Here is a 71589-nt window from a genome sequence, read left to right on the forward strand (position 1 = left end):
TTCACATACATTTTTTTACTCTTAACCTACTTTTGTTATTTTTTGTCCATAGATCATTTTTTTTTGTCCATTAATCTTCTTCAATTCATTCGATCTAAATGCCAGAAAATTAAGAAGGATGTGTGAGAAGTAAAATAGGTGGATGGACAGGACCATCCTAAATTAACTATGTTTAATAGAAGTAGAAATGCTAACGAGACTCAAAAGTGAGACTCTCTATGTACTCTCTACCATCTCATATTTTTTGTACAATGTTTATAATTGTTGGCACGAAAAGTAACATTAAACTGTGAGGTGACAGAGAATTCATGAAGGAGAAATGCTAAGGTGACTCTATCAAAGTGGGACTCTTCATGGACCCTCTGCCGCTTTACATTTTAACATAACTCTTGTGCTAATATTATAAAACATTGTTTAAAAAACTTAAGGTTGCAAAGAGTCAACGAAGAGTCTCACTTTTAACAAAACCTCGTTAATATTTCTCTTCATAGAAAGGCTCACTTTGAGAAAGTGTTATAGCATTTGGGTTAATAGAAATAGGCCAGGCAGATTACAAGTTCAAGATGACAATTTTACTATTCACCTCCTGGTGAGCAGAAAATCTTCTCCACCTTAAAAAAAAAATAAATAAATAAATAAAAACAAAAAAACAAAAAAAACAAAACAAAACAAAACAAAAGAAGTAGACACCCAATTGGCATATTAATTGTGGGAAATTGCGTCGCCCTTTCTTTTTGTTTGGTTTGTGGAGGCCGAGAGGGAGCAGTGCTGGCTCGAGAGGATTGCAGAGATGGTTATGGAAATTGTGGAACCAAACGCGTGCATTAGAGGTTGCTGCAGCAGCAATTCCATTCCTCTCCATCTTCCACCTTCCTCTTACACTCTCCTCAGACCCATTGCCCGAGGTAACTATTAACACTCAATCCTCCTAGTCCTTGTCCTCCCTCATAAGCCTCTGTTTGGCTAATTAATTGATTTTGTTGTTTGGATTATGGGACTAACTGTGCGACTAGGGGCTGAGAGTGTTGTATACGAAGCACTTTTGGATGGGAAGAAAGTTGCTGTCAAGAAACCCATCTTGTCTACTTCTGATGATCTTGATAAATTCCACAAGGAATTGCAATTGCTTTGGTATTTTTATGATATGGGTTATATCTATATGTGTATATATATTAGTGTTGTGTGTATTATGTATATATGCATATGCAATTATGAATGTTGAGCTTCTAATGTCATGATTGATTTTGGTAATTGTGGCCCTTCAATTTCGTTTAACTTTTGTTTATTTCTTGTTAATCACGACGTTAAGTAAGCTGGATCATCGGGGATTAGCAAAATTGGTAGCTGCGCATGCAAAGCCTCCCAATTACATGTATTTCTTTGAATTCTTTGAATCACCCAATTTGTCTGAGAAACTACACATGGAAGAATGGACTCCGACTATCGATCAGGTGCTTGTGATTGCTCTCCATTTAGGTATGACTTAGTTTGATGGATGCTAATTATTTTCTTGAATTAAGAACCTCCTAGCATTCAATCCTATCGTTATCGGAACAGACACAAACTTATTTTGTAGGAAATGCATAGTTCATCTTTAGTGAAGGAACAACTGTTATAGCTGTGGTTTCTAGTTTACAATTTCATTGGCAGTCATTTTAACACACACACAAACACATACATATGTATTAACTATTAAACCTCCGAGAGGTCTTTGCTATTTAGCCTTATCACAAGGGCTGCCTGCAAATAGTCCTTAAATTAAGTTGTGGGGTGCAGGGTGTGGAGCTAGGATAAACGGTGATAATTTTCATGTTATTGTACTGCAACATCACGAATTGTTGCAACTTGCATTGATCAGTTGGCAATTAGAACTTATTGCTGCACTTAATCATTTTATTATTTTTTACCATTCTCAACTAGAGGTTTCTAAAAGTGTTTAGTTGCGTGATTTTTCATTGTTTTCCTTAGCACTTTTTTTGTCCTTTTCCAGCAAAGGCTTTGCAATACCTGCATAACCTCGGGATTGTACATAGGGATGTGAAACCGGCAAATATTCTTGTAAATGTCTATCTTAAGTATCTTGTCCTTTAGTATCAGAAATCCCTTCTTGTTTTTTTTTTTTACCTTTTTGTTTTACGCACTTAACTACTATAATTTTCCTATGATGCAGCTTGATAACGATCTTTGTCCCCACTTAGCAGACTTTGGTTTGGCTGTATATAAAGAAGATCTTAAAGGAGTTTCTCTTGAGAATTGGAGGTCATCTGGCAAGCCTACTGGTGGTTTTCACAAAAAGAATATGGTTGGCACACTCATTTACATGGCACCTGAAATATTGAAGAAGGAAACTCATACAGAAAAGTCAGACGTGTACAGCTTTGGTATTTCACTCAAGTATGTATTTAAGAGTTGATAACCTAAGAAAGGAAATTTTATTACAGTTGTATCTGATGACTATACGTGTTCTTTTAAGTGATGCTGTTTACATTTTGTTTTGAAGTATTGGATTGAGCTCTGGGACCTTAAATATGGTTATTGACAAAAATGTTTATGGTAGTCAAACTTTCCCTTAAGACCTTTTAGACATTGATGCGGCATAGGTGTATTGGTAGTAAAAGGGATGTTTAGGGAGAAAAGAAATAAAACTAGAGATAGGATCACCCCAGTTTGTTTCTAGAAATCGATCTTAGATGCCTTATGCATCACATGATTTACTTTAGAGGCCTCAATGAACAAAAGATTGCCCTTTTGATTAAACTTAATCAATAATTGCATGAAATGATTTAGAAGATCACAACATGATTGACTTTTAAGACACGTTTCTAACAGTTTGGAGATTATTTTCAGTCTATTCTGCTTCAATAAGGAGGGATTTACATTGTACATTTTACATACAGACTTTGAGGTCACCTCTGCAATAAAATTAATCGTACCACTCACAACTTCTGCAGTGAGGAATACACAATGTTTCACTGCCTTAGTTGTGATATCTGCCAGTTCACCCTGGGTTTTTATGAGCAAAGTGCCAATAATCCCTTACGTCATGTTTTTCTTCAACTCCTAAGGTACTAATAGTTAGAAAATAATAATGGGAGTAGACTTCAAATACCTTAGGATCATTTACACTGCTCCTATATGAGTCTCACTAGTACATTAATTGAGTCAGCTGAATCAAAACATAATCTATGTCTGGATGATTCTGATACCAGTAATCAGCTTCTCAACAAGTAGAGCAACTTCATTTGAATTAATACATACACCAAAAATCGGAAAATAAAGAATAGGTAATATGTTCAGGATAAATTATGTATTTACAAAATACCGTCCCAATTCATCATATTTCATCATATCCGGGATGTGATATGGTTCCGAAGGATGAATTGGATATGTACAAATCCAATAAGATTTCATTCCTGAACAAATGTCCATTTTTTTATTTATTTCATCTATTCCATGACGGGAACAGGGGGGGATAGTATACACATTACTTCACAATTTGGAATCAGAACAGTAGCTAGTTTTAGTTGATTGGTCCCCCAAATAACACTATGGGACACCGTGGAGGATCCACATTTTATTGTTGTGTGATGATCCAAACTGTCTACAAAGATTTTTCTTGTAAAATAAACCTTCAATTTATAAATATACCATATCACAATGAATAGTTGTGTAACCAAAATTGCTGATGTAGAACAAGTAACCAAAGTTTAGAAATCAGAAAGAGATTTTAGAAGGCAAGAGGAACTAAGTCTGAATATAAGAGAAACAGAGGATTCAGAATAGGAAGACAGAAGAAATAGATAAACCGAAGAGAAATCTAGAACAGAAGGGGAGATCAGGGTTTAAGAGGACAGAAAGGCGAGAGATAATTCAAGGTTTGGAAATTTCATTCATCAATCAAGTATGCTTATATTTGAATTACAAAGCACATATTTATAATTAATCAAATCTGGCTATGAAGGAAAGTAATCTTACTCATACTAGAAACAGGAGAATACAAATAAACTGTATTAAAATATCCCTAAGATATTGTTCTGCATCAATTACATTTTATAGTAGTAATTTCATTATTATGTTATTATTTTATAGACAAGTATGCAGTTTAAATTTTCATCTCTTTTTCCCATGAATATGAAATTTCAGTATGATCCTCTTGCAGTGAGCTTCTTACTGGTGTTGTTCCATATACTGATCTTCGTGCGGAAGCCCAGGTAGCCTTTCTCATTTGTGTTGTGCTGCTTAACTTACAATATATTAAGAGATGTTGATTTACAGTTGGATTGATGTGGCATATGATTCTTGTTGCTAATACATGTTTGGGTTTTGGAGATTTTTCGTAAGGATGATTCTTGACCTTGAATGAGGTCCAACTGTTCGGATCTTTGGACTGCATTGATGTTTGGATTCACATGCCCATTTTTGTGAATAGTATATATATCCTGAGGGATTAGTTTTTAAAAATTCCAGCTTATTTTTGGTTTGCATTATGGTTTACTGCACAAGTAATTTTCCAACATATTCAGATGTATTTTTATATTTAATCCATCTATGGTAGCATTCGTTTTCTTGATTTTATGGCATCGTATTGTTTAGCATTGATTTGTTACTAGGAAATAAATGTTTAATAGATGAAAGAGGGTTTAGAATTTCAAAACTGCTAACTTTGAATAAAGCATCCAAGTACGAAAAATATCTTCTCACTTCTGCAGATATATCAGAAGTTTGGGAGGTAGTGATGTGGAAATTCAAGTATGGGTCCGATATAGTCGAAACCAAATATCAGTTGGAAATAGCGGTCAAACATAGTGAAAAAAGGTTGAGTGGCCTTGTTGATGAGGCGTTGCAAGGCACATGATATAGTTCATAGCCTATGCTAAGAAAGAAGACCTGAAAGCATCCCATCCTCCAATAAATTTAGGCAAAGCATCACAGTTTCATCACATGAGTTTACTGCTAATTTCAATGAAACATTCCCTTTTCTTTGTCTTAGACTCTCAGTGTTTAGTTTGTGGTTTTTATTCTAGGGTCAGGATCTGGAGGCAAACAAGTTCATAAATATATTTACAACTTTTTAGCCTTTGGGGTATCAAATCCAAGGGTCTTAAACCAAAGCGATGTGGAGATTTTATAATAATTAAACGGCATGGAGGCTGATATGGAATTGTAGCAAATTAGGGAAGAAGTCTAAAGGAAGAGGAACTAGAAAATAAGATAAAATGCCCCTCCTCCATTCCGCTGCAAATGCTCCAACGTTGATGCTGCTTCATCACCTAAGCCTTTGCTTATATCCTGTAACATATTTTCTGTCTGACTACCTGCCTTTAGTTTTTAGACTTTTAGTAAGAATTACTTCCATATATAGATGGGTTCATGTAAATGTTTAGTGTTCTAACAATCAGTACTATGATCTTGAGTTTCAAGCAGCATCTCTGATGCAATTATGTTTGTTATTCAACAAAAATAAATTATCATGTTTTATTATGGATATGACTCCTCAAATTTGTCACTGAATAGCTCATGGTAGCTAGTAGCTGATTGGTGCATAATGCTAGCAGGCGCACACTGTACTGGAGATGAACTACACAGAGCAGCAACTTACAGCAGCAGTGGTGTCAGATGGATTGCGACCGGTTCTTGCTGATCCTGAGTCTGGTGTGCCATCAGCTTTATTGTCAGTGATACAGAGATGTTGGGATGCAAATTCTCAAAACAGGCCTTCCTTCGATGACATAGTTGCTGAACTTGTTATAATTTTGAAACAGAGAGAGAAAATAAAGGAGCCAGATAGTTCCTTTCACGATTCTCTTAATTCTCTTGGTAATCAGCCTATAGATGTTGGCAACAATCTTCAAGCTTATCAAGAGGGTATTAACTGGTTTACTCAGGGAGAAAATTCCATCAATAGAGCTTGTGAACCTAAGCATGGGTTGGAAAAGTGGCTTCAGGCTTCAAATGATACTTTGGCATATCATCCAGTACTTTCTTGGGGATCCTTTGCTACCTGTGGCAGAAGAGAGACGATGGAGGATACACATTTCCTTTTGCCACATGTGTGTAATGAAAGAGATATCCATGTTTTTGGTATTTTTGATGGTCATAGAGGTGAGGTTTGGCAATTTATCTTTCTAATTGTGTATTTGGTATTTCTATTAGCAACCTGATTCCAATGCTGTGCTACAAGGATATAACTGTAACAAAGTGCAGGTGCAGCAGCTGCCGAATTTTCAGCTCGAGCTTTTCCAGGATTCCTGCAAGCTATAAGTTCGATTAGCAGGTTTGTTCCTTCCATTCTTCTCTCTTTTTAACATTGTATATTTTATTTGACTAGTTGACTTTATCTCGAAATGCAGTCCAAGCAGTGCATTGTTCGAGGCATTCATTAAGACTGATATAGCATTTAGAGCTGAGCTGGATATTTCTCGTAAATCCAAGAGAGTTATCCAGAAGGACTGGCATCCTGGTTGCACTGCAGCTGCAGCTCTTATTGTTAGAGACAAACTTTTTGTAGCTAATGCAGGAGATTGCAGGACAATACTGTGTCGTTCTGGCCACCCCTTTGTTCTAAGCAAGGTGACTTAGACTTCATACATTCCTGTTTGGTCATTCGGGTTTAGTACAAGGTTTTATTCCTCAGAATAATGAATGAAATATTAGGATCACGTTGCAAGCTGTCTCGAAGAAAGGGATCGGGTTATTAGTGCAGGAGGAGACGTAAGATGGCAAGTTGATAATTGGAGGGTGGGTCGTGCTGCTCTTCAGGTTTGTGCCTTCAGATATCATGATACTCTTGCAATATTTTCTTCCAAAAGTCTGATATTTTACGTTTGTTTGTTTTCTGCTACTTATGTGGGTAGGTTATTCTCTCCAACAGAAAGGCTAAACCCTTGTTTGAGTTAGTTTGGAAAAAAAATAAAAATAATTCATAATAAATAAATTTGACAACTCATAAACTTTGCCCGAGAGGAAAAGCAAAAATAATCAGGTTCCATTGTGATGCAACATAAGATTTTCTTTAAGATAAAGAGCGATGTGTTTTATCTTCTTTATGTTCAACTACATGTTATTTTGCACCCAAAAGTTTCCATAGGGAACTTACATTACATACTTTTGTATAATATTGCTTTGGAAACAAGTACAACTTTGTTGAGCTTTATACAGTTGTGCTATGCAACGTTTTATCATGTTGGTTCTGCAATGTGCTTTCTTAGCAAACGAAGGAGGAGGGGGAGGGCGTCAGGTAGTCGACAGCCGGCACTCCATGATCACGTCGAATCCTTATGAAAATGAATCCAGAACGAAATCGCGCTAAAGCTAGGGCGTCACCCGTAAGTGGCGCGCTGTGTGGCCTGAGCACAGTGATAAGTGAGCAAGGGTCGCTGTATCTCCATCGGCACCCGGATGCAGTGTTAAATGAGCAAGGGGGCTATAGAAACTTCTTTTCGAACGACTCCACTCAAAGTTGTTTGGGAGCATATGCTCCTATTAACTTTACACGGGACACACAAAAGAAGTACTTTGATCCTATTAGACGGGGAAGGGTGAAGAAGCTAGGATAGAAGGGTAGAGTTCAAGAGAGCAAAATGCGTTTAGGAACGTGGAATATAGGAACCTTGACGGGAAAATCTATGGAAGTAGTAGAAGTTATGGTGAGGAGAAGGATAAATATTATGTGCCTACAAGAAACTAAGTGGGTTGGTCGTAAGGCAAAGGATCTAGAAAACTCAGGGTTTAAACTATGGTATTCGGGCACAAATAGAACGAGAAACGGTGTTGGCATCATCGTGGACAAGACCTTGACACAAGATGTTGTAGATGTCAAGAGGGTAGGAGATAGAATCATGGCAATCAAGATTGTAATAGGACAAGAACTTATCAATGTGATTAGTGCGTACGCACCTCAAGTAGGGTTGGATACGAGTTCGAAGGAGAAATTTTGGGAAGACCTTGGAGACTTGGTGCAAGGAATTGCTCAGACGGAGAAGTTATTTATAGGAGGAGATTTAAATGGACACGTGGGCAGGGAGACAGGCAACTATGGAGGTTTTCATGGTGGCCATGGTTTTGGGGAGAGAAACGAGGATGGGGAAGCTATCTTGGATTTTGCAATGGCATATGATCTCTTCTTAACCAACACCTTCTTTAAGAAGAGAGAAGAACATGTGATCACCTACAAGAGTGGGTCGTCAAAAACACAAATAGATTTTCTTCTAATGAGGAAAGGGGATCGTATAACTTGTAAGGATTGCAAAGTTATACCAGGAGAGAGCGTGGCTAATCAACATCGCTTGTTGGTGATGGATGTACATATCAAAAGAGTGAGAAAAAAGAACAAGACTTGGAAGTGCCCAAGGACTAGATGGTGGAATCTAAAAGAAGAAAAACAAGTCATTTTCAAAGAGAAAGTAATCACCCAGTGTGTGTGGGATAGAGAGGGGGAAGCTAACCAAATGTGGGATTCCATGGCTAGTTGTATCCGAAAAGTAGCAAAAGAGGTATTAGGAGAGTCCAAGGGCTTTGCCCCACACCAAAAGGAATCTTGGTGGTGGAATGAGGAGGTACAAGCAAAGGTGAAGGCTAAGAAGGAATGTTGTAAAGCCTTATACAAGGATAGGACCGATGAAAATGATGAAAGGTATAGAAAAGCGAAGCAAGAGGCGAAGAAAGTTGTGAGAGAAGCTAAGTTAGCGGCTTATGACGATATGTATAAGCGACTAGATACCAAAGAAGGAGAGTTGGATATCTATAAACTAGCTAGAGCAAGGGACAAGAAGACAAGGGACCTAAACCAAGTGAGGTGCATCAAGGATGAGGATGGAAAGGTTCTTGCTACAGAAAACGCGGTTAAAGACAGATGGAAAGGTTATTTTCATAATCTTTTCAATGAGGGACATGAAAGGAGTGCTTCTTTAGGGGAGTTGAGTAACTCAGAAGAGTGTAGAAACTACTCTTTTTATCGTAGAATCCGGAAGGAAGAAGTGGGTGTAGCTTTGAAGAAGATGAAGCATAGAAAAGCAGTAGGCCCAGACGATATACCAATCGAAGTGTGGAAAGTTTTGGGAGAGACAGGTATAACATGGCTCACTAACCTTTTCAATAGGATTTTGAAAACGAAGAAGATGCCGAATGAGTGGCGAATGAGCACTTTGGTGCCTATCTACAAGAATAAGGGCGATGTACAAAATTGCATGAACTATAGGGGTATTAAGCTAATGAGTCATACAATGAAGCTCTGGGAGAGAGTCATTGAGCATAGATTGAGGCAAGAGACACGGGTTTCGGACAACCAATTCGGGTTCATGCCAGGGCGCTCAACCATGGAGGCAATCTATCTCTTACGAAGATTGATGGAAAGATATAGAGATGGGAAAAAGGATTTACACATGGTCTTTATAGATTTGGAAAAAGCGTATGATAGGGTCCCAAGAGACATTCTTTGGAGGATTTTAGAGAAGAAAGGAGTACGAGTAGCATATATCCAAGCTATACAGGATATGTATGAAGGAGCGAAGACTGCCGTAAGAACTCATGAAGGACAAACCGAAAGCTTTCCCATAACTGTAGGATTACATCAAGGCTCATCCTTAAGTCCTTACCTTTTTGCGTTGGTAATGGATGAGTTAACAGGACATATTCAAGGTGATATTCCTTGGTGTATGCTTTTTGCAGACGATATAGTGTTGATAGATGAAACTCAGGAAGGGGTAAATGCAAAGCTTAACCTTTGGAGAGAAGTGTTGGAATCTAAAGGTCTTCGCCTAAGCCGATCAAAGACAGAATATATGGAGTGCAAGTTCAGTGCAAATGGAGGCCAAAACGAGTTAGGGGTGAGGATCGGAGATCAAGAAATACCAAAGAGCGACCGTTTTCGTTACCTAGGATCTATCTTGCAAAAGAACGGAGAATTAGATGGAGATCTCAACAATAGAATACAAGCTGGATGGATGAAGTGGAAGAGTGCATCCGGCGTGTTGTGTGACCGCCGTATGCCACTGAAGCTCAAGGGAAAATTTATAGGACGGCAATAAGGCCGGCGATGCTGTATGGCACAGAATGTTGGGCGGTGAAGCATCAACACGTACACAAAATGGGTGTAGCGGAGATGAGGATGCTTCGTTGGATGTGTGGGCACACGAGAAAGGATAAGATTAGGAATGAGGATATCCGGGGTAAAGTAGGAGTAGCCGAAATTGAAGGAAAGATGAGAGAAAATCGGTTACGGTGGTTTGGACATGTGCAAAGAAGGCCTACTGACGCTCCGATTAGAAGATGCGACTATGGGACAGAGGTTCAGGGCCGAAGGGGCAGAGGAAGACCTAGGAAAACTTTGGAAGAGACCCTAAGAAAAGACTTAGAGTACTTGGATCTAACGGAGGACATGACACAGGACAGAACACAATGGCGTTCTAAGATTCATATAGCCGATCCCACTTAGTGACTTGGATTTTCCAAGTCTCCAACCGAGAAGTTTTCCTCACTCTGGAAATTAAGGGAACACTACCTCAACCTATATGCTCCACTCACAAAGCTTCAACATACAAGCTTCAACAAAAGAAAATTCAAAGAACTTAGCGAAGAAGGCTTTAGTGTATTTAACACAATACGTTGAAATGAAGGAAAGCTTATTTATTGATATCCCCGATAAGTTACAAATATGTACATATACTTGAGTCAAAATAAACAAACAAGAGGGAGCCTTCACAAAGGTTGCTTAGGAGAAGTCTCAGCAGTCGGTAGAGCCCCAGAAAGAGAAGGCACCGGAGGGGGATCATTCGGAGCCTCAGTACTGGACAAAACCCTAGAAGGAGGAGGCATCAGAGGTTGATCATTTGGAGCTTCATTACGCGGTACAGCCCCAGAAGACGAAGGCAATAAATGCCTTTGGAACAAACCCACAAATCTCTGATGATCAAGTAAAACCTGACCATCAGATTCCTTCATCTGGTCAAGCTTCCTCTTCATGTTTGTAGCATAGTCATGTGCGAGCCGGTGCAACTGTTTATTCTCATGCTTGAGCCCTCTAATCTCCTGTTTGAGACTCATCACTTCAGCCGCCAATGATTCAACTTGGCGGGTTCGAGCAAATAGGCGTTCGGCCATATTAGACACAGAACCTGCACACTGAACACTGAGAGCCAGAGAATCCTTAACAGCCAACTCATCAGACCGTTTGGAAAGTAGTCTGTTATCTTTGGGAGTGAGAAGGTTCCTGGCCACTACCGCAGCGGTCATATCATTCTTCATCACGGAATCCCCAACGGTAAGAGGACCAGTAGGGGAGACGAAGGATGGGCGCCATATGTTGTCTGGAGAAGGCGGGGCTGCCTCTTCAACAAGGTTCAAGTCAAAACGACGGTCGGAGGGGCCAGACATTTTCAAAGGTGTTGAAGAGAGAAGAGGTCGGACAAATCAAGATCTTAGAAGTGCAAGAATGGAGCTTCTACTGGTGGATATTCAAGTGTGCTTTGGAACTTAATGTCAGCCCCTATAAAAATCTGCACTCGACGAAGCTTCAGAAATCGAAGAGGCGCCTGCTCAGAAATCGAAAAGGCGTTTGCTTTCTCAAAAGCTGGGCTGCTCAGAGACCACGAGGGTCGATCTCAGAAATCGAAGAGGCGTTTGCTTTCTCAAAAGCTGGGCTGCTCAAAGACCACGAAGGCCGATCTCAGAAATCGAAGAGGCTTGCTTTCTCAAAAGCTGGGCTGCTCAGAGACCACGAGGGCCGATCTCAGAAATCGAAGAGGCACCTACTTTTCCAGCCTTGTCAGCACCTGTCACACGCACACTCAGCTTTGCGGAAATTATGGGCATTCTGTCGAAGATTTCTGACGAAGTAGAAAGCACATGAATCGTACTGTTCAATCACCCACTTCCCACACGCAACAGTAGCTCATGGGTACCACAGATAACTTTGCCAAAGTTCTCTGACAAAGTTGAGACACGTGAAGCTTGCAGCTCCCACTACATCGCTCTGACCAAGAAGGGTAAAAGAATTGCAAAGAAACAACACTAACAAAGTTTAAACACATAAATTTTGAAGGTCTAGCTACCATATTATTACCCACAAGGGTAAAGGAACAGTACCACTGCTGGATAATTGGAAAGTCCCGGTGTGTCAACCTCTGTGCTTCGTGGCAAGGTAGACTAGCAAACATGCCCAACTTGTACTCACATTCGAGAAAACACTCCCAACAAGATTGCTTGCTCCAAAATCGAAGAGGCACCGCCCTCCGAATCTTGAGAGCCAGACTCCCAACATGATTACTTTCTCAAAAATCGAAGAGAGGGTAAAGGAACAGTACCACTGCTGGATAATTGGAAAGTCCATGTGTGTCAACCTTTGTGCTTCGTGGCAAGGTAGACTAGCAAACATGCCCAACCTTTACTCACATTCAAGAAAACACTCCCAACAAGATTGCTTGCTCCAAAATCGAAGAGGCACCGCCCTCCGAATCTCGAGAGCCAGACTCCCAACATGATTACTTTCTCAAAAATCGAAGAGAGGGTAAAGGAACAGTACCACTGCTGGATAATTGGAAAGTCCCTATGTGTCAACCTCTGTGCTTCGTGGCAAGGTAGACTAGCAAACACGTCCAACCTTACTCACATTCGAGAAAACACTCCCAACAAGATTGCTTGCTCCAAAATCGAAGAGGCACCGCCCTCCGAATCTCGAGAGCCAGACTCCCAACATGATTACTTTCTCAAAAATCGAAGAGACATCGCTCTCCGAATCTCGAGAGCCAGACCCCCAGCAGGATTACTTTCTCAAAAATCGAAGAGGCATCGTTCTCCGAATCTCGAAAGCCAGATCCCCGACAGGATTGCTTGTTCGAAAATCGAAGAGGCACCACTTTCCCAACTTCAAGAGCTGGATCTCCTTGGATAAAGCTTGTCTGTAATCTTCACACGCAACATCAGCTTTCCAGATACCACAGACCACTTTTTCAAAGTGCTCTGACAGAGTTAAAACATGTGAAGCTGGCAGCTCCCACTACCGTGCTATAACCAAGCAGGGTAAAGGAATATCATTATTACTTGATGTTAGGGAGACTCCTATATATGTCGACCTCCATCCCTAACGGACAGGCAGACCTGCAAAAATGCTCAACCCTTTCTCTTATCTGAGAGGGCACTCCCAACAAAGCCTTTCGAAATATTCAGCTTTCTTTCCCCCCGATAATACCTCTGTAAACAAGCTATACTAGAGCAAGAATATCTCATATCATCAGGGTTAAAAGCAAGAGTATCCCATATCATGCTTTTTCCCTGTCTTTTCCTTTGGCCTTGTTCTTACCTGCAAGACAAGGAGAAAGAGAGCAATCAGTCAGCACTTGGAATCAAGCTTCCAGCCAGGAACTGACTGCCTGGAACCCCTTACCTGATTACTTACCTGGCATTGCTCTCGAGTACTCATCTTCAACATCTTATGCTTCCAGGGAAGATACCGCATCTGCCTGAGGAACAAATAGGGCAAGTGAGAAGGATACAAGGAAGCATGTGGAGACAAGCGTAACAGCACACGTGCCGATACATCCACTACTCTGTCAAAAGCAAAAGTATCCCATATCAGCAGGGTCGAACGTACTCTAGATTTGATGGACTTGTTTTGACCCTCAAATTCTTCAGTCGGCCTTATACTCTGGAGGAAACCAGAAAACCCTCCAGCCCAGTTTAAGAATAAGCCTGTGGAAAGTTACTTCTTCAAAAGCAAAAGTATCCCATATCATCTCTCCTCATTTTTCTTCTCTTTATCCTTCATGCTGCCTGCAAGATAGGGAGAATGTGAACAATCAGCCGGAGCTCTGATTGCTTACCTTGTCTGTCACCTCTTTCAGCAGATCCCCTAGCTCGGCGACTTGGGGGACTCCTACTACATGGTTTGTATCGCGCTTGACCAAGCATGAAACTACAAGTAAGCTTCAAGTGAAATTGATACATTACCTTGTGCACCTCCACCAGTTATAGATACCACCCCTGGATGGAGGAAGAGTACTTCCAGAGAAGATGCCACATCTACCTATGAGACAGATAAGGCAAGTCAAGACGATACCACACTTCGGTACTTAGAAGTTTCGTGGCTACGAGATCATTCTCCCACAATATTTCCTAATGTCATTTGTACTAAATCATTCACTTGTACTCACTAAAGGAGAGCTTGAACCTATGTACTTGTGTAAACCCTTCACAATTAATGAGAACTCCTCTATTCCGTGGACGTAGCCAATCTGGGTGAACCACGTACATCTTGTGTTTGCTTTTGTGTAAACCCTTCACAATTAATGAGAACTCCTCTATTCCGTGGACGTAGCCAATCTGGGTGAACCACGTACATCTTGTGTTTGCTTTCCTATCTCTATCCATTTATATACTTATCCACACTAATGACCGGAGCAATCTAGCGAAGATCACAAAAAGTGACCGTTTTCGCTACCTAGGATCTATCTTGCAAGAGAACAGAGAATTAGATGGAGATCTCAACCATAGAATACAAGCTGGATGGATGAAGTGTAAGAGTGCATCCGGCGTGTTGTGTGACCGTCGTAGGCCACTGAAGCTCAAGGGAAAATTTTATATGACGGCAATAAGGCCAGCGATGTTGTATGGCACAGAATGTTGGGCGGTGAAGCATCAACGTACACAAAATGGGTGTAGCGGAGATGAGGATGCTTCGTGGGATGTATGGGCACACGAGAAAGGATAAGATTGGGAATGAGGTTATCCGAGGTAAAGTAGGAGTCGCCAAAATTGAAGGAAATATGAGAGAAAATCGGTTCCGGTGGTTTGGACATGTGCAAAGAAGGCCTACTGACGCTCCGGTTCGAAAATGTGACTACGGGACAGAGGTTCAAGGCCGAAGGGGTAGAGGAAGACCTAGGAAAACTTTGGAAGAGACCCTAAGAAAAGACTTGAGTACTTGGATCTAACGGAAGACATGACACAAAACCGAGCGCAATGGCGTTCTAGGATTCATATAGCCGACCCCACTTAGTGGGAAAAGGCTTTGTTGTTGTTGTTGTTGTAAAACCATTACCATTGTATTGAAAACCAAATATTTTGGTTTATCTTGTTTAACAAAGGAATCCATCTTGGTCTCATCGAAGTTATCTTTAACCAGTGTAATTAAACATATATGCATTTTATCTGCTTTATCATAAGATAGTGACTAGTATAAGAAAATGAATAATGGTTCCGGATGGTACCTGCAGATGTCAGTGACTGGCACGTAATTAACATTTCAAACATGTTCATCTTTTCCGGTTGAATGTGTATCTTTGACATTTTTCTTCCAATAGGTTACTCGTTCCATAGGTGATGATGATCTAAAGCCTGCTGTAACTGCGGAACCTGAGATAACTGAAACTATTCTCTCCCCAGAGGATGAGTATTTGGTAAGGACTTGTCACACCTTATGCATACATAAAAAGGTGCAATTTATCCTACTTAGGGCTTGTTTGGGAGTGCTTCTATAGAAGTGGTTTTACTCAGTAGTGATTTTGGTACTTTAAAATTTTCTTTGAAACCCTGAGTGATTTCGGTGTTTTTCAAAAATCATTTCTAGAGATGCTTCTCCATAAACCCTATTCTTATTTAAAGCATGTTTAAACATTTTTGCTTTCCCATAAAACTCCCAGATGGGGCCTTACTCAACTTTGAACCGATTATGACAAGTTACTTTTTCTATTACCTGTTGGCCACTTACCAAATAGAATACCTCTTAAGAAGAATCAGTTGATTAGAACTTATCAATAATTTCCGTCAAAGTTCTTAACAAAATAATTCTTTCCGTCAAAATTCATAACAAAATAACTCAGTAAGTTGCCTCTGCCACTCTCTGAGACTTCGCATGTTTCACGCGTCAGACTTGTATATTATTGTCTTCTCCCTTTCTCATGGATTCAGGGGTGTCTTTTTTCATAAGATTTTATTTGTTTTGTTTGCTGAAGGATATATATCAACTTTCAATATGGAGATGATACTGTTTGATAGGCAACGGAACCTACATACCGAGTTTGCTCTATCTAGAAGCAAACAATATGTGCTTAAACTGTTTAATCTCAATCATTGTTACTTTTCTTTTGAAAAAAAAACCTAATTTTTGTCAGGTAATGGCAAGTGATGGACTGTGGGATGTTGTGAGCAATGCGGAGGTTGTAAGCATAATCAGGGACACGGTGAAAGAGCCTGGAATGTGCTCCAAGAGATTGGCGACTGAAGCCGCTGAACGTGGGAGCAAAGACAACATCACAGTCATTGTCGTCTTCCTCCGTCCTGTCTCCACAGCTGAGAGAATTTTCTAGGTTGGTTTGCTAGTTTTTTCGACTTATGAATGCAAATGTGGGAAGAAATTTACCCCGGAAAATAAAAAAAGGGTGAATTATGTACCTAATTTGAAATATTGGTAGGTGTACGATACCAAGACCAACATTGTATTTTCTATAGGATATTCTTTGAATAAAATCATCTCCCGGATAAGCTTCGCAGGTCGGTGGTCTTTGTAATAGAAGAGATATTTGTAGGTACACATGCGCTTGTTTGGAGAGATCAACGAAGCAGCCTTGGGCTTTATTATTTGAAAGGATTGTGGAGATCCAGTTTATGGGGGAGCCAGAGATACAGGTTATATTAATGTTCTAGTGGCTGAAGGGCAAGCTCTCCTTGATGGCTTCAAGTTTGCTGCTACTAGACACATTCGGAGACTTGAAATTGAAGGGGATTCTAAGATTCTCGTTGACGCTATCAATCTTAGGTCTGCAGCACCTTGGCTAATCAACACTTTAATCATGGAAATTCAGCGTGCGGCTTGTTATTTTGATCATATTTCTTTCCAACATGTTCTTCGTGAAGATAACTTTGTGATGGATGCTCTTGGTTTATTGGGTCATAATTTGGATGGAGTCCAAGTTTGGTTTAACACCCTCCCTCCTGATGCAGCCTGGGTATAATCTTGTGACTATCTTCTTGTTGAATATAGGTTTGGCAATTTCTGACACGACCTGTTAACTAGTAACAAAACGACATGAAATTAACAAGTTTTCAGGTCAACACAATAACGAATCGGGTCGTTATCAGGTAACCCAGTAAGCACCTGTTAAGATAACGGGTTGGTCTAGATATACAAGTGGGTAATTCGTTACACGATAAGAAAAATATTAATTTTATAATTTTATACCATTAAAAAATACTGAAATTAACAATAGTCGGATTTAATCTTGAGCCAAACTAAAAGTTAAAATATAAATATATATATATATATATATATTAAATTAAATTTAGAAAATTGGTGGCTGTTAGATCTGCTAAGATTTCATCTCAGCCGTCTAATGTTTTTCCCAGCCTTAAATCAGACTCTCTGTCGATCTCGAATGCTCGAATCGAAACAGCCACTCTCTCTCGAGTTGAACTCTCGATTCACAGTCTCGAACCTCAACTTTTGTCAGCCACGAGTCCACGATCACCCTCTCCAGTCTCCCTCCACCACACCACTGTTACCACATACGATCTAGTAAATCACCACCAATCGGTCTACTACTTTTGTCTCTGATTCTCTCTCTTTGGATCGAGCGAATCTTGAGCCCTAATCAAGATAATTGTTGATTCTTTCGAATTACTTTCAAACTATAGGGTTTTGCTTCAAATTAGTTTTTCCCATGATATGTTGAAGACAATAGATCAAGCCAAAGTTCCAATACCATTTCTCCATGATGATCGATGAAAATTGAAAGATTTTATAAAAAGAACAAGATGCAAGCTTTGAGTTTCATTGACAAGGTTTTAACTTTTGAGAAAGACTTCCCAATCTTAAAAAAGAAAAACTCCTTCATTTTGCATATCCTTACACATTTGATGTTTTGTAGTAGTGTATTGATGCTTTTCTATTAGGCTCTTATTTTGGAGTATGTAGTACTTAATGACAAATATGTTTTTATGTTTTGAAGTAATATTTATGTGGCAATGCAGTATGTGCAAATTTAGAAAGAAAAAAAAAAGATATATTTTTCTTAACGGGTCACGACGGGTTGGGTCATTTTACCTATTGGGTAAATTGACCCAACCTATTAAAAATCCGTTTAGATAATGGGTGTGACATGATACGACCTGTTAAGATAACAAATGTTACACAAAAACGACACGAACACGGCAAACATGACTCGTTTGCCAGGCCTAGTTGAATGTCCTAGGGGTTTTCATGGTAATTTTTCTTTTGCTATATATAAAATAATAATAATAATAATAATAATAATAATAATAATAATAATAATAATAATAAAAAGTATTAATTAAGAAAATTGAGAAAAATATGTCAAGAAAGAGAAAGAAAGCCTAAGAAAAACTAAAAGCTTGTTTGGTATCCTATTTGAAATTTTTTATTATTTCTCAAAACATTTCTTAAGAACATTTCTTGAAAATAATTTTCTTTAAGACTCAAAAACTTGATTGGTTTGCAATTTAAAATTTTTAAATCCTACGACTTAAACTAAATAAAGAGATCTAAAAAGAAGGGGTCGCAGGAGAGAGGAGGAAAGAAAGTAAGAGATGATTGAAGGAAAGAGAAAGAAGAGAGGAGATCGAACGAGATAGAGAGGAAAGAGTGAGAGAAAGAACCGAGAGAATGAAGAGAGCGAATTGAAGGAGAGACGAAAAAGGTAAAAAAAAGAGGAGAGAAAGAAGAAAAGAGAGATAGAATTGGAATGAGAGGGGAGAAGGGAGAGGAAAGAAATGAGTAAGTTAAGTTTAAAAACTCTAAAAACTCACTTTTTATGTTTTTAGAGAATGAACTATATTTTTTAGTTAGTCTTGAATTCAGTTTTTGAAAATAGTCATACTAAACAAGTTTTTAAGGCCTAAAACTTGAAAATTATTTTTGAGTTTAAAAAGTTGGATTCAAGTAGAGTACCAAACAAGCCTAAATTTTTAAGTAACTTTCTAACATGCTCTTCCATCTCGCTAGGCTCTTGCCTAGGCCGCCTCGCCCACTTAGCTCGCACAGGTGCCCGCTCAAGCATCTACTTATAAACTATTCAATTTTTAGACGATTAATGGATTGATTAGGAAGTGGCCATGACCTCCCTAATGAGCTCCTAGCTAAAATTTAGAGAGATTTGAACATATCCATCTCCAATCAAACTCCCTATCCACCTTCAAAGATAGGAATTCTGTCAGATATTCAGAGAGACTGGACACTAACCCACTCCTAATCACAATGATATTGTCCCAACTTAACCACCTATTATTAGGTGTTATAGTTTTATCACAAAAAAGTCCTGGTGTTATTAAGGTGGAACCATACACTTATGAAATGTATTTTATTTTCTTAATTCTCCGATGTGGGATTTATTTCAACATATTCTACTAGGAGCTCTTAAATTTAAGAACTAAAGGGGATGTATTTAATTGGGATTTTGAAGGATTTTAATTCTTTTAATGAATATAGGAATATTCAATTAGGATTTTAGGTAATTATCTGAAATTCAAGGTGTATCCAATTATAATTTTAAGATAATTTATTAAAATCCTTAGAAATTTGGGTGTATTCAAATAGGATTTTAAAAAAGTTTACAACATTCCAGGTGTATTCAATTAAAATTTGATTTTAAAGAATTTGAGAAAGTTGAGGAATTAGAGGGAATTTGAGAGATTTCGTAGTGTATTTTAAGCATCCACAAATCTGACCTCTCTCCATGAGATTTTGAGGGAGTTGAATCAAAATTTTATATCAATTAAACTCCATAAAAATCCATTAAAATCTCTCAAATTCTCAATTGAATACACTAGTATGAAAGGAGCTCATAGCATTAATTACTACTATTTTAATAATATTTCAAATAAAAAATTTATTTTTATTTTGTCCTTAATCATTATGACTCTTTGAACTAGAGAGTATGATTGGAGTAGAAATTTTTTTAAGACTCTTAAAGTAACTTTCAAGTCTTTTTTAACTAAAAAGTTAAAAAAAAAAAAAACATATGTATTTCTTTTGTAAAAAAACATCCATACCTACGAGGTTAGTCAAATTTTTCCTCCAACAGTAAGAGACGTATAAATCCCACCCCAACTTTATAATTTTTCAAACTTTTGTATTTCTTAAAAAAAATTAGCTAACAATTTTGGATTTAGTCTTTGTATAATTTATCTTGTTTTATTTTTACAAACATTTTGATGTAAAAAAAAATTGGTAGTGAAATATGAGAAATTGAATTTTTTATGTGTTAGTGAACAAATGAATGAGTATTTATAAAGTGTTGGATGAGTTTTGGTATTGGATATGATTTGAATGAATTAATAACATTAATTTGAAAACAAAATGTGACTTACTACTACTATACAGTGGTATTTTTCTTTATTTGTAAATTAAAAATGTTAAATACGATTCTCGTCAAATATGAAATAGTAAACAAGCATATGGCAACAGTTAGCTCACTTGAGTCGAGTGTCGACCTACGTTGTTTGTGGCTTCTACAGAAAACACGACACATAGACTCGTACTCTCCCCTTTCCTTCCCCAATTTCTCTCCTTAATTTCCCCTAAAATTCACAGGTAAATTACATAGTAGCCCCTCAAGTTTGAGATCTATTACAACCCCATACAACAACTTTAAAACATTTCACTTTCATACATCCAGTACCATTTTATTTCAAAATAACACCTCCATTAGATTTTTTTTATCCATTAGTCTGTTAAATGCTAACGTGGCTGCCACATTTGTGCTGATGTGGCTGCCACGTGGCAAAAAAAAAAATTTAAACCTAAATCTTCTAAATATTAAAATAAAAAAAACTGAAACCTTCCCTCATCCTCCTCTCTTCTCCCCGCAACCCCCAAACCCATATCCCCCATCTTCGCCTCTATTCGACTCTTCTCCCCCATCTTCATCTTCTTCCCCCAACCCCCTACTTGTTGCAACCCAGAAAAAAAAAGAAAAAAAACCCAGATCCCGTCTCGCCATCACTAGGTTCGTGGAATGGGGGGTGTGTAGAGGAGAGTGGGGGGTGTGTAGAGAACGAAAGAGGGTGGGTGCGGATGGAGGGAGGGTCGCGAGTGGGGGTGGGGGGGGTGTTCTGGGTTTCTGGTTTTGGGGTAGGGGACGCGGGTGGGGTGAGAAGATGTAGATGGGGGATATGGGTTTGGGGGTTGCGGGGAGAAGAGAGGATTTTGGGAGTTGCAGAAGGGTGGGGTGGGGGGGGAGGGGGTTATCATTTCTGGGTTGTAGGGAAGAAGATGAAGATGAGGGATATGGGTTCGGGGGTTGCGGGGAGAAGAGAGGATTTTGGGAGTTGCAGAAGGGTGGGGGTGGGGAAAGGAAGGGATCTGAGTTTCGGGATTTTCTAGTTTTTTTTTTTTTTTTAATTTTAATATTTAGAAGATTTAGGTTTTTTTTTTTAAATTAATAAATGATTTTTTTTCCACGTAGCAGCCACATCAACACAAAAATATGGTAGCCACATCAATATTAACAGACTAATGGATGGAAAATCCAACGGATGTGTTATTTTGAAATAAAATGGTACTGGATGTATGAAAGTGAAATGTTTTAAAGTTGTTGTATGAGATTGTAATAGACCTCAAACATGAGGGGCTACTATGTAATTTACCCAAAATTCACCTCACCTGAAATCTAATCAATCTGAATTCTGAAACCCTCAAATTTGTTTCTCTACTCCGCCGCCCCATTCAATTCCAATCCGCCATGGAAACCCAATCTGCAGCAGCGATCCTGCTGAAATCATTCCGCCTAATCAATTCCCCCGCCGCCCACTGCCACTTCTTAGACCTCTCCGTCGTCTTCCTCCTCCCCCTCTCTTTCTTCCTTTCCTCCATTCTCTTCCCATCCCTTCTCGACCGATTCCCCAACTTCCAAATTTCCACCTCCGAAGCTCAACAAAACCAACCCCCACAATCACCGCCAAAACCCTTTTTTCCTTTCTCAACTTTGCCCTCTTCGTCCTTCTCTCCTCTCTCTGCGCCGTCGGATCAATCACCCACAGCGCCTTCCATGGATTCCATTGCCGCCCGCTGAACTTCCTATCCGCCGTCCGATCTGGTATCTCTTCCTTGTACCCTCTGTTGGGTACCCTTTTAGCTTCCCTGTTCGTTGTTCTATTGGTTTTGAAAACTTTTGCACTGTTCTTGTTCATGGCGGTTGGAGGGCTGACCTGCTGGGGTTTCCGGTGGACTACTTGTCACCATTCTTTACCGGTTTTGTGGCGGTGGTTGTGGCTGCTTTGTTGATGGTTTTGCTTTATCTTCAAGTGCTCTGGACTCTGGCTCCTGTGGTGGTTGTGCTGGAATCCACTGGGGGTTTCAATTCCTTGATTCGAAGCGCGAGGCCGGTCAAGGGAGCGGGGACGACCGCGGTATCTTTGATGCTGGTTTTTGGATGTCTGTCTGGGGTTTTACGGGTGTGTAGCTGGGTTTTGGAAATGGGGATTAATGAGGCTACTAGGTGGAAGAATTGGGGACTTGCAGTGCTATTAGGAGTGACTACTGTTTTCCTAATGTTACTTATCCTCCACAATGCTGCGACAAATATGGCGTTGTACCTGCATTGTAAGGCTGCACATGGTGAAGAGTTTGCTGATAGCTGTGATCATTTTCCCTTGCTCGTGGATGATGGAAATTGCTGATGCTGTTTCTGTAAGGCTTACTTGAACCAAATGCTTATGCTACTTGTGTATGTTATTGTAGTTGTATTTGTTTAGTTGCAAGTCAAGCAGCTTCAGTAATCTAGTAGAATTAGTAAAACTCTTTACCGAATTGCTCATGTTGTTTCCGTAAGGCCAAATTGCTACTTGTATGTTAATAGTATGTCATACATGTTTAGTTACAAGTAAAACAGCTCTGGTAATCGAGTTCCAGTATCTGTTTAACCGTTAGATTGTCTCTTTCCTGTTTCCTCTTTCTTTTCTCTGACTTGTTCTCGTGGCCAAACAAGTTTAGTTTTCCTTCCAGTATACCTGTAACCATCGACTCCCATCCAAGTTCTAATAGAAAAGGAATATAATAATACTAAATAACCTAATAAGTAATAAGCTTCATGATTCATGAACGAGCAAAAGAGACTAGGCACTGCAAGCACTGATGGATCAATGCACTTACAAGGGTAGATCAAATCTCCACCCTTGATCCGTCCACGTTGAGACCCCAACTTGATAAAGTCAGCCTCATAAGAGCGTCTCCAGTGGAGGTACCAACGTAACATCGTCTATTATGGTGTTAGGACCAGCCAGATGAAATGCAGGATTGTTTTGCTAGAGAAACGAATTCATATACATTCAAACCAAATTATATTATTATAGATTTCCATTGGATAAAGATAAAACTGCATGACCCTAAGAAGGGAACACATACAGTACAGAGTACATATTATTTGGCTCCACACACCTCAACTGTGGTCAACGTACATTGTGCATTCGAGTGACTAGGTCTTTATTGTGACTTTTGAGATCTTCATGCGTAGGTTGCCTCCACAGCCTCGACTTGTCTCTCAGTTGTTTTTATGTCAACTGCAGTGCTTGTTTTCTTGTTTTGGATCTTACTTTCTGTAATCACTGAATCTGTTCTGTTATGTTTTTCTTTGGCATCTCCATTCTCAGTATTATTGCATTCACTGATTGTTTTAGTCCAACCACATAGTTGCTCAGTTGCTGCATCATCTGTTTACAAACACCAAAAAATAGTTAAGGCCATGTTGGTATAGAATCTGTAGATACATGTGCATGTGAAAGTGCGTTGTGCATATATATGCACCGAAAACTAGTTGAGACGAACCTAGCCTTGGGACAGTATGGCCGTATGGGTGCCTTATGATGAGTGGGTTATCAAATGCAGTGGCAAAATCCTCCGAAGGTCGTCTTAACCAGTCTTTAGCTCCTATGAAGTGAACAGATTTGGCCTTGATAGGGTCTTTGTAGGCAATGTCACATATGCTGGGATCTCTGAACATTGCTCCTGATATTGATATACAAAACTTGAAAGGTGGATGATCCTTCAAAACCTTACCCTGCATCCCCCAAATTTGTACTTCAACTTCAATATGATATATTTGTATGTCTACATGTACAATCTTTCTATGTTAAGGGTGCCCTTAACTTTCTTAACCATGTTTCGTTAGATAAAGTTGAAATGAAAATGCATACTGTTGAACGGCTAAACGATACATATACCTGAGCTTGGTAGCCCAACAGGAGTCCTGATAGCGTCGCACCCTGCATAGAGATTTTGAGAATGTGGATTGAGCCCTGTGGAAGCAAACATATATATATATATATATATATGTGTGTGTGTGTGTGTGTGTGCGTGCGTGCGTGTGGGTGTACCTGAGAAAACCCAAGCAGACCATCAAAAGGGCCCTTAGTTGTTATGTAGTCGCATACATAAGTGATGCATTCTTCCAAGTTTGTGTACTCTGTGAAGTCCTGATGAACAACACCACAACAATTCAATTCATTTTCTGTGGATATCCTTGGGAAGCAGTAATGATGGTTGATGCGGTGCGGTGGTGACACTCATCACTATCATCCTCAAGCCTCAAGCTCGAGGTTTGAGGTGGTTAGCAAAAATGCACTCTATCAGTAAAAGTGTGTAATATTTACCTTGTCAAATTGAAACCACTCGTAATAAGGTGGTGGGTAGATGCCTTCAATGTCAGATTTTCCAGCAGCAGGAAATATACCATCGGGAAAATCCTGTAACCATAAAATAACCACCATGATTTTATATTTTTAATATTTCATGATCTCTTAAATATGTTTCAATTTTCTACGATCCAACCGTGCCCAGAAAAAAAAAAAAAACAATTTTTTTTCAAATTTAGACTCCGGGCTGGTTTGGTATTGTTGTGCTTTGAAAAAAAGTTGCTGTGAGAATAATCCGCAATTTTTTTTCAAATTTAGACTCCGGGCTGGTTTGGTATTGTTGTGCTTTGAAAAAAAGTTGCTGTGAGAATAATCCGCTTTACTGTGAGAATAAGCGGCTGTGAAATAAATCAGCAGAGTGTTTGGTAAACTTTTTTGTAAAAGTGCTTTTGGAAAAAAAAAAAAAGCAGTCTGAAAGTGAGTCTTTTCATTAAAAGAGCACTGTGTGCTTCGAAAAAAAACCAGTTTTCCAAACCTGCAAATAACAGTTTCAGCTTTTTCCTTTTATTTCAGTTTATTCTCACAGCAGCTTCCAAAATAAGCCTTTTTTTTTCAGTTTACCAAACACCTAAACCCTTCACGGCTTTTTTTCATGGGTGCTTTTTTTTTAAGCACCTCACTCCCAAACCATCCCTTCGTGTTGGCAACAGGACCAACTAACTGCTGTAATATTTCTCTTTTCAATGTGAAAAAAAAACCGTACGCAGGTGCATAGATACATACCATGTCAAATTGAGAGGCGATAGAAGGCCATTTGGTGGTAATTTGGTTTTTGAGAAAGCTGCCGCTGGTTCTAAATCCATGGAGGCAAAGTATCTTCATCTTCTTCTGGCTTCCCATTGAACTCTCTCTTTCGTCTCACCACCACACTGTTCACTTCAATCCAATGCACACTTAAGAGCCAAATGAATGAATGCAAATGAATGAATGCATAATATAGAGTAGAAACAGAGAGAGAAAGAGAGGAACGTGTTTCCATCTACCTACTTAAGACCCAACTACTCTCCCTCTCTCTCTCTCGTTCTTGTGGTTGGTTGGTGTTCCACGTGCACTCCCCTACTACATACTTTGAAGCCACAACGACCCTCTACTCTTTAGTATGAATGTTACACGTCTTTTGATATTCTCATATGAATGTTACAAGCTAATCGATAAATTGTGTAACTATCATTTTTAAAACAGATATCAAATCTTAGGTAGCGATATGATTCTGCATATTTGACATCAAAATTCTTTCAATCCTAGTGTTTAGGAGTCAAATTTGACTGTACATATTTGCTGACTAAATTTGAAGTCTTTCTGTATAGGAGTCAAATTTGACGTCAATGTCATATTTATTTTTAATTAGTTTAACATCCCTTATTCCACTAACACCTTAACCAACAAAAATTTGTTTCAACAATTTTTTTTTAATAAATACAACCCATTTAAAACTTCAATAAAAAAAACAATATTTGACATAAGACTAAAGATTGTCACATCAACCATCAATTGTAATTTAATTATAATAATTAGACATTTCCATTGAAAGTGGTCTCACAAGTCCAAAACCAATAATGTTGGATTAGAAAAAATAGCAATCAACCGAAAACTATGCACATATATTAATTGAAAAATCATGAAAATATCTAGTTGCTTTCTCTTAGTACAAGTTCAATTATCCTTTAAAGGGGACAAGGGTGTTTCGTGGTGTAATCTAATCTATTTAACGGCAATTACGATAAATTTGGATGGTGATTTTAGTTGATAAATGAACTGAACATTTCGGCTAGGGGTGCCCTCAATTCTATTGACTGAGAGTGAAAGTACTTGCAGACATAAGCATAGCCAAGTTTCAGCAATTTAAATCAGAGCACCGTAACCTTGTCAGAAAATACCGCAAGCATATCAAGAGAAGAGACTAACGAAAACGAAAGGGGCGGCAAGCGGGTAAATTTAATCCATCACTCTTCCCAAATTCATGTATTTTACATGCATTTCGGCTCTTTGGCTCTTCCATCAATCGAGGACAAATAAGTCACAAACTGCATAACACAAGTTCCAATCTCTTCAAACTTCATAATCTCTTCAAACTCTTCTTTCTCGCATCTATTTTCTTCTTTTCTACCTGCGCTTTTGTCAATCCACCTTCCTTCCTCACCGTAGTAGCAGACCCACCTACTCCCGTCTCCATTGGAGCTACAACGGGTGCCTGATCCTGACCATTTCCTCTAGTGGTGACTGTGCTAGGTGCCAGTAGTGATGGGGATGCAGAGATCACCAGCAAAGCAGCACCGGGTGCTGTGTTCTTTTGATCAGCATTAAGTGTCAAAGTGTTAGTTTGATCAACGTTCAGTGCAGTTGTCGACTCTGAAATAGCTCCTGTTTTAAACTTGTGTTTTGGCTTAGCATGGATTCCAGTATAAAGCCTACATGCAAGAAATGATGTCTACTTAAGTTGCACAGTCATGTGTAATAATATTATCTATAGTTGGTATATGCATCTTTCGGTTTCTATAACAATTGAGATAAAAGCCGGCATGAATAAGTTCCTTCCCCTGCTCCATTTATCTGAACCCGAAGCAGATGACATTATTACTATAGCTCACCTTGCATGTCTTGCATACTCCTCATAATTTTCAAGGAGCATCTTGCCTGCCTGTTCATTCAAAGCTGATTCTGGAAATGGTTCAATCAATAGACATCTAACTACCTGTTATCACAAAGCACGGAGCCAACACAACTTGAGTTTGTAAGAGAACACAAAAATCTCAGATGAATAAGCAGAAATGAAAGAATATAACTGAACCATCAAGGGAACTTACAATCAGAACATGTCGTAATCCAAGACTTGGATTCCAATCCTTTTTCAAGGTGTTGACACAAATCTCACCGTTAGTCGCAATGTTTGGATGGAAAATCTTCGTCAGGAAGTAGCCTACAACAATTATTTTCCAGAAATTATAATCCAAATAGGGACTAAAAGAGTTATACTATATATAGGCCTTTCATCAACAAAAACATCTTCAGTTGTATGGTCACACATTCCAAACAGAACGAGGGAACAGAAATATGACATGTCCAGTTAAATGATAGTGTTATCAATTACATCATTTATGATCATAGTCAAACAAACCTTTAGGAGGAGAGTGCGGAAAGTCCCTAGACAATAACAACTTCATGTGGAAAACACCATTCTCATAAGGAGTGCCAGCTGCAAGGCCAAGACCGTAGCTCAGTAAATATCTCAAAATTATTCAAACGATGCAGGAGTGAAAGACTAAATTACAATTTACGGCAACAAAATAAACGTGCCTGGCCCTTCAATATCAGCATATATGATTGAAAAATCATCATCGTTAAGCCCAACTTGAATGCCTTCAGGAGGGGATTCATCAAGACTCTTCAATTCCTTCGCAAGTTGCTTAATTACATTTGGTGGGAGATTTTCATTCGTAGCCTGAAATGTTACATGACCAAAAGAATTGTAAGAAGAGTTTGAAAGGAAAAAGACGAAGAAATCATCAGTTGAAAACTGCAAATAAGAAGAAGCATGACAGACCATTTGTTTCAAAGAAGAAAGATAGACTCCAAATAAACCAAACAAACAATGTGTGCACATAAACTCTGAACCGCTATATTCCCATGTTTATGTTTCAATAAAACAAGGATTAATTATTTACACCAGGAATGGAGTTTCATGCACATACGTATTGCTGTAAATTGTTAAACCACCATGTAGTCTCAAAGTAAAACGAAAAAATCTCAAATTAGTTTTGGATGAATAAGCATGCAATTAAATATCTATCTGCCTTTGATTTAGTCCAGTGCCAGTGCATGGCGACATACTAGTCCATATAACTATCATGTTCTATTTTATTATAGTTTGGCAATGGTGAAAAGCAAAAGAATTAATTTTTATGTACACAGACACAACATTACCATAAGAAAAAAAAAGGAATGAAGTCCTCAAGAAAACTTTGGCTACCAAAAAGAGAATCAGCAATTCAGCTTTTTTTTGCGCCACAAAATTCCCAACTGCACTGATTAGAGTGCTAGAATAACGCAAGCCGTAAGCCGATATGCCTGCAATAACAAACTAACATTTAAATGAAAAATTAGGAAAGTATAAGTAAGATCAGTGATGTCTCATAATGACAAATAGAAGACAGAATGAACAAGCATGAGACACAAACCCTTGCTGCTCAAACGTTAAACAGAGTATTATTAGCATTTGATTGCCAACAATAACATAAAAACTGTAATGCAGACAGCAGGCAAGTAGGTAGGTAGATCTTAAGAATATCTGAGATTGCATACAGGACAGACATGAACACATTTTGCATAAACTGTTTGGCCCGTGCAAGAGTCTTGATACCAAGAGCCAATCAATCAAACGATATAGTTTTTCATTAAAATCAATCTTATCAGACCTTGTGAATTCATTCTGTTAGCTATGGAATACCAATAATATGGAAGAAGTAGAGGGAATGGATTTAAACTAGTTACAATTTCTCTGATTCCCTGATAGAGATATTTGAAACAGAAAAAAGAAAGGTACAAAGTAATATGATTATACTGAACTAAACATTACCTCCCAAAACCATTGCGAAACATACATTCCCAAATCCTCATGACTATCAATCCAATCTTGTATCTGTCCCCTTAGAATTACCACTGATACTACCTAAACAGTTATCACACATCACTGATATTCACAAATCAAGTTTGACTTCAATTAAGTCATGCAACAATTAAATCTCTCCTCTCATCCTTTCGTCTTGTAACCTACAGTCTCTACATTCTCATTTTCTCACCTTCTTTTGCGAGACTAGGGCAGATTGCTTAGTTTCCAGATAACGGCTTAGTTGAGTTGATTTGAGCATCAAAAGTAAAGGTTTCTCCTACAATTTGGCTCTCTAAAAGGTTGGTTTGAGCGTGAGATAGGGGATCAATAGTTTGGAAAGCTGCAAAAGAGATTCGGCCTGTTTTTCTCCAATTGTTATATTTACAAAAATATAAATCAATAAAGTTTTGAATACAAGATATGTTTGAAAGAAATGATCCTCACAAAAACAAATATCATTAGAGTCATTACAATCCAAATTCCAATTACAGGCATAATTACTTTAAGCTAAAACTTAAGACACACAATGCGCTTTCAACGAAGGAAGAATATAAAAAGTAAAGAGAAGTGCAAAAGCCAGCATATTCCAACTTTTGAAACCTCTAAAAGACAAGCGATGAACAACTACATCCTGAATCCACTAACACCTAAAGTTATTACCAAAACCAGCTCACACTAACTTCACATCAATATCCACACAAATATGATAAAGTCAACAAAACCCAAATGGCTTATCTTTCATATAAGGAGAGGGAGGGAGGGAGAGAGCTTTAGCTTTCAAGAAAACATCCATAAAAACAACAACCCAGTTGCCCAGAAAGCAAGAAAAGCACCTCAAACGAGAAAACCCAAATTAGATCAAACAAGAAAGGTCAGGTACCAAAACCCTGATGCCCAAAAATACCAATTTTCCCCATTTTGCAGGATACAAATTACAGATTGGTAATTGTTTACTCAAGAAACAAAATCAGAACCACACAAGTCGATAATCGAACTCAGAAAAAGAACACCAGACAGCCAAGAAGCATCAAATTGACCAAAATGGCCGTCCAGGAAGACAGATTGAAGGCAAAAACCGAAACCAAAGAAAGAAATTTACCCGACCCAGATGAGAATTCGCCTATAAGCTCAGTCAATTGTTGTCCTTCAAGGCGACGATAGAGGGCTTAGAGAGAGACTTAAAGAGAGAGAGAGAGAGAGCGAGATTGTACTTGGAATGATTGAAAGGGGTGATTTTGAGGAAGGAGAAACTATGTATTATATTATTATTTAGACAGATAATTCAAATTTTACTGACTTACTTTTAAAAGTTTCAAATTAAACTCTTAAATATCAGTAAAATTTAAAATAAATCCACTCAACGTTTAAAAAGGACGGAATCAAAAAGTAGGTTTAAAAAAAAAAATTAAATAAAAACCAGGTGACGCTCTGCATGAATCATGAGGGTTTTTGTAGACGTTGGATTGTCTATGGTAGCACTGGCAGCGGCAGTAGTGGCGATTGCAGCTTTATTGACGGTGATGGTGGAAACAATAGTGGTGGTGATGGCGGCAGTGGTGTAAGAATGATGGTTGGAGTTATAAGTGGTGGCGGTGACAGTGAGGGAGATGGCGATGACGATGGCGATGGAGGTAGGGTGCGACGACGGTGGTGGCAACAACAATGGTAAGGGTATGGTAGTCGTGCAAATAGTGACGTGTGGTGGTTGGCGTGGAGATGTTACAATCTTCTAGCAACGACAATGGTGGTTGTGGTGGCAGTGGTGATGATTATGGTTGTGGTTGTAGTTGTAGCCTTATGACGGTGGTGGTTGGCGATGGTGACGACAACGATGGTGGTGGTAATGGCAGTTGTGGTTGTGGTGGTAGTGGCGGCGGCGGAGGTGGTGGTGGCTGTAGTGGTGGCAACGATGTTAGTGGTAATTGCATTATTGATGTAAGGTTAGTGGCTGTTGTTCAAAAGAGAAAATGTATGTAGATGTATAAATAATTTCCTTTTTAAAAATTAATGAGCATATTACATGAATTAAAATCATCCATTAAAGATCCAACTCGGCTTTTAAGGCTTTTAAAAGCAACCTACATGTTCATTTTAAAAGCTATTGTCTGGAGGACATTGATTTAAAAATAAGCATGATATTTTATTTTTAACAAACATCTTTTTTATTACTTAATTTTAAAGTGAAGCAATTATAGGTAAAAAAAAAAAATGCAATACCAAGCGAGGCCTTAATCCAAATTCGACTTTTATTAGTTTAACTAGTCGGGTTAGAATTATGTAGAAATCGGTTTGATTCCAACTCTACCTCGAGTTAATGATCCAAACTGTCTAATATTTTAGGTGTTTTATCATAGCTCGTTTTTGAAAAAAAAAATCGCCCAAATAAAAAACCATAGGACTATTTAATAATGGACATAGTCTAATCAACATAAACTAGAGCTGCATCAAGACGAGCTAAGCCAGGTGAATAACAGTTACTTATGAAACGATCAAACATATTCCCTTCATTAGTGTTTTCAAGAAGCAATGTGTTTATCTATTTTCTTCATCACAATTAAGTTCGTTAATACTTTTAAATTCTTCTATGAATGTAGATTTCAGATTGTTAAAATTAATGCAAAGATATCGCACAAATAATCAATGGGAGATGAAAATGCCTTGGAATTGGCATTTCATTTTGTAGTGGCCGAAAAGCTCCAGTGGACAGGATATGAATATTATCTTGGCCGGAAAATGTAAATTTACATTTTTTTTACATCTTTTAGAGATGGACCCCACCAGTCAAATAGAGAAAAATGAAATTTTAAATTAACTTTTTTTTTATCCCATCGTAGTAGAACACACGTTTACATCTCACCAAAATGAAAATAGGACACAAGTGTAGCTTTGAAATCTCAAATTTACATATTTTCATTGAAAATGCTATTAAAACCATATGGTACTACTACTTTTTCTCACTTATACAATCCTAAGTAGTCACCACTTAAACAAAACAACACAAAAGTAAAGTCAATTGACGCGGTTGAGAGGCTATGTCCCGCCACCTTTTCGTATAATCATGTATATACAAATTATTATTATCTATTTTATCTAAAGAGAAATAGAGGGTGCAGCATAGACAGAAAGAGAAAACTAGGGAATAGGTTTGAGGAATTTTGTGTGTTATTTTTCAGTCCTTATGTCTTTATAGTAAACCAAGGATGATTCCTTGCCTTGCAAGTAATACAATCCTAAAGAGAAATGATCCTCTAGTATCCTAAATACAATCTACTAATGATTTACCTAACCATAGATACGCTAGAATTATATTCACAACACTCCCCCTTCATAGTGTAAATACTCAAGTAGACCGCGCATCATATCTTCATGGAAAATGTAGAAGCAGTTGATGAAGTCATCTTATCTCGTTGGCATAAGGAGCAAAAAAGAGTCTCAAAACAAACGGAAGAATGGATAGGTAGTAAAACTTACAAAATTCGCTATGGTAAAACCCAAGGTGGGAAAAAACCCATAGTCTAAGGAAAAAAATGTGAAGTTACATTAAGTCAAAACTAAATGTCTTCAAGACGCAACAAACACTCACAAGGGTATGATCAGTCCATGATAGGTGTCTCATTAAAACCTAGTCAGGTAGGAAAAAATAGTGAAAAAAAATGCTTCTAATTGTAGAGAGAAAAAATACATTAAGCCGAAACGTACCAAAGGCACGTCTGGGACAGAGAACAAGAAGAAGCTGAAGGAATCAAAAGAGGTGACTCCGAAAGTGATTCTAGCCAAGGCATCTAAAAAGAAAATCAGGTTAGCGAGCGGCTCCAGAGGTGGCCAACATATAGCGTCAGAGACCGTTGATCTCACTTCTTCAACCAAGGAGAATTCGCAGCAAGCTCCCATTGTCTCAAGCGAAGAAAGACGTAAGTCCATTCTCGAAGAGGTACCAACGTAGATTATTTAGCCACTAGATTCTATCAATACACAGGTAGACGCATGTGTACACCCACATGCTTGTACTCGCACTAGTAGATGCTAGTATTTATTACTGTTTTACATGTATGAATTTTGAATTGTGATTGATGTGCTATTTTTCTGAACTATATATTGTAGTAGATATTAGTCTATAGTTTTCAATCTCTATTGAATTTTGCAAAACGGGGTTAGTACTTTTGAAATCGTTTGACTAGATAAATGATTATGATTTACTCACACTTTGTTTTTTGTCCTTTAGGATCTAGTAAGACTAAGGCAGCGTTTAAGGGCGAGTGGGCTTGGCAGTAGTGTAGTCTTCTTACTTTGTAGGGTGATTTACTTGTCTTATCTATCTAGTTGTAATAATGCATGATCAGACTTTAGATTATGTACTACTGATATGCTTGAACAATGTGTCCCCACTTTGGAAGGATGCTGTAGGATTTGCGAGATAATTTTAGTGTTAAATGAAATTGAGCCTTTTAATTCAAATTCGTTCATATCATTAATTTATTACCTATGGTTTCATCATCATTTTGATGATGGTTCATCATCATTTTGGTGATGGCCAGCACATCTCTGCCCATAGATTAATACTAGAACCCAAATCACACAATGCTTTTTCAAATAAATTAGTTGTAATAGTGTCTTGTAATTTTGAAACTCCCTCTATCTTTTTGTTTGAGTTGAAGCTCTCTTTGAACTACTGCACTACATTCTTAAGTCAACAAAATCTTCTCATGATCACGGAGTTTTCTTTTCTTCGAGATGATGTCCTTCATGAACTTCACATAATTAGGCATTTGCTCCGGAGCATCGACAAAAGAAATATTAATCACCAATTTCTTAAGAATTGCTAAGCACTTGGAATATTTTTTGTCATCTTTATTCTTGTTGAGCCGTTTTGCGAAAATTGAATAGGAGGCACATACAACTTCACAATAGGGGCAGGCAGCTTGGGGTGTGGCATGGCTGCAGTGGAATATTTTGGAGAAGCTTTTGCAATGGTTCATCTGGTGGCTAACGGCTATAAAACATCATGCTGCTCTTGTGCAGCTTTTTCGACCTCTTCCTCCTCAATATTGGGGTCCAAATCTGTTACAGTATTCACTTGTTTTCCTTTCCGAAGAGTGAGTGATTGCCATTACTTGCTTTTGATTTCCCAGATTAACTTCAGTTTGGCTTAGAAAAGAACGTTTTTCTCCAACAGCCACTGCATAAGCTAGCTAGCCTATTTGAACCTCTAAATTTTTTATCAAGGCAGCTTGCTTTTTAAGAGTTGTCTCAGTTTTGCTCAATAATTTGTATTGATGGAAAAAGTGTTTACAATACTGGCAAGCTGAGCAATGATATCTTCCAAATTATTCTTCTTCTATTGAGGTTACAAACCCAGGGGTGGTTTTTGCTCCTCCCCTAATTGTTGTTCTATGAGAGACTAAGGTGATTCCTCCATCCTTGATAAATATTGGTGTATGGATCATTACCTGGATGTCTATAAGCATTCACCATGTTTGCTTGCTCTTGAATAAATTATGGAAAATCAACTCCATACAGACAAGCAATTGTGGTATGCCCAGGAACGACACATATAGAACAAATCTCTTGAATTGGTGCTCTCCCCTTCATTACAAGCAAAGTGTCCAATTTTGCTAGCAATCACCTCAACTTGTGCCTTTGAAGTAAAAGCATTAGAATTATATATTAATCTCAAAATTTCCGGCACGCTTTCCTCTTACTTTAAAATGTTACGTTTCAACTTATAGAGTACCAAAAAGTGTTTGACATTCAGCTGGTGTCTTGTTCTTAATTGATCCCCCCACATAGTTATACACTGCAATTTGCTTGAAACAGTTAATGCCTTATAAAGTATCCACATGAGAACTAGAGTAGGTAAACTATAGTGTGGACAATGAATTAACAAATTATTGAATATCTCACACGCCTAAAAAAAGTGTCATCAGTCTGTTGAGTAAACAACATGGTATTATCTCTACGTGTATTAGTCTTCTGGTTAAAAAGAATTTCTCAAAAAATTTATTCTAAATATGTTCTAATGCGTCTGGGTTCCAGGCCTCAAGGAATTCAACCATGGCTTTGTTTTGTCTTTCACAATGTACATAAAGGAGGGCATCATATTAAAATGAATATTCTTCAACTCCAAATTTCGGGCAACAGCAAGGAGAACAATGCTTGAAGGTGACGTAGGAATAGTCTGAATATCAAGGTCTCCCATCGTCTCATTTTGTTCAAATGTCATCTTCACCTCTTGCCAATTTTCTTTCTCACTAACTTCTCTTTGTTTCTTTTCGGAAAAAAAAAAAAAAAAAAACCTTCTCTTTGTTCCTTACGTATTTCACAAAGTTTTTTTTTCTCAATTTCAAGTTCAAACTCAAGTAGAACGCAACCCGACAAATGCGTACCAAGCATACACTTCAAGAAACAATGAAAAACAGTTCAAATGCACCGAAAAAAAAATTAACAAAATTAAAAAAAGGAAATAAAAGAATAAAATAAAAAATCACAAAAGTAAATTAAATTAAACTGGACCTAAGGCAATGGTGTCAAATACTTGTTGTCATAATTTTTCACGCTGCAAACCTAGAGTGAGTGGAGAATCCCGAATCTAGTGCGCGAGATGAAAATGAAATAAAAAGTAAGAAAAATGAGATAGGGGTGAAAAAAAATTCCTCTTATCATAAATCTTTTGAAAGTAGTCAGATAACTCATACATCTGTTCAAATATTACAAAAATATCATTCTTTCTTTTGGCCATCACGTTTTGACCAACATGTGAAAATCTAGATTAATAACATCTACACAGACACACACACACACATATATATTTATATATATCATATAAAAGAAGCCCATTGTTGCAGGCCTTCTTTTTTTTAGCAGGTGATTCACTATCCAAGTGAAGAAAGGGCTGGATAAAGAAAAGGGGGTACTGTGAGCCCTCTGCCCCACGCATCTAACCAGTTTGCGTGGTTCACCGGTTTCACCAACTAGATTCTTAGAGTGATTTAGTCGATACAGAGATGCACTTGAAGTGGGAATATCCATTTAGTACTACGATCTAATGGTATTCCTCTTCACTTGAAAGTAAGAGGTCTTAGGTTCAAATTCGTCTATTATGAGGCTAAGTTCACTCCATCCCTTTAGTGTAGATAATATTATTTGTTCAAAAAAAATAAAATAATAATAAACTAATATATATATATATATATATATTTAAATACGGGTTCTCACATAATTACAAGTGTACACTATCATTCAAGTAACATAATGATAAGTAAAGTGTTGTTCCAACATAGATCAGATTAACCTAAATTTACTATTGCGCTTAATGTAAATTAAAAATAAACAACACAAGAATTATTATGGCTGAACTTGATATGCAAGGGACTAAACAACTAATATTGCTAACACTAAGACATTAGGTTCTTCTCATCTAACCTCGTTATTTATATTAACATCAAATTATGCTCATGTTACCAGCAATTATCCCTTAATTTGCCAATATTTCTTGTCAGAATATACTATTTATCAATCCAAGATATGGCTAGCCATAGATTTAGATAATCGAAATCCTTAACGCTCAATGGATAATTATAAGAATTGCACAAATCATAACCAGTATGTCTGCTTGACTATGCAATTCATGGTAACTATTATGAGAAGCTACTTACTAAACTCAACATGTCAGTCATAATTTAGTTCTTCACACAAATACTGATAAGTTATTTGATAACAATAAAACACAATAACAATTTCTCATGGAGAATAACTGAATCAGGCGATCCCATTAATTAGGGTGACTTCAATGGCCCAAATTATTAAGTAGTGCACTAGCCCAATTTTGAATCTTAGCACAAATATAGTATGCCCAGCAGCCCACCTCAACTTTTCAGGTTTCTTGGTATTTTAATTGTCAAATCCATGTTTTGCTCCCAAATCATATTTTTTATAAAATTTGCACAAAACGCATTAAACTCAACAAACTACTATAAAACCATGACTAAATAATAGACAAAAGAGGTATGAAATATATGTAAAATCTCAACCTAACATCCACGTTTCATTCTCTTACTATGTGGTTAATTTATTCTCCACAATGCCCTTACATTGCTTGTGTTTAAGTAGGAAATAAAATGAGACGTATTTTTTTTTTTTTTTATTAGGACTTTTCTTTCAAGACAAGGTAGGATTCCAAGTCCCGGTGGGAGAGTAACTCTTTTTTGTTCCTCACAAGGCTTTTATATGGATAAAAGATAACCCTTGTAGAAAGTTTCACAAACCTTTACTTTTGAATTATTCAGGATTGCATGGAGAATTCTTAGTGAGAAAAGTTTCCGAGTATGCAAAATTTTCCCTCTCTTCTCCTTCTTCTTTGCATGACGAGGTATTTGGGATGGTCATACCCCTTCTTATTCCTCTCGTCATTGGCAGTGGCGAAGCTATGAATAGTTGAGGGGAGGGGCGGAATTTAAAATAGAAAAATGTAGACAACCAAATCATTGTAGATAGTAGATAATATTAATGTAGTTAATAATCAAGGTTCTAACAAACGTTAAACACTAATCGGAAGGCAAATTGGGGCCTAGCGTCTAGACGGAGTTTTAAATGATTTTAAGTAGATTCATTATATACCATATAAACAAGTGTCTTACACCTTGAAAGGACTATACTTGTATTAGAGATTCAAATTTATTTTCTCCTGTTTATTATTTAACATATAAAATACAAGAATATTATAAATTTCGCTTTACTATTTTAATGAATATGATAGTATGAGATGAAAGGTATTACTAGAATAGGTTATACATTTCTAACATATGTGTGATACTTTCTAATTTTTATAAAACTCGAACCATAGATTAATTAATAAAAAAATAATACTCTGAAATCTTTTGATAATATTGACAAAAATTAAAAAATTAAGAAAAAAAAATCAAAAGTGGCTTCCAGCTGTAGTTCCATTGGTAGCCACAACAAATCAAAACTGTGCATTTTAAGTTAAATAGGAAGCCACCTTCTTCTTCCTCGCAACTCATTTGAACCGCCACTTCTGCAACAGTCGCGGCTTCGGCTCGCACCGGAAAGGCCCATATTTCGACTGAATCTTTAATATTCGCTGATAATACCTAAAGTTTTCAAAAGGCAATGCACGCAGCGGAGGTTGCACAGCAGCAGAGCAACCAGGGGCGTTTGCTTTTCGACTGACCAGAGGGGCGGCTACTCGCTCCTGGGCTTCTTTTCCAGCGAGAGGCGTAGCAGCATAACCAAAACCAGATAGCAGCAGCAGTAGAACTAGTCGGGTTTTTCCAACGAGAGGAGGGGCGACCGCCACTCCTCACCCTCACGTGGCTTTGCCACTGGTCATTGGTGTGGAAAATGGCGCGCACGGATGTGCGTAAATTAACATAAGGGTACTGGCTCGACTAGGCAGTTCTAGGGGAAACTAGTTTAGGTTTTTTTTTTAACAAATGATATTTATCTACACTAAAAAGGGTGAGGGGGGCTAAACCTCATAATGGGCTAGCAATATTGCAGTTCAAATTCTCACTAAGTGGCTACTAGTTCAGCTACTTGAATTTTTTTCTCTTGTTCTAAATGAATCTAATATTGTTTGGGCCCAAGATAACACTTTGGCCCGAGCCTGGAGTTGCTCTCGGTCCAATGAGTATCAAGAATATTCTCTGCCATGGGCCGAGCTCAGTAGGGTTCGACCGAGTCCTATCAGAATGTGATTTCCACCTGGATAAAGGTGAAATGGTCCAATCCTAATACAATAGGGATTATTTAGTGGCTAAAAGCTTCTGAATCAGAAAAGATGTCAAAAGTTAAGGGTTAAATCTGAATGATTAAAGTGCTTGGTTCAGAATCCTATAGGAGTTAGGATTGGTCGAGGCCATATCAGATTAGGATGGAGAATTCCAGTTCGAGTAAAATTCTAGTTCGATTATTGGGGAAATCACTGCTATAAATAGAGAGGGGGTGCTGATAGGAGCATATTTATGCGACTTAGTTAGCTTGTTTTTTGGCATTTATGTTGTTAGTTCGTAGTTATTTTAGTATTTTAAGTTATTTTCGTGTGTTTGTAGGTCCAAAGGGTTAATGTGGCAAATAAGTGCATTTTGGAGCATTTTTTGGGCATGGAATGGATAGCATATGCTTGGAGCAAAAGGAATGGACGAAATATGAAGTTTGTGCATCATCCTCTCCCTATAAATAACCATTTTAGCACACTCATTTCACCCAACACATCCACTCATTACAACCACCCAACACATTCACCTACCACTACATCCACTCATTTCAACCACCCAACACATTCACCTACCACTACATCCACTCATTACCACCACCCACTACATCCTCTCCCTAGCCTATAAATACATCCATCCACCCTTCACCATAATAGACAGATATCAATCCAAAACACACACACACATCATCTACACAATTCTCCACTCTTTGCCGCATTCAATACAACTTTCATCCAAACAAATCCATTCATCTTCACATCCATTCCTCCATACAAACAAACCTTCAAACACTCACCAACACCTTGTGCCGTAGCAAAGGAAGGGAAGAAAAGTGCTTGGACGTGCTTGCTGTCCAACTTGGATTGTTGAAGAGTTTAGGTGTTTTCTTTCTTTTGTTTCCAATGTTTAAATTCATTTTCTTTTGTTTTGTTGTGAATATGAGTGGCTAAACCCCTCTTGTCTATTGGTGATTTCAAAGCCATGATTATGTGTGTAATATGATTTGATAAATTCCAGTTATGAACTCTTGAAACGTAAATGCAATTGGCTTAACTATTTGATTGATAACTTATTTGTATTTGTTGATTAAGGGTCGACACTTAATTGGCATGCATAAATCCGATGCTAGAATATAAGAAAGTTTCACATAATCGTTACAAACTTATATTCATAAGTAGTGGAGGTCGCTTATAAACGATCGCGTTAAGTTTAATTCTAGCATGAGTAACATGATGTCATAGTTGCAAGTGTTTTGTCAATGCTTATGATTTTCATTAAACGTAATGATCTTTGATTGTATCTCTATTATGATGTCATGTAGAGAACTTTTGAAGAATGTTTTGGGTTGTCGAATGATGTCATCCAATCCAATAATACAAGGAAAATCTAAGGGTTAACTAGTGATGTCACGGTTAATTTGGGGCATTGTCGTTTATAATTCAATGAAGTAGTAACTGAAAATCGAGTTGTTTGCATACATGTCATGTGTGGAGAAAAAGCCTCTAGCTATCTCATCCATCATCTTATTTCTCAAATTCGTTTTACAATCTGTCTAGTTTTTCATACTTGTTTGTTTGTTTCAACTTCATCCAAATCAAAACCCCCCTTTTTAGTTTCTTGTTTCAAAGTGTTTCAAATCTGTTTTGTTTGTGTTTTTGATTGTTTTAGGTGAAGCCAAAACCCAATTTTCGTTCAAAGTTGTGTTTAGAGCCAGAAACTGCCCAACAAGTGTTTTTAGGTAGTTTTGAGTGTTTTTAAGTTGTTTTAAGTTGTTTTAAGTCTTTTGAACCTGTTTTGAGTCCATTGAGCCTATTCAAACGTTTTTAACTTTGTTTTTATGTTTTTGAGTCAGTTTAGAGTCAATTAGCAATCCCTCCTAATCCCCGGCCTAGAACGATCCCTACTTATACTTATACTACTATTGTCAAAAGAGGGTTAAATTTGTGTGTTAAGTTAATTTTCGCATCAGGTGCATCATTCAAACCTCATCTAATTCAACACACAACTGCCATGCGCAAACAACCTCTCAAACACCTTGAGATTTTTATTATCTTTTTTTCTGTCAACACATCTTCAGTTTGGATAAACAATACTGTGAAGGCAACCGACAACATCTTCAATTTGGATAAATAACATTGAAGCTGTAGAATCAACTAACCGAGGAACACCTTTAGTTTGGATAAACAACACTGCTTCGAGATACTGGTTATCTATCAAAGTCTTGGTCAACGAGGATTTCCGAGTCCTTGTTGGAAGAGGTAATCTCATCAGTCTTCTCTGCAAAGTGAGGTGTTACCAGGCTCGGCACATTGAAAGCCGAGTTTATTTTATGATTGGATATTCGCAAGTACATTTTAGAGTTCGGCATTCAGACGGCCGAACCACATTTACGATCAAAACACTTATCTTTTTTAGTATTTGTGTCCGTACAGTTTGGGGTACCAGTTCAGCGTTCTTATATTATCAAAATATAATTATTGAGGCCAAACTCGGTGCCGAAAATTTGTAAACTTCAAAGAACTAGCAGCCTTGTCTTTAGGCTCTAAAACTCAAAGGCCGAGACAAGTTCATTCCTCGGCCACAATTGCAAGACGTAAAAGTCAGCAGTGCACCCAATGCCACATTTACATTCATTTTACTCCCGGCCGAACTCGGCTGAGAGTTGACACGCCTCGCATTCGATCGAATGATGTAGTTAGCTTATTAGCTATTTGGCTTGCACGCCACGTAGACTAAGTAGTTTTTAGGGTAAAAAAATATCAATGCATGAATAGAGTCTTGTGTGCCCTTTTATTTATCTTTATTTTTCTTTAACATGAATTTTGTGTCAAGGTACCTTTATATGAGTAGGGAGCTCCTTTCTCGAGGAAGAAAGATTTTCACCAAGTCTCCTCAGGTTGAAGATGATGAAGGCTTTCGAGAAGTGGTTAGCTAGCAATATTGTGGCTTGTGCGTAAAGTAGGTCGAAGATTATTCCTGCGATAAATCAAGGAAGAGGAAGATCTCATCCCTTTTACATCTCCAGTGGCTTCAACTTTTCAATACTAGGTTTGTCAATGAGTGTTTTGTGCAATGGGATGTGCGCCTGCTCAGTGAGCATTTTTGGGCATAGACCCGCCTTCTTCTTTCCGGGTCGGCAAAGTGGGTAGGTTTGCTTTTGTGGCGTGTCTAGGTAGTGCGCTGGCATGTTGTCTGCAATGCCTATAGGCACAGTGACTAACGTACTAAGGTAGGCACAAAACCCAAAACATTTCACAAAAACTAGCAAAGTCAATCTCTCCAAAATTGCTATTAAGGGAAGCGACAATGAGGTAGACTGAGAGCTATTGGACTTGCTTTGTGCATATGGCCATGGTTGGAGGTCTGCTGTGATTGAAAGGCATATGAGATTATGGCCCGCCCTCCAAGGTCGGTGAACAAATAACTCTGCGCCTAATGCACGAATAAAAATAATGAAATAATGAAATAAACAAAATAAACAAAATACAAAGTTAGAAAAATAAACTATCTTATTCAAATAATCCAGAAACCCTACGAGTGTACAAAAATAAATAAAACTTTATCTCCGTCATGTAACACAACCTCAGCTTGCCTAGCTTTGTCATACTAAATAGTTCATCTGAAACAATAAAAAGGTGAGAGATGAGTAACCTCCATCGCCCAATGAATAAAATATGTAATGTGCCAGCCAAGTGATGTCGTTTTACACACACTAGAAAATATCATAACGATACCAAAAGTTTTAGCCACATAGTTCCATACCACATTATCCATTGAGTGTTTGTACTTGGAGAAATTGAGCCTAATGTTAGGAATGATGACTTTGCATAAGCTACTGAATCTTCACATTGGCATGCTATTTCTCCTTCTTGGAAAGGTGATCTTGTCGTTGAATACCTACTTGTAGTAATGAATGATGAACTTAATCATAATACTTTCATAATCAAGATTGAATATTCTATAGCCATATTAACAAGTCTTTGTGATTTAGATAACATGGTTTTTATTCAATCAAGAATGTACGAATATTATGCCATTTAATATTCAGAACCTGAGCAACAATTTTCTTTAGATAATCATCATTCAGTTATTAACATTAAATGCAAATATTGACGACAGGATTAGGGCATAGTTTTAATATGTGAAAAGCTTTAGCTGACACACATCAAACCATTCTTATTAATCCATTGTCAATCTGTAACCTGCACAAGATCTATTCTTCATGCTTTTGACATAGGGTTAAAGAGATATGTGAAGGCTCTGATACCAAATATTAGATTAAGTATAGTGGAAACTAAAGAACTCAACATATCCAATTAACCACTAACCTTGAGAAGACATTGCAGCAGAAAAATAAAGGTTCTTCTCCTCTCAACACTATCTGTATGCACTGTCAATCAATAGGGCTTGATATTTTCTGTTTGCGTGTATTGTGTGAGAGTAGGGACCCTTTACTTATAACTTAAACAATGGTCTTTGATAAGGATATTTCCGATCATGTAATCCTTATCAAAGTCATTAGTTTGATAACCCTTATCACTAATATCCAAAGTATCCATATCAAATTGGTTAATACCAATTGCACCGAGACTTCTTTAGATTATATTTCAGTCTTTATACATTCCTTAATAACCAACAAGTATCATCATACACAAACTCTTATGATCTCAATCCCTCATGCACGTGCTAAACAAGTGTGCAGCTCTCATTAGACTTACAAAAAAATGCTGTTCCAATCATGCCCTTGCTGTTACCATGGAGAAACGAACAAAATTTCTCAAACCCATAATGGAAAGCCTAGTCATAGTCTTCTTGGAGCTTCTTTGTCGCCTATATAACTTGATTGAGCTAACACGTACAACTTCCTCTTCTTTTTAGAACCAATTGGCTGATTTTTACAATGCCTCTATCAACTTTTGGTTTAACGCAACCAACGTGGACTATTCGTCCGCGCACTTTTGATGCCAAACAGTCACGGTACTTGAGTTGGCCCAAATTTTGTTCTTCGCTTCGGCAATTTTATCGACCGGATCATCAAAATCACAATCACGTCCTGAATCACATGACATTTGAGCTTGCCATGGTGGTAAGGGCATGCTGGATAATTTTATTTATTTATTTATTTTTAGTGGAGTTTTGAACAAGTGACTTTTTGGTGGGATTTGGAACAAGTTGCTTCCAATGTATCTGTCTCAGTTGGCCCTAGCTTATTCTTATAGGCAATCATGTAAAGTGATTAAATGCTACACCAAAAAAAAACTGGATGGAATGGACTGACAAATAACGTTCTAGCGTAGGTTTATGAGTGTTTGTGAAAATTTGTGTAAAGATGTCATTCAGTCAGTTTACAATCAGTTGGTTCCCATTTTGCCTTCTAATTTAGTCACAATTTTCTTTAACAACATAAGAATGTCTAGGGGAAGCCAAATTGTTTTCAGTTTGTAGTAATATGGTTCGAGGCATTGGATAGGGTTGAGAAATGACGGTTTAACATTGTGTGTGTTTATGAAGACTTACAAAACTTGTGCCTCCTCAGCTGTAGTCATGCCAGTTTGTTTGTTCCAGAAGCATACAATAAATTTTGACAGTGTGACACTCCACTAGTACAGAGATATCTTTCTTACAAAATACATGTAGTCATAGAACTCCCACATCAAAATTTAAAGACATTCTACTATAACCATTTTTGAACTAAAATTATAAGGGGACATTCTATGACCATCTGAAACAGAAATGATTTGGTGCAACATTACCAAATTTCATTACCTTTTCTACAGTTACATCATGAATGCCTTTATCATTGGGCAACACAAGTTGACAATAGAACTTAAAAGAATTAACCCCTTAATGTTCCACAAATGTATTCTTCAATTCCACTTCCTCAATGGTGTACTTGCATCCCTTTGATTTACCTATTGGTTCAATTTCATTCAAGTATTTCATATGCTGCACCATGGAAAAATTCCTCATTGCATCTGTTTTTAGATCTCGGTTGGCCTTTTCAACTGTTAACAATCGACAACGAATACGTTCAATCTCTCAAACCAACTGCACATGTCTATTCTTCCAAAACAGAACAAACTAGGTAAAGTATTGTATACCTGAAAATAGACGCTCTGAAGGACGCCTTGCCTCACTTTTGTTAGGGTATAGCTGCTTGTGGCTAGACTTAGATTCTTTGACAGGGGGTGTATTCAAGGTGATTGAATGACGATATTTCAAAGTGGGTGTATAAAAGAGGACTGGATGAGGAGTTTTAGGAGTTGGTGTATTAAAGAGGACTGGGGAGAAGTTTTGGACGTTGGTGTATTAAAATCTCTGGACACTATAGAACATCTAGCAATATTTGCACTAACCTTAAAAATTGGAACGTGAGTCAACAATTTAAACTGTTCATTTTTTCAATCAACTACAAGATCATGTTTCAAAAAAAGAAACTCCGAAAAAAGGTTAATGGTGATGAAAAATTAGAGCGTAAACGTAAACGACATTCAGACGGTTAGAATTTGTCATTAAGGCTTATGGATTGTGGTGTTTAGTTTCGGAGTTGACTCTTTTATGAAAGTTGTAGGCATTGTCATTATGAGCATTTCTATATTTTTCAAACTTGTAAATTAATTTTTAGTAATTTTCTTTTTTGAAGTCATAGGAAAAACATTGATTTGTAAAAAGTAAAATTAAATTGAAATTCTTTTAAGAAAAAAACTGAACGAAAATCAATAAAAAAAAACAAATAAAAAGAGTTGAGTTTGGCCCCCTGTGAACCTTGAAATGAGAAAAACTGGGTTTGGTCCTCTAGGCTGTCTGACTCTGGCTCGTCTAGGAATCATAGTGGAACTCTATCTCTGTCACTCTGCCTCAGATGTGGTTTTGCGATGTCTGGCTGTCTACCACAACTGGTGAGTGGAGTGCCGACTGGAACTGGAAAAAATTACTATGTGGAGTGGATAGATGGGACGTTGGAGACTCGAAGGCACAAGTAGTTGTGAATTTGCTTAAAGAATGTACAATTTTCGAAGCATCCATGATGAACATAGAGTCGAATTTGCGGGGGTACACTGAACCAAAATAATTATTGTTTTTATACCTATACATGTGTAAAAAGAATTTTTGGTGCCCCTTTTATTTTTGGGCCTTGAGCAGAGGCCCTGTTAGCACAGATCCAACAAGACGTGAGCGACCAGGTTCAACTTGTGATCGAATAGGGCATATGGTTTCTGGTATGTAATGAGTCGTACACAGAGATTTTTCCTTTAGCTAGACCCACCATTATGGCTAACCCAGTGCTTATCAAGATTTCATGGCATGAAAACCTTTTCCACACCATCGAGCCATGATATACCAAACTCGAACCCCTCGGCCTTGACAGTGTTCACGAACACCGGCTCAAATCCTTTAAAAGCTTTGCCACCCCTTACTCTTGTTCCTCCTGCAGCTGTCCTTGATGCATGGCAGCATGTACAATAAGCCTATGCACAAGTCAACATTATATAGAAAAAAATCATGAATAAGAAATCAAACAACATTAGCACAAATCATTGACACGATAACATATTCAACATCACAGCTGCAACAATTTTGAATATTATGACATTAAAGAAGTTTGCCATTTTACCAGAAAATAGTCATTGGTATTGGTTTTCAAGATTGGCCGTACACTGCAAAGTTCGTTTGATGCTTCCTCGAGAGATACAACTGCAATGGATGTGCAACCATAATGAAATATTAAATTAGACATTGACAAGAACACAATCCCTTTTTTCAATTCAATCATTCGTAATATATAATGTTTAGTCACTTACACTGGTAGACAACCAAACTTCTGGTTCAAGAATTCGCCTCCAAAAGTTAGTGTTTTTAGGAGTTATAATCACTAACAGGGGACTAACAATATAACAAAATACATAAGGATCACCAATGTATTCATAAGAATTACTCAAAACTTTCATGCATAAATATAAATGAAACCTTAAAGAGTAACTTAGTCCTTGTCGCTCTCCATCACCTTATTGAAGTGATAGAAAAATTTCATTATTTCAAGCAGGCATTGTTTACAAAGGCGGAGGATATTCATCACTTTTGCGACTGGAAGGAGACATACTCAAAGAATTTTTGCATAAATGACATTGGAAAAAAATATTTAGAAGGCAGTTTGGAGGAGAAAAGAAATAAAATGCATGGAGCAGCATAACATGCCACAACTCATCTCACTGCCCCAACGACCCCAAGCCATAACGCCTACATGGGCCACTCTCTTTTGTCTCTCTCTCTCTTGGCCCAAGCAAGCAGGAGGCATATGCATTCTTCCCCTTACCAGGCTACAAGGCCCACATGCCCAACCTCCATCTTTAAATGACCCAAGGCCCAACCGGGCTTCAACTTTCCTTCTCTCCTTTAGTAGCACGGGCTTGAGCCCAACATGCCATTACTGCGCCCTATTGAGCTCTTAGTCACACGACGGTCACATGACCAAAAATTGCTTTACGTGGAAAGACTACCTTAAGAAGCTCATGAAAGATGGAAAATGCAACAAAAACCTAGATAAGCCAGTGATACAGGCCATAAGGAATGCTAAAGTAGATGTAGAATCATCTGCCAAGACGATATGAACAATGATATTTTCATTGAATCTGAATACTTAGGGACTATCGACAATTCCAAGAAGAGGAAAATTCTGCATGCGAGATCGATCTCCCAGGTTCAGACAGTAAACGTCGTGCCAGAACTAATCTTCGGCTTCACTAAGCAGGACGCCGATGTAATAGATTTCCCACATGATGACGCCCTGATGATATCTGTCTAACTTGCCTATGCCATGGTTAACAAATTGATGGGGGACAACAACATCATAGTCAACCTCCTTTAACTTTCAGTGATTCAGAAGGTGGGCTTGAAAAACACGATTAAACGCCGGGTAGAGGTTCTTATTGGATTCAACGTCCATACCTTAATTGTCATCGGCACCATTACGCTCGACCTCAACAGTCTTCTGATTATCTCTTTGCAGATCTTCATGATTGCCAGCGAGCCAAATTTTGGCTGACCCTGGCTAGTGAAGGTTAAAGCTATGACCTCGATTAAATATAACAAAATCTGATTCCGCATCCCAGGAGGAAGAGTCGGAAAGATCAAGCCAAACTAGGCTGCATTTCGATGATGCACTATGCAACTCTTAAATGAGTCAAAGGATAAGTCATTTACCTCAGTAGAAGACAATGAGGTGCAGAAGGACGACACAGCTACCAAATACCAATTACAACATACATATCAAGAAGATGGTGTCCAGGTCGACACATCGGCATACGGGATAAGATGGAAACCATAGGAAGACATCGAGTACATCACTCTTGATCCCCAGTAGCTAGAGAAGGCGACTAGAATTGTGGCACACATCTGAGCCTGACGAAAAAGAAAGAACTCATGGCTTTCCTTAGGAAAAATCTTAACGTTTTCGCATGGTCACCTTCTGACATGCCTGACATCGACCCCAAGTGAGGACTTCTGAGATAGTTGTATTCCGATTAGCCTTACTCCAGCCTTAGAAAATCATGGTCCCATATCGGCTAAAGGCTCTCCGATGGTCAAAGTTAATAAGCAAGTATAAGACTCAAGCAGTAAGCAAGAAAGTTAGAGAGTAATGATTGCATTACCAAAGATGAACTTTAGAAAGGTGTATTTATACCAGTCGGGAGAGAGACATTTTTAAGATATAATTCTGTATTAAGCCGGGATAGTCCTAAAGATATCTAGGCGTATATATTGCATCTTTAAGAATGTGATTACTTGTGTCAGACGCCAATTCCTACATTGTAGGAACTTCAAGAATATAGGAAACATGTTAATTCCTTGTTACATCAGGTTGTGTTTTGCGAAAAAGAATGGTTAATCTCAGTGAAGTAGCTCTGACTTTGCCCACTGTTCTAGAACATGATAGTGGTGGCACCATTGCCCTGCTAATCCAACTTTGCTCGGAGCTGCTGAATCCATAACCGGGCTTCTAAGGTACTTATATTCTAATCCTCCTTACTAAGGACCTAGAAAATCATGGTCCCACATACATAATTCGTGTCAGGGTTTAGGTTGGCAAGCATAACAAGATCCTCATCATCTACCCATGTCCAGTAGGCTTTGTTCCTTTCCACTTTAGTTGGGAAAACTTATCCTCACATGCTGGCAATTAATGTAATAGTCATCAAGATTTAATTTCTCACACATATTCTTATTTAAACATTCACAAACATTTATTACATTCATACACATTCGTGGACAGTCATACCTTTACATCTTTAGCTGCTTGAAAGTGAGCAGCATCTTCATTGTTTTCCAACAGAGAAGTTGGGACGGCTGCCAGATCAGCCATCTTACAATAACATAAGGACTTCTCCAGTTGGGGAAGTGTTTAATATGCCCAAACCTGCATGTACACAATCACAATAATATGTAACCAATATTAGCTACAAAAGCAACAAATAATACCTTAAAAGCGTACGTCAAGTCTTTGCAGCCCAATCCGACTCTCTATATCTTCTATTTTGCCTTCTCTTTTTATTCTTCCTCATCATCTCCATCCACATCACCATCCACTTTTCCTCTCCCTTACCTAAAAGCAGTAAAATAGAGGATGTCTTGAAGTTGTTCAAACGATATTGCACTCCATGAATAATCGTTGAACTCATCCATGTCCTCAACGAGGTGGAAGTAGTCTAGATTCACAACCACAATAATGTTTGCCCATATCGAGACAGCCTTGGCAAAGCATAACAATCCCATGTTTAACAAATCATCCTCGTTTTCGCGTTCTTTAAAAGCCCTTTGAAATTTTGCATAAGTCACTAAAATCTTCTTGTTCACTTTCTTGGGGGCCATATTCATTGTACCTTTACCCTTCTCTCTCCTACCATGGTTGCTCTCTCCATTAAACCCAAACTTTTGAGGGAAATACTCCCTCAATAGCCTAATCTCGAAAGGCTCAATCTCTATGTCATATGGGTTCGTCACACCAAAGCTAGTAATGAGGCAAAAGTCTTTCTTTGTGAACGGGGTCACTTCATAGCCGATTAAATAGGTAAGGCCCTTTAGGTCTTTTGCCACTCTACAAAGCGACAATTCATGGAGCAATTGACCACTGAAGGCTAGTTTATCAATGTGATCTAAGTGACCGAAGCAGGTTGCCCTAAAGGCAGCAATCTTGGTGTCATTAAACTTTTGACGCATCACCCCTAACGCATGACAAGCTTAGGATAAGTTGCTAACCCTTCCCTTGCAGCATTCTTCTTCTCTTGTCACTAGTTGAACCCCCTAATTTTCCATCTCATGTACACCTAACAATACAAACATTCAACATAACCAAATTCAACGATATATACCTTAACACAACATGTCAACTAGTTTTCATAACAATACATCAACCGTGAACATAGCATCATAAATTTAGCAATCTTAAGTTAATTCATAAAATTAAAGAAGCTTTCATCAACACAAATCAACCCCAATTCAACAAATTGAGCAATATAAGCCCTATACACAACCTATCAACAATAATTCATAAATCAACATTGAACCCAAATTTTTCCAAAATTCCACAAATTGTCACAAATTTCATCAACGAACATGCATAATTAACCATTAAAATTCATCAATGAACATGCATAATAAACCATGAACACTAAACTAATTTATCAATTTAACACAAATAACAAAATTTACTTCTAGGGTACCAAATTTTCAAACTCACCGAATTTCAAATTGACTTTGGGGGAAGGAAGTATGATGTCGAGTATTGTGGAAGCAAGGACTCTAACCTCGACTTGGAGGAAGCAAGTACCATGTCCTTTAAATCGAACTGACTGGACAAATTAGGAACCAATTTCGAACAAAGTTTGACTAAGTTTTGAATGCTCCGTGTGGAAGTTAGTTGAGTTTCAAATGCCACGTCGAAGACGACAAACACTAGACAACTTTGACTGAGTTTCGAATGTTGAGGAAGTCGATTGAAATTTCTTTAAAATCATTCTTCGGTGAGTTTTTGGTGGAGGAGATGACAAGTTTAATGAAGATATAACTATTGTTGGGGAGGGAGAGAGTGTTAGTTGGAAAAAAAAAACTATTGTTGGGTCCAATGAGTTTTAATCACCGGTCATTTATGACCCAATTTTAGTGCAAGCGCTTGCTAATTGATTTGTTTATAGCCATTGAGATAAAATCCAACGGTCTATATTTGTCCACACAAATGGACTGCAAAACTTGGTCTTAGTAGAAAACACGAAAACCTGTTTGTGTTTTTTCATATCTACTACTTTGTAATTGCTGCAGTGAACAATCATTTCTTATGCTTTGTTTGCGTAAATGCCCTCTTCTTTCTGTATGTCAGCCTTTTCTAGGCTTGTAAAATGTGTGCTCATTTGGAAGTGCTTTTAAAATAGCTGAAATCGTTTTGGGTAAAAATGTTTTTGAAACTAATCTTTAGTTAAATTCAAGTGAATCCTGGAAAGCTCTTTGGAACCAAAAAAACATTTTCTCTAAAAGTTTTTTAGTCATTTCAAAAGCACCTCCAAACGGAGTATGTCATACATTTGGACTTCTTTTAACGAACCATTGACAAAAAAATAAAAAATAAAAATAAAGAAATCTATCTCCTCCATCCAATATACTAAAAAAATACAAGCAGTAAATCAAACAACTTGGAATTACTTTAGTCTAAAGAAGGCTTTTCAATTGCAGTCTAAAGAAGGCTTTTCAATTGCACTGTACACATGAACAGTGTTTTGAACCACATTTCAGTTTATTTACAAGATTGCCACAAAGGTGAAGGCGGCTGGGTTAGTTTCGTTTTGGGCTGTGTTTGCTGGGCTTACCTCAATTGTTGATGAGGCCGGCCCTTTGGATGTTAAAATGATTGGAATGCCCATCTAGGGTTAAGATCGGACGGTCCGGATTAAAAGTTTAGAGGGTACTTTTGTCATCTTAAATGTCGGGACTGCTTGGGATCGATGGTGAGGGGATTGTAGGGCAGACAGGAGGCCATGCCGCCTCTGAGATAGAGATGGAGAGAGAAGGGGAGAGAGACGGAGACAGCGAGAGAGAGAAAGGGATTTTAGGGATTTGCAAATCCTTCCCCTTCACACAGAACCTCTGCAAATCAGTCGGCCCAACCCCTCAACGCTCATTTCCAGATCCCCTTCATACTGCAAATCAATTCCTTCGCCTTTAGTGCCACCACACTGCAAATGAATTCTCTTCATATCCTCACGAATGTGGCTTCTCTGGTTTTCGTTTTTATTTTTTTATGGAAGGTATGAGATTTCTTTAATGTTTTGCTTGGTTTATGATTTTTTTGTGGATGGACTAGTTGGGGGCTATGGGTCTCTTCAAATTTGGATAGTCTAAGGTTTCTGACGAGTTTTCTGTTTGTGGTTTTGGTTTTTAGGGATTGCACTAGGAAAAGGGCTGGAGACGATTTCAAATCGTAAAAAGGTATACTTCGTTAGCATTCGATATTTAGTTAGCAATTTTATTCTGGTTTATTGTGTTTTTTTAAATTTTTTGTTCAACTGTAATTTCTTGGTTCGGAAGCTAAAGATTGAAATCTTAAGTTTCAGATTTGATAGCTTATGCTTGCTTAGGTTTTTCTGATTGAATTGAGAGATTGAAGATTTATAGATGGGGAAAGTGTCTCCAAAAGAGAGGAATTTGAAGAACCTGAAACAGAAGAAGCGATGGGGTTCTGGTTGAATGGAATTTCTCAAATGCCTTAGCAGTCACAGTCATTGCCTCGGTTGTATGGATAGTGTATGAATTATGGTTTTATTGGTCAGTATACAAATGTGCGAAAATTGGTATTCATTTAATGGGTCAATTCATCTTTAATATGGATCTGAATATCTTAAATCTTATATGCTTGGGTATCATGTTGTTGAACTCTGGAATACGACTATGCTTTACTATAGCATTTTCTCAAGGGAAAAAAGTTCCTTATTTTTTTTGGTTTTCTTGGCCACCAAATGAGGAATATTTCATTTTCTTTATTTGTGTTTGTAGTGATGTAATTCAGGTTCTGTTTATTGTGATTTTAATTTAAATGCGTTACTTTGTCTATTTTTTTTTTTTTTTGTGCCTTTGATTTGTTTACCAATTTTTGGGACAACTCATGAGCACCATAAGTGTGATACAAAAGTTTCTTGAGTTGGGAAATTTCTTTTTGCCATAATCAGTTTTAGATAAGAATCATTTTGTCATGATTTGGAGCGAGATGCCCGGTGTTCAGAGTTTTTAATGGAAAGAGGGGTAAAGATTGTTTGGCAATATGATTTTGTGCACGGGAAACTCTGTAATTGTCACAATTGGTACAGTTGCATCTTGAATTTACTACAAAATCTAATCTGTATCTTGCGGGAAATGGTAGATAGGCCATTTCCGGAATGACATGAAATTAGTTAGATATGGCTTAAAAACAGGGGATACTTATAGTCTCATAAATCTATTTCAGTCGAAGAATGTATTTTGGCAAGGGGACCTTTGAGCTGATAACGTGAAGAACCAAATTGTCTTACAGCATGCTTCTCATTTATTTTAAAAATGTATTGGATTCTATAAATATTTTAGCGATTGACTATAGATAAGGCAGTTGTATTGCCACTTTAAGATAAGGCAGTTGTATTTTTCAAAATGAATTATCTTATGCACATACAAAGTAAACTATGTGAAATGGACTAAAGTATAATCCAGGACTTTTACCTCCGTATAGAACTTGGCTATATGCGAGAATGGTTTGTTTAAGCACATTTTAAGTTATATTATGTTTTCTATTTTTTTTTAAACTTATCTCCTGTCTTTTAGTATCAGAACCGTCTATCTGTACATGATCGTTTCTTCATTGCTTCATTGTAGTTGAGAATGTTATGCAAGAAAGCAAAGGAAATTCTAATGGGAGAAAGCGAAGATTTTGGTTTCTTTAGTCTATTATTATTTTTGCATTACAGTACATATTTCACTGTTATTTCATTTTGTATGGGGAAAAAAGCGTTATTATTACTTATCATTATTTATTTGCATGTACTTACAACTGATATTCAAGGGGAATTTCACGACCTTCCAGAGCTTTTTCGAATTGGAGGGAAGGTATCAGATCTTAAATTCCAAATCCGCAGGTGAATTGGCCCTTGCCATTACCTGGAAACGACTCCTCTCACTCCCAAGAGATAAATTCAGGTATTGCATGTTGGATTTGAGTTCATTTTAAGGTTAATCAAAGGTAATCCTAACATTTGTGTTTTTCCGGTGAGTTTCAGAAATCTGACAGGTAATTTCTGGTTAAATGGCAATCAAATGTCATCCTAAGTGTCGTCATCCTTCTTAAGTGTCATCATCCTTCTTGGTACAAGGCCACAGCTCAACCGCACACCACCCTTCTGCTCTTGCTGGTGAGGTAACATCACTGTTTAATCTGGGGGAATTTGTGATGTGGTTATTAATCTGCTTTTTGATTTATTTACTATTAAAATGTGTATGTTGCTTAGATTTATGTTGGTTTCGATACGAAAACTAATTTGTTCTCCTAAGTAATGGCCTATTAAATTGGGAACACATTTTGTCCAAATGAAACTATGCTTGCACAAATTTAGTCCCAGTCGTATTATTCTTCTTGGCTTTTTGTTTCAAGGATCAATGACGGTACCCGTCGTTCTACTCATAAATCCTTCCCTCATGTGGTGAATTGGATTTTGGAAGTGAAGTTATTGGCCATGAAGATTTAATACGTAGTTTGAATGATCGAAGGTTTGGTTTTGATGGTTGGAATGTTCTACTGAAAATTATAGACTCAACCAAATAATAGTTTATAAGAAATTAACACATATACAAGACCATTATAAAAGAAAAATAAACAAAGCTGAAATCATTGCAATAACTATAATAATTGGTTTTGTCATTTATATATGGTATTCCTTGATAATTTATTTATAACTTTGTTGTTGTGTCATAAAAATGAACTATAATATATTTATATTCTTTTGAATGCCTTGCAACGAAACTCACCAATGAGTTACAAACCGTGAAGGAAATAGCAGAAGAAAGATTACTGCCTGAAGCCTATCCTACTACACCCTTGAAATATAATGCAAATGAGGTACCCTAATATACTTTTTTTAGATACATTTTCTCACGCAACCCTTTTCTATGTGAATGTGCACTTTCCTAGGAAATTTACGTAGTTTTCTATTATTGGATGCATTTGGTTATATAAATGTTTAAGATTTATTGTCTGAAAAAGAAAGGGTAGTGGACCATAAATTGGCATGTCAATTGGAAACTGAGGAGTCTGATGCAACCAAACAAATCTGTCTACATTACTTCTAAAAATTTGTAATGTTAATGATTGCTACAAAGTAAATTGTTCAAAATCATATATCACTTTTAATTTTGGGCCAACATACTTGAATAGAAAGACATTTTCAAGCTTATTGTTAAATGAAAATGTTCTGTTTCTTATGCTTATTAGGAAAAAAAAATTATGTTTCATTCTGAGTTCATGTTTTTTCCCACTATGTCTAGAAGCATAAATTTAATGGTTTACAGAAACTTTTAATTGTTCCATCCTAAATATCTTCCTTTATTCTTGATGCCATGCTACTTGCTTGACCTTTTCTTGCATCAGTTGTGTCACCTAAAATTAAAATGAAATGAAATAGTTTCCCTACATGCTTAATGTTGTGAATGCTGGTGATGTTAGAAATTTAGTGATTGTTGCTCTCTATAATATATCCGTGCTCATGTGTTTTACAGATGCGCAGTTCAAAAAAACTGGTTGCTGCTTGGATGATAGGTGTATAATTTCATTAAAAAAAAATTGTTTTGGTTGCTGGTGATGGTTTATCTGTATTTGATTGGTAATTTCTACATTTGATTATTTAATAATATTTTGAACTTCCATTTCTGTTGTTAGAAGATAACGTCTCCATCTCGATTCTGCATGATCAAAATGTATGTTGGGTGAAGCTGCGATTAGAAACAATGGTGAGTGAAATTTAAGTCTTCATTTGACAATAAAAAAACTTTGATTCAGATATCTATATTTGTTGTTTTATTCTATTGACAATTCGTTGTTTGATTGGTTTTGTTGCTTTCCTCCACTTTTTAACTCATATTTGTTAATCTACCTATTTTATTTGGGTGATAAGTTCACTCTTTTAATCTTTAGCTAAAGGAAGATATAGGGTGTGGTTTTGTTAATGGCGGTGGATGACTTGGATGAAAGTATGTATCTTGGGGATTTTTTTTGCTTGCAGTTGTTTAGGCCAACACTGAAGAAGTTTTGTGGAATGAGATTCTTATACCAAATTGTTTATCCATTTATGGCAGGTAATAAACGTGGTCCAACCAGTAGCTGATAAAATGTCATTGTATATATGCTTTTGTCGATTTTTGCTACGATAATGAGGGAATCTAGAAGATCGAGGCCAATCGATCTGAGTCTGAGGTTTGTACTACTCTATCCCTTTCTTTCTCTCTTTCTGTGAATTTCTTGAAATTGGCGACGCACGTTCTGATTCTTGCTGTGTTTGGGACTGGAGAAAGCTCTAGATTAGCTTTGATCGCTTGAATTTTTTCTTATTTAGTTTAGCACAGCCGGACTACATAATCCTACCATTGGGCTATTTCTAGGAACGTTTTTGTTTACTTTTGTTAGTTTGTTGACAGTTTGGTACGTCTATCATATTGATGAAACTAAATTGTGAGTTAATTATGGTTTAGGTTGTTGAATTTTTAATTCGGAATTCCCTTTGGGAACTGTCACAAGTGATGTGTCTGCCATGGCTACAGGAATCAAAAGCGAGTGAAAGTTAAAGCTTCTCTCCAAACATTCATCGCCAGTAATTCCAACCAGAGCCAGGTATATCTCTCCTCTTGCTTTATCTCTACGATGTTCTTGAAGGATGATTTTGTGAAAACATGTTCATTTGAATAACATCTATAGCATGCATTTAACAATTAAAAGGGGGAATCATGCTTGCATGCATTCAAAAACAAAACATTACCCATGAAATTCAAAGCCTAGTAGATTGGTGAACCAAGAGTCAACTCAAAACAAAGTGAGTTGAGATTTATACCTTTGTAGATTCCTCTTTGCATAAGCAAAGGCTAATCACCCAAAGAGAGGGCCTTCATTCTTTGCTTCTTAGATCCATGGATTTGGATGGAAGAATATGGTTCTCCAAGTTCCCAAAATTGAGAACCTCTAAGTCTCCACACCAAGGTAAGATTGATGAAGAAATGAGTGACCTTGGAGGAGTAGGATTGCTAGATAATCCCTCCAAGGGGGCCGGCCTCCTAGAGAGAAAAGGAGAGACATGTTCTCTCCAATTTTCTCCAAAAGAACCCTTAATGAATTTTAGGCTATAAAGTTCTTTATATAATCACTTCTTTAAATGACCTAAAGAACCAAAAACCCTAATTCAACATACATGGCCGGCCATATAAGGGATATGGGCTTTTGGACCTTTGTGAATCTTTATTCATTAAATTGTCATACAACTTAAGTCAATAGGCTTGACGTTCGAAGCCCATTGGGCCTTAAGGTCCAAAATTATCCCGAGGTCTTTAACGAACTTATTCGTTTGATTAATTAACATATTAATTAATCTTTGCCATAAATAATTAAACCATTTAATTATTCTTACTCATCTCCATTGTTTCTTCAATCTCCACCTTACACGGTGTATGATCCATTAGGTTCCTTTTAGCGAGGCAGTGGGCGATTAAAACTCTTTAAAATCGATTGTGAATTGAAACTTACTTTCAATTCTCCCTTTAGTGTTTATACATGTTTAGGGCTTCCACAAACCAAGAGTGACACCTAGCAGCATATCATGGTTACCCAAGCTAATCAGAAGAGGTAGAGAACCTATTCAGTTTAGGATTACAAATGCAATACGGTCTTTCTCTAATACAATACTCTTGACCACATTGTTTGGTTTGATAGTTTATTCATGTCTACTATCCAATGTGATTTGTGTGCTTATATGATTACCTTGAATGTGATTTGGAACGACTTTTCTAAATCTTATTCATACTCTGGCCAGAGATTCTAAATCATATCATAGAGTATTCTCCCCCAAACGGTTTGAAGGTTAGAGATCCCTTGTTGCGCATTCACTTGCCTCCATAGCTAAGTGGCTTAACCCCAACGATGCCGTGGACACCCGCGGATGGGGTGACTTTGACATAATCAAAGATCAAGGACTTAACCACCAGACAAACGTGATGCCTCAGGTCAAAGGACTACTTTGCATTATCCCAACCGTGAGTTCTCATGTGACATGAATATGAGAACTCTTCGTTGATTGTGTTCAGTGAATTCATTCTCTATTGAGCACCTACGTACTTGTCTTGATGTCACACACACCAATGACTCGAGACTAGTCACTCTCCCTGAGAGAATACACAACACGTACTGATCTTAACAGACTGTCAATGCCCAATTGGCAATCCTATGATCAGGAACGTTTATGATGTGTCTACGAAAGAATGGTCTCATGAATCTAACTTCTTTAGATCGCATTCTCCCAATCACATATTCCTTGGACTTATCGTTTAAGCATATAACATTTATATGAGACGGCTCAAACAATAATCTTTGCCCTTGATATTAAACTAGATTAGTTTAACATGTGAAATGTCCGTAAAGTATCATCATATGATTGGTTTTAAGGCACATTTCCAACAATCTCCCACTTGCACTAGAGCCAATCAGCTTGGTCATCAGTGATGATACCTCTTATGTAGTCATTTCATAAATGACTGAATAGTAGGCCTAGACAATGGATATCTATATGTTATCCATAGAAGCAACATTGAGAATAACGACGTCACCATTATACATGATTCTCAATCATGTTGTTCAGTCTCTCATATGAGTTCGGATCTTGATGAGACCTTGATTCCCTGGCTTGAGCTATCGCCTCATTAGTGTCATAGTGTCAGTACACTAGATACACTTTCTGGTTGGAACCGAATAGAGAGTTCATAAATGAACTTTCCCATCCAAACAACATTGTTGTAAGCTTCTATATGGCAATATATTTTGCATTCATAATGGAACACACTAAAGTCATTACTTTTAATGTTTCCATCCAAATATCTCTTTAGTCATAATAAAGAGATATCTGATTATCTCTTCATTCATAATGAAGAAACATCCAATGATGGATTAGATTCATAATCTAATACATTTACGCTTCCTTTACGTTACTCTAATTCTTCCTCATTCTTTGAGGAATCTATCCTTTAGTATTTCTTAAATACTTAAGGACTCACTTGACAGTTGCCATGGTTCTGATCCTGGGCTTGTACTGATATCGTCTTGTACCGTTCTAGGTACATCTCATATCAATGTTTTTCATACAATATGAAATACATAAATCCCCTTTATGCATACGCATAAAGGATTCTATTTACGCATTATTTCTTTGGGAGTCAAAGAGTACGTTCTCTTTGAAAAGAGCAACTTCTTAGTCTCACTAGAGTTGTCCTTTTGATTTGAAGTTCATCATCATATGAGAAATTTCCTATCATCTTTTGTCTATATTTAGGGCTTGATATAATCCAATTATATCCTAAAATCTATCAATATAGATTTCCATCCCATGTATATAGACTATATCTCCCATATACATTCTATCTTCATATAATGTTTTAAAGTCATAACTTTAATGAAGAAGTATTCTTTTCATTTCCAAAATTAATATATCATATATATATTTAAATTTTAGGAACATGATTAACTCCCACTAATCTTTTGTAAACCTAGTAAACAAAAGATTCATTTACATCTTTATGAGAAATCAAACGATTTGATCATTTTCTCATAAGATGCTTATAGCTCCCACTAGCTTGCTTAGATTCATGATGGTTGGATCTCTACAACTTATATGTCTTGTGATTCATAGTTTTAGACATATATTATTAAGACCATCTTAATAATGGTTTTGGAAACCCATATTATGTCCAAACATTGAATCACCATTTAGTTGTAGCTAGCTATCTTCGAATTAATTGAAACCAAGACTACGTCAAAATTGGTTTCTTCAAAGTCAACCATCCTTTTGATTGTAGTTACCTTAAGCTACCAATTAGCTTATGAAGGTTTCATTATTTCGGGTCAAATGGTACTTTACCATTTCCTTGAGTATATATCATATATATACACTCAATGTAGTCATAAGGATTTTCATTCTTATTTCTTTCGAATTTAAGAGGTGCAACTCTATGATATAGTCATAAAGTTCAAACCATTCAACTGAGACGGTTTATAAATCCTTCTCGACTACCTTGGAGCTTTTGGTATAGGAACTAGGTTGTTATATTTGTTGATTACTTTCTTGTCTCTCAAAGAACCCATTCTTTGAGTTCTATATCTCGTTCATTTGCTTTTAGGCAAATCACATTGTAGGATTACAATGAACTACCCAATCAAAACAACATTTGTAAATTGGTTTATAGAAGCGATATCCAAAAGTTAATTTAAGGATATCCCACAAGATTGTTATCAAACAAATATTGCTTATTAGCTCACAACACCAAATCTTAACATGATTAAGATTTGTCTTTCTTTCCAACTACATCTTATGGAGTCATGAAAAATTTGGAAGATCTTCTAATTGACAATCATATTGTCTTAGAAGTATATATCCTATATATGGGTAATTGATAATATCCAATGAACTAAATCTTATTCAAGTTCGTTATTCTCCTTATGGAGAAATCCATTATCATATGATGCTTCTTTCCTTGATATCTTTCAAGAAAACTATTCTAAAGTGTTACCATTCCTTGGATCAAATCTAAGGATGTAAATACTTTAGACGTCTTACTCATCAACTTACATTTCTTGAATTCTTTGAAACCTTTTGCAAAGTATTCGGATTTGTGTTTATTCAAAATAAACTATAGTCCAACCGAGAGTGATCTTCGGTGAATGTCATACAACATGAGTAGTATTATGTTTGTGGACAAGTGCCACTAACATCTAAGTGAATTAACCTCAACAAATTTGTGATTCTTTCTTCTTTCCAAAAGAATAAAGATTCGAACATTTCGCCTCTATACAATTTTAACATGAAGGTATTGGATCCGGATCTAACGATCCAAAGCATCCATCTTTCACCAACTCGTAACTTATGTTTTAGATGTATCACAATTTAGTTGGGATTAGTCACTACCTTGCAACCTTTTGGGTTTTAAGCATCATTATATTCTAAACAGTTAACACTACCATATCATCTCTACTATAGAGACAATCAATTAGATTACTATAATCCAATCATTGATTAATAAAGAACAATGTTTTGTCAAACAAAACATTCATCCATCTCTACTATAGTGACGGAATTAAATTCCTTAAAATTGGAATGTAAAGACAATCTTTGGTTTTTCCAATTTCTTTGGTAGTTCATATGAGGAAGTAAGTACTATCTGCCTTCGCAGAGATCTATATTTTATTCACGTTCCGAATGTGAAGCACCTTTTTCTTCTCTCATATATCTTCTACTTCTTATTAGTCACACTTTTACAACGATTGTAAAACATAGTTGCTAATACGGAATCAAGTATTCAAGTAGAAGAACCAACTGTTTTGAACTATTCAAGAACAATTTACAACACCTTCGAAAGGTGTGTTCTTGACACTTGCAAGACATTTCTTGCAAATACCCCTTCCAATGTCCATCATTTCATAAAGAAAGTTTGTTCCCTTGGAGTTAATTTTATCTTCTTCATTTGACTTTCACCTTTGACTACAATAGTCATGGTCCCTAAACTCCCACTATCTCTCTTGAAACTTATTTCAATTGTGTTATACACATCAAACATTTTGGAGAGCATGTGGTTATTGTTCACTACATAGTTTACAATAAACTTAGTGAACCATTAGGATAGGGACATAAAGGTGAAGTCCTAGCTTAGTTTCCGTCTCGTTAAGTGGTTTATCACTTCAACACTCAATGATTCAAAATCATCATAAGTCCATGTTGATGGACTATTTTTGTCAACCAACCATTATGTTCTAAACATAATTACAAACTTTCAAGAGTTGTACAAGGCAACTCTCATTTCTTCATACAACAATTTGTAAGTGAAGAATCATGGCACATTAAGTGTCCATGCCTTTGTGCTTTCTTCTAAAGTTCCTTGTTCATGTAACAAAGAAACAAGCACTAATGTTTGCATTGATTAAGGGTTGTTCAAAGCAACTCTTATTTCTTCATACAACAAATTGTAATTGAAGAATTATGACATTAAAAGTGTTGTCCTCTTTATGATAGACTTTATCTAACATGTTCTTCCAATGATACATTATCAATAGGAAGATTGTGAGGATGAGACTACTTAGGTACTTCTACAATCCATTTAAGACAATCTTTGGGATTGTTGTACCAAGTCCGGAAACTAAAGCATTCGGCTTTTATTTGTCAAGTGTGGGATAGCGTTTGCAAATATATTGGTAAACAAATACATAACGAATATAAATTGATTGATTTTAAGCCATTTGATCCGGGTCTTTAAATCAAATAGCACCACCCACTATTTTTGGCAAATTCCATATCCCTCATTGGAATTCGAGAGTTTTAGATGAAACTCTTAGTAGGGTATGGGAGACTCACTACTACCAAGCCCACCTCACAATGATATGATGTTGGCTAGCATTAATAATAATGAGAGAGTACGCTTACTCATTTGCATCACTTGCAAGTACCCATCTTATTTGGCCTCTAGAGAATGTCACCTCACAATGATATGATGTTGGCACCATTGCACTTAGTTAAGTCATTCCCACCATGCTTAGTTCGTGAAGGGGTTCAAGAATAGCCTCACGATGATACGATGTCGGCCATCCTCGTTGCCTACACTCACCTCATCAAGTATGTATATAGACTCCTCCTGAGTATAAGCATGCACTTTGCACTCCCCCATGATAGGGTGAAGGCGGTGTACAAGTCATAAACGATTGGAGCCTACCACGGTGGAAGGCCACGAAAGACTGTTCAAAGCACTCTCACGCTTATCAACTTAATAATGGTTTGGTTGAGGGTTTTAGGTCTCATCACATATAAACATACATTTTAATCTCTATTAAAACAATTTTGGTCCTATTACAACTATTGGTCCATTTGATTGTTTTAGTTGTATATAATACTCCCACTATGCTTATAAAATGTTTTTAAAGCAAGAGTATATGATACTACTAACATAACCTTTGCATTCATTTGATGGACTATATAGTTGCCTTAGGGCCTTAGGATGACTATGAACCTTTGTTTAGATTCAACACGAGCCTTGTGTTGAATCTCGGTCTAGGGATAGTGATTGATTTTAGTTACGCGTTTAATCACATTAAGGCGTGTTGTCTTAGGGGCGTTGGACCCAACTACTTCATTTTCATGCATATCAAATAAAGCAAGAAAGAAGTACTTCAAAGTAAAGGTGAGCTTATGCTCATTACAACATTTGCATAAATCAAATTACTTTAAAGTAAAGAAGAGCTTAAGCTCTTTTACAACATTTGATCAAATCAAATTACAACCAAAATCTAATCTACACATTCCCATGGTTCAAACAAATTTGAAACGGCCTATCACATAGCTCAATTATCGTAGGCTTAGGTTCATAATCACCCTTTAATTAATTAAAACTTTAACTAATTAACACTTTAACTAATTAATTTGAATGCAACATTTTCATTTGGTTTTTGTATCCATAAAATTGATTTAAATGGAGCTAAATGAAATGAAAATCCAATTCTCATTTAAAGAGACAAAACAATTTTGTTCTCTACCTAATTTGGGCCAATATGCAATAACCACAACTTATTTGGGCCATAAAGCAATTAACCTCAACTTTTGGGCTATATTGCAAAACTTTTGGGGTCACTTTGTAAAAACACAAAAGTCCACTACTTCATGTAATTACAACTAGAACCCAAAATTTTAATAATGCAAAAACTTCATTAAAGGAGCAAAACAATTTGTCCTTTAGCGTTTTTGGACCTAAACGTAAAAACGTAAACTTTTGGGCCAAAGTGCAAATACACAAAAGTATCAAAACTTTATGTAATTGCATAAAAGCCCCAAAAGTACTCCCACTTGAGGGAGGGCCGGTTTTGGATAGGAGAAATGAGTGATGTGTGTGTTGATTGCTAAGTTAGACATAAAGCATGCAAGTGGTGCATGACATAAATGTCATGCAAGTGGTGTGTGTGAAAGGGAATTAATCCTTACACACCCATCACCATTTCTTACACCTTTTAAACAAATATCTAACACAATTAAACATTTGAAAAACATAAAACATAAACTTTATGAAATAAATCAAAACTTTGAATCAAAACACAAAACTTTTTGTTCTTGGCAAAAATGTCAAGAACAATGAAGAACATTCATGAAAAACTCAAAAATTTTCATGAACATTTTTCACCCAAAAACATCTCAAAACCATTCAAACTTTAGGAAAATAACATATAACCAAACTAGGGTACATAGGGGTTCCAAAAGTCACTTTAAAACACTTTTAACAAGTCAAACAAGAACCCAAAAATCCACCCTTTGGATTTGGCCGAATTTCCCCAAAATCATGGCACCAAATTTTAGCTCCAATATTCATGCTCATAAGAACTACATCTACAACATTTGAGATGGCAAATTTTCTAGCAAAATTTACATTCAAAGAAGCAAGAATAAAGCTTGTAACAATTACAACTTTTAAATCACAAACTATGAACCACAAAACCCAAAAGGATTCACCAACTACTAGACCTAGGCTCTGATACCACTTGAAGGATGATTTTGTGAAAACATGTTCATTTGAATAACATCTATAGCATGCATTTAACAATTTAAAGGCGGAATCATGCTTGCATGCATTCAAAAACAAAACATTACCCATGAAATTCAAAGCCTAGTAGATTGGTGAACCAAGAGTCAACTCAAAACAAAGTGAGTTGAGATTTATATCTTTGTAGATTCCTCTTTGCATAAGCAAAGGCTAATCACCCAAAGAGAGGGTCTTCATTCCTTGCTTCTTAGATCCATGGATTTGGATGGAAGAATATGGTTCTCCAAGTTCCCAAAATTGAGAACCTCTAAGTCTCCACACCAAGGTAAGATTGATGAAGAAATGAGTGACCTTGGAGGAGTAGGATTGCTAGATAATCCCTCCAAGGGGGCCGGCCTCCTAGAGAGAAAAGGAGAGACATGTTCTCTCTAATTTTCTCCAAAAGAACCCTTAATGAATTTTAGGCTATAAAGTTCTTTATATAGTCACTTCTTTAAATGACCTAAAGAACCAAAAACCCTAATTCAACATACATGGCCGGCCATATAAGGGATATGGGCTTTTGGACCTTTGTGAATCTTTATTCATTAAATTGTCATACAACTTAAGTCAATGGGTTTGACGTTCGAAGCCCATTGGGGCTTAAGGTCCAAAATTATCCCGAGGTCTTTAACGAACTTATTCGTTTGATTAATTAACATATTAATTAATCCTTGCCATAAATAATTAAACCATTTAATTATTCTTACTCATCTCCATTGTTTCTTCAATCTCCACCTTACACGGTGTACGATCCATTAGGTTCCTTTTAGCGAGGCAATGGGCGATTAAAACTCTTTAAAATCGATTGTGAATTGAAACTTACTTTCAATTCTTCCTTTAGTGTTTATACACGTTTAAGGCTTCCACAAACCAAGAGTGACACCTAGCAGCATATCATGGTTACCCAAGCTAATCAGAAGAGGTAGATAACCTATTCAGTTTAGGATTACAAATGCAATACGGTCTTTCTTTAATACAATACTCTTGACCACATTGTTTGGTTTGATAGTTTATTCATGTCTACTATCCAATGTGATTCGTGTGCTTATATGATTACCTTGAATGTGATTTGGAACGACTTTTCTAAATCTCATTCATACTCTGGCCAGAGATTCTAAATCATATCATAGAGTATTCTCCCCCAAACGGTTTGAAGGTTAGAGATCCCTTGTTGCGCATTCACTTGCCTCCATAGCTAAGTGGCTTAACCCCAACGATGCCGTGGACACCCGCGGATGGGGTGACTTTGACATAATCAAAGATCAAGGACTTAACCACAAGACAAACGTGATGCCTCAGGTCAAAGGACTACTTTGCATTATCCCAACCGTGAGTTCTCATGTGACATGAATATGAGAACTCTTCGTTGATCATGTTCAGTGAACTCATTCTCTATTGAGCACCTACGTACTTGTCTTGATGTCACACACACCAATGACTCGAGACTAGTCACTCTCCCTGAGAGAATACACAGCACGTACTGATCTTAACGGACTGTCAATGCCCAATTGGCAATCCTATGATCAGGAACGTTTAGGATGTGTCTACGAAAGAATGGTCTCATGAATCTAACTTCTTTAGATCGCATTCTCCCAATCACATATTCCTTGGACTTATCGTTTAAGCATATAACATTTATATGAGACGGCTCAAACAATAATCTTTGCCCTTGATATTAAACTAGATTAGTTTAACATGTGAAATGTCCGTAAAGTATCATCATATGATTGGTTTTAGGGCACATTTCCAACAGTTCTATCCCAATTTCTCTCAAACAGTAGGGTTTTGGTTTGCTTTCTTGGATTAGATTTGTATATATTCCATTGCATCTCAGTTTTCTCTGATTTAATGGCATAATCTGGCTCTTGGTATTCTAACTTTGCTTTCTTTGCATCAAAATTGTATCTGGCTCTTGGTTTGCTTTATCTAATTTTTTTTATTTCTATAATTAGATAAATTAAGGAAATTTTTTCTATTAGTATATGAGTATTCGATTCTGATATATCATTTTCCTCCATTTGACGTGATTTTGGATTACTAAGACTTAGGTTTGCTTTATGTGTTTTCGTTGAAAAAAGGCTTTTAGCTGAGTAATTTACTAATTTGGTTTTGATTATCAGCTATAAGAGGATGGGGGGTTTAATTTGTAATTATATTGATGCGGCTAAATTTTTTAGGTTTTACAGATTTTTCCAGTTCAGGATGATAAAAATTTAGGGCTTTGATTTGTTGATGCGATTTCCACCTACTCTGAATTCAAATAGAAATGCAAGGATATATTAGACTTATAGGGTGTGTTTGTTGTACCGGATTGTCTCGGACTGGACTAGCTGCAGGGACTAAGCTGGACTGGCTTAGACTAGACTAAGCTGGACTAGCTTAGTGAAACGTTTGGTGCAGTGTCAGACTAAAAATAAGGATAATGAAATAGTTATCAATGTTCGAAAGAAATGGGGGCTTTTGAGCTCTCAACGTCAAAAGAAACTCAACTAATTTTCAGACATTGCAACCACAGTTGGAATCAAACATGCATCCATAACCCACAATCTATGGCAAATAAAATTACGATTCTTCGTCAGTTTTCTCAACAACCAAACAACTTGTAAAATATCCATTGAAGAACAGCACAATCAACATTTCCAAATCTTTATCTTCAATGTAAGAACAACATAAATTCGAAGAATAAATGTAAAACAAAAAATGACCAAAACAAAAGAACCGATCTATATCACCAATTATTCAAATCCAGAAAACCCAATTGAACCCAATTAAAAATAAACCCAAACAATCCAATTTTCCAGCAGATCTTTTAAACTAGACAAATTGTTAAAATCCCAGATGACAAGTTCACTGCTTGGATCCCAAAGATCAAAAGAGAGAGTAGTGCTTGGAAAAACCCAAATTGATCCAATTTCTCTAGCAGATCTTTGCAATCCGTTTTTGCCTTCAAACCTCTGTCTTCGAACCTCAACTTTCAAACCTAGCCTTCGGTCGTCAACCCCAGCTCTCAGCCGATCGTAATATCAAGTAAACTTTCTCCTTTCTAATTGATCCACGGATCGAGCCCGACCCATCAGTGGTGGTAAATAGATTTTGGGATTCAGGTGGTGGTTTGGGTTGGCGGTGCACAGAGATATAGCAAGGGAAGATCCATGCGGGGAGAGAGTGGGAGGATTTGACGGCGAGGTCGTCCAGTAGGAAGAGAACGCGACTCGAGTAGACAAAGTAGACGAAGCAAAGAGCGGTCTTAGCAGTTCGCTTCATTTTGGGGGGACTATCTGAGACCCTCTAGCGAGGTCGATAGTCGGGACGAGTCCCACCTAGTCCCACTAAAGTTAGTCCTTGTGATTAACAAACACAACACTACACTAACTTTTAGTCTAGTCTAGTCTAGTGAAGGTTAGTGAAGCCAAACAAACACACCCATAGTGTTTGCTTATTGTAGATGTTGTATTTCTGTAGTGCACTAATATTTGTTTTAAAAAAATTAATTAGTTTTTCCTCCTCGGTGTTTGCTAAGGTGCTTCTCGAGTCGGCATTGGAACGTGCAGGTGATGAGGATTCAGGGGATGAGGAGGAAATGGCAAAGGATGAGGACCAAAACGTGTTCTCTGTTAGGATAATTGGTGCCCTGAATGCCAGAAAGTCTGCACTCACCACTCATTAATTATATGGTTTGTTCCTTTGGTATTTATGGTTTAAAGGTGTTTAATTTGATGGTGTTTTTGATAAATTGTTAGTTTAGTTATTGATTGTATTGAGTGTGGTTTATGCTTTTGGTATTAAGTAGTTTTTTTATATCCCTGAACTCTTTTTCAGATAGAGAAACGTGAGTTCTTCTAAGGTGTTTAAGTGAGTGTCAATCAGAGGGTATTTTGTTAGAATATCTATCCGAACAAAAAATTTCTTTGGAATGAAATAAATGAAACAACTTTTGAGACTCCCACATTTGAGATGTGTATAGGTTTTGAAAGTATAAAACCAAAAGTTACATTTTCATTCCTATTTACAGAAATACAACTTGCAGAATTAGTTAAATGTATCAAATGACTAGCGTGTGAATTTGTGTATAGTTAAAAATAATCTTATCCTTAAGGATTATTGATTGGGCAAATTTGGTTGAGTAAATTTAGGGTTATTGATTGGGCTAATTTGGTTGATTAATTGATCTGATTTGGATGGGTTTGAGGGTTAGTTTGTAGGAATGTTCCATTGGTGTTCTTTTTCTTCTACACAGTTACCAAAATCTCAAGTCCCCATTTGATCCTCGAGTACAACCTAATCATCTTTGCTGTAATACAATCATATTCTTGAGGTTTGGATTTTTTACACTCATGTTTCTACCCATTATATGTTTCTGCCCAATCATATTTGCTCATGTTTTCGCTGTTAGAAAATACATGCATGTTCTCTAAACTAAAATACACTTCTCAGATTGCTGTGATTATTGGATTGGATTTTCCTTATTTACCTTCATATAATGGTGGGTTTAAATTTTCAGGTGAAAGTTTTTACGCAACCTCATTGCTTGCAAAATTTTGTTCAGTCAACATTCAATGCCCTGCCATCAGATCAAGTTAAAGGTATGAATCACTGTCATACTATTTTCGTAACTTTTTATTCCCTTGTTGAACACAATGGAGTGAATTGTCTTCATTTGCATTCTTGCATTTGAACTTACGTATGTTCTTACTCATTTGTAAGCTTTTCATTAGTCATGAAATATGATACATTTTCTCTTTACAAACTGATGACATACAATTAGTTTCTTTTTGGTTGGGTTGAAATGATATTGATTGTGCTGTTATGAAGCTCCTTTTTATAGTTGAGTTGAAAATCATGTTAATAGAATCTTTTTTTTGGTTGGTCCGATCTGTAACAAATGAGATTGTTTTGTTTGAATCAAAATTTGATATTTTTTTGTGTGAAATTATAATGGAATCTCAAATTTGTCAGGTATATCTTAAGATTCTTCGTTGCATATTCACCTTACAACTTTTACATTGTCTCTTGATTGGATGGATTTTTATAATTTCCATGATCAACAGATGCATGAAGTAAGGAGGAAGCTACTACTCTTATGGAGCTTCTTTGGCATGGTAAGTTGAAGTTGCAAATCATTTTTTTCGTTCATGGAATTCATTATCTTTCTATATTGGCAATTAGCAGTGTCTGACAATTGGTAAAGTGTGTTCATTTTTCTGCTTAACTTATCTTAAGAATATTTGCATCTTAATACTTATTTTAATTATGTTAATTTGTCCCCTTTTCCATAGAACTTTGTGAAATGTGAATGTAGGTTATTCTCAATCCTCAGATAGTGATTATTTAACTTCTCCAAACTTGGCTACTCAGCTTAATGTATGCTTGGATTTTAAAGGGGCACCGTATTTATGAGTTGTACGATTCTAGGGAGATAAAGAGAGGGGATTGAGAGGTCATGCTAAGGAGAGTATTTACTTGCCATTGACGAATATACTTCATACAATAGCAATGTGATGATGTATGGCATGCTTTAACTAAGGGATGTTTTTGTGTAGTAAGAAAACCATATAGTCACATTTTTGTATTTTTTTTTTTTTTTTTTTGGATTTGGTAACCTGAAATTTTATGTGTGAACTATATGTTTCTTAAAGAAACAGAACTTTTTTGGAAACCATCTCTTTCTAATCCAAGACGTTCAGTTTCTTCTCTGTACAATGTGTTTATATGCCAACTCACTTGAATGTATATAAAAAAACTGTTTATTCATAATTGTGTTGAATTTATTCATCCAATTACACTTGAAACAACAGGTTCCCGCAACAACGCACGGGCATATTTTCTCGTTGTATCTGAAGAGAAGGTTCATATTGACTTGAAATAAATTCCTATTAATTTGTATTTGTATCTCCGGCTAGATATACATGCACAAAATAAGTACAATTGCTATTCTTGCAATTTTCCGGCCACCAATTATACGAGTTCTCGACCAAAGAAAACAAAGACGGCGAAAGACCATGTTGCTCTGTTCAGTTATGGGAAGAGGGAGAGGAAGGAGATACACCAGGATCTCAAATACCTTTTTAATCAGAAAACATGAAAACACAGAGTGGAGTTTAGCCACTGTCACTGAACCAATTTTCTCATATCAAATGGACCACAGAATTTAGAACTTGAAGCCGAAATATTGGATATTTAGATAAATTTTGTGGATACGATCTCGTTCTTGTATTGTTGGAGCAAAAATATAACTTAACATGAACCCTAAATCACATGTTAATCTATATGAGTAGAAGAGTTACCTGTTGAAGACATGGTGGTTGTAAAAGAACTCTTCTACTCATTCAGAGACCTTTATTTTCTAATGGTGATAGACCCCGAAAGTAGAACACTTTCTCTATGAGCAGGGAATTCATTTACACGATGCGATGTAGCCAACTTCCATCTACCGTGGAGGGTTGGTTGTTCACCCGCTGCACCAAATCCCAACCGTGTATGGAGTGGCTTTAGAAGCAAGTTGAATATATTTCCTCAATTATAGGATGTTGGTTTTACACGTATTCAACCTCTAATGATTTGCATCACCAACATATTACTTCTCCTTATCACAACTAGTTGAGTCCACATAGGATTCTTACATGTATATCTATACTACTATTGATTTATATGCCTGCAAGTTTAATTCGTGATTTCTGAATTCTCTTTTTCAGGTTTTTAGAATTCCACAACGACTCCCATCATATTTTGTGCTTCAATCCGACAGAAGACGAAATG

The 71589-nt window shown here is 37.0% G+C and overlaps 3 protein-coding genes, 2 long non-coding RNA genes and 1 pseudogene across 13 annotated transcripts; 4 read left to right on the forward strand and 2 right to left on the reverse strand.

The window, feature by feature from the left end:
- Positions 1–698: 698 nt before the first annotated feature.
- On the forward strand, positions 699–16473 carry LOC126593195 (protein kinase and PP2C-like domain-containing protein). 3 transcript variants are annotated; one of them, XM_050259123.1, is made up of 12 exons: positions 699–905; positions 1014–1131; positions 1310–1476; positions 1991–2058; positions 2171–2394; positions 4160–4211; positions 5553–6102; positions 6205–6274; positions 6351–6570; positions 6655–6759; positions 15294–15389; positions 16104–16473. In XM_050259123.1, exons 1-12 carry the CDS (start codon positions 791–793, stop codon positions 16296–16298), a joined length of 1980 nt encoding a protein of 659 aa, XP_050115080.1. In that variant the 5' UTR covers positions 699–790; the 3' UTR covers positions 16299–16473. The 3 variants fall into 3 exon arrangements, with proteins under 3 accessions (XP_050115080.1, XP_050115081.1, XP_050115082.1); XM_050259124.1 differs by having other exon boundaries at positions 5556–6102; XM_050259125.1 differs by lacking the exon at positions 1014–1131 and having other exon boundaries at positions 751–905.
- Positions 16474–23266: 6793 nt separating this feature from the next.
- Positions 23267–25554, reverse strand: LOC126592919 (dihydrofolate reductase-like). Its single transcript, XM_050258725.1, has 6 exons — positions 25357–25554; positions 24592–24684; positions 24316–24414; positions 24163–24204; positions 23768–23999; positions 23267–23652 (listed from the first exon to the last, which is right to left on the reverse strand). Exons 1-6 carry the CDS (start codon positions 25471–25473, stop codon positions 23447–23449), a joined length of 789 nt encoding a protein of 262 aa, XP_050114682.1. The 5' UTR covers positions 25474–25554; the 3' UTR covers positions 23267–23446.
- A 1009-nt stretch (positions 25555–26563) lies between these two features.
- LOC126592918 (ubiquitin-conjugating enzyme E2 22-like) lies at positions 26564–30505 on the reverse strand. 2 transcript variants are annotated; one of them, XM_050258724.1, is made up of 7 exons: positions 30339–30505; positions 28555–28698; positions 27928–28072; positions 27749–27826; positions 27438–27550; positions 27222–27325; positions 26564–27041 (listed from the first exon to the last, which is right to left on the reverse strand). In XM_050258724.1, the coding sequence occupies exons 2-7, from the start codon at positions 28555–28557 to the stop codon at positions 26690–26692; spliced, it is 795 nt and encodes a 264-aa protein (XP_050114681.1). In that variant the 5' UTR covers positions 28558–28698; positions 30339–30505; the 3' UTR covers positions 26564–26689. The 2 variants fall into 2 exon arrangements, with proteins under 2 accessions (XP_050114681.1, XP_050114680.1); XM_050258723.1 differs by having other exon boundaries at positions 28555–28711; positions 30339–30489.
- Positions 30506–35094: 4589 nt separating this feature from the next.
- On the forward strand, positions 35095–35200 carry LOC126594662 (small nucleolar RNA R71; annotated as a pseudogene).
- Positions 35201–52343: 17143 nt separating this feature from the next.
- LOC126591864 (uncharacterized) lies at positions 52344–55499 on the forward strand. The gene is made up of 4 exons (XR_007612535.1): positions 52344–52443; positions 52569–54177; positions 54258–54394; positions 55035–55499. It is a non-coding gene; the product is annotated as an uncharacterized LOC126591864 (long non-coding RNA).
- A 199-nt stretch (positions 55500–55698) lies between these two features.
- Positions 55699–70618, forward strand: LOC126591863 (uncharacterized). 6 transcript variants are annotated; one of them, XR_007612531.1, is made up of 6 exons: positions 55699–55853; positions 56326–56443; positions 56788–56857; positions 68354–68507; positions 69335–69416; positions 69790–70090. It is a non-coding gene; the product is annotated as an uncharacterized LOC126591863 (long non-coding RNA). The 6 variants fall into 6 exon arrangements; XR_007612534.1 differs by lacking the exon at positions 55699–55853 and adding an exon at positions 70133–70618 and having other exon boundaries at positions 55866–56443; positions 69790–69932; XR_007612533.1 differs by lacking the exon at positions 55699–55853 and having other exon boundaries at positions 55862–56443; positions 56719–56857; positions 68329–68507.
- Positions 70619–71589: the final 971 nt, after the last annotated feature.

The sequence above is a fragment of the Malus sylvestris genome, chromosome 12 (assembly GCF_916048215.2).
Source record: "Malus sylvestris chromosome 12, drMalSylv7.2, whole genome shotgun sequence".
Classification (NCBI taxonomy): domain Eukaryota; kingdom Viridiplantae; phylum Streptophyta; class Magnoliopsida; order Rosales; family Rosaceae; genus Malus; species Malus sylvestris.

What these genes read in the sequence shown, in the direction of transcription:
- LOC126592919 (XM_050258725.1), bottom strand. Translation starts at nt 25,473, where the DNA reads ATGGGAAGCCAGAAGAAGATGAAGATACTTTGCCTCCATGGATTTAGA. An exon ending in AGTGGTTTCAATTTGACAAG is followed by an intron (nt 24,415 to 24,591) that starts GTAAATATTACA and finishes GTTGTTCATCAG; the next exon opens with GACTTCACAGAGTACACAAA. An exon ending in TGTTGGGCTACCAAGCTCAG is followed by an intron (nt 24,000 to 24,162) that starts GTATATGTATCG and finishes TGGGGGATGCAG; the next exon opens with GGTAAGGTTTTGAAGGATCA.
- LOC126592918 (XM_050258724.1), bottom strand. An exon ending in TGCTGATATTGAAGGGCCAG is followed by an intron (nt 27,827 to 27,927) that starts GCACGTTTATTT and finishes TTGGCCTTGCAG; the next exon opens with CTGGCACTCCTTATGAGAAT. An exon ending in GATTACGACATGTTCTGATT is followed by an intron (nt 27,326 to 27,437) that starts GTAAGTTCCCTT and finishes TTGTGATAACAG; the next exon opens with GTAGTTAGATGTCTATTGAT.
- LOC126593195 (XM_050259123.1), top strand. Translation starts at nt 791, where the DNA reads ATGGTTATGGAAATTGTGGAACCAAACGCGTGCATTAGAGGTTGCTGC. An exon ending in AAGGAATTGCAATTGCTTTG is followed by an intron (nt 1,132 to 1,309) that starts GTATTTTTATGA and finishes CACGACGTTAAG; the next exon opens with TAAGCTGGATCATCGGGGAT. An exon ending in TATTTTTGATGGTCATAGAG is followed by an intron (nt 6,103 to 6,204) that starts GTGAGGTTTGGC and finishes AACAAAGTGCAG; the next exon opens with GTGCAGCAGCTGCCGAATTT.